The sequence below is a fragment of the Adiantum capillus-veneris genome, chromosome 18 (genome assembly GCF_014529385.1).
Source record: "Adiantum capillus-veneris isolate H3 chromosome 18, ASM1452938v2, whole genome shotgun sequence".
NCBI classification, from domain to species: domain Eukaryota; kingdom Viridiplantae; phylum Streptophyta; class Polypodiopsida; order Polypodiales; family Pteridaceae; genus Adiantum; species Adiantum capillus-veneris.
This window is the reverse complement of record NC_140948.1, coordinates 153016103-153088191: the sequence shown is the minus strand read 5'-3', so window position 1 is coordinate 153088191 and position 72089 is coordinate 153016103. Positions and strand designations below refer to the sequence as shown.

Here is a 72089-nt window from a genome sequence, read left to right as displayed (position 1 = left end):
ATGCACGTGCCTTTGGCACCCTACAAGCGTCAGCAAATAACCTCGAAGGTTAACCGCTTACTTTTTTAGGCGTCCGTTTTCACTCGTTTTTTGATGTTTTTTAAATTTTTTAATGATCGGGTTTTGGATTAGAGCGGGTGATAGCTCAAAATGAGCATATTGCTCAGGGGGTGATGGTGTGCTTTACAGCACCGCATTCGGTTACCCGAAGCTCCGTTGGTCCTCAAAAAGGTCGATTTTTACCTACGCGTGAGGCTAAAATGTGTAATTTTAAAGGGGGACTGATGCATGAGCTTGGGCTTGGGTCTAGGGGATATTCCCGATCCCGGTCCTACCTTTAAATTTTTTATTTTATTTTTTTTGGGATTAAGTCGCTGCGGCTGCGCTATGCACGCGAGCACACACACACCTAACCTACCTACTTACAACTAATACAGCTACTGTTACACACTAACACACTACTACAATAACTCATTAGCTAACAGATCTACTTACTGTACTTTACACAAAACTAACATTATGGATCTACTACCTTAATTTTAATACTTTATCACAGAGAAAACACAGTACCTTTCAACACCTTATTAACAAAACAATACACAGCAGCAAAACAAACTCCTTCTCTACACACACACACCTTCTTTATCTACCTTTCCTACATTTCAAAATGCACCACAAAGTAGCATAGAGTGCTACTCGAGCTTAATGCAGGGCATTTCCCCGGCAGCGGCACCAAAAATGTGTGCGTCTGTCGCACGTGTCAATGCAAGGGACTTGATGATTGTTAACCCTCACGGCTCACGGACACCCCATCACGTATGACGGACGTGTATTATGTATTTGGTAGAGTCAGGTACCGGGCTTGTTGGACCAATAGGAAAAGGGTAAGAGTGATCGCCGATGAGAGGCGCACTCTAACTGGGACATTCAAGGGATTAGTTGGCTAAGCATGGGCGCCCAAGTGTGAATGGTGTGAGCTCATATAAAAGCCAACTAAACCTAAAATTCACTCATTCTCTCATTTGTGCAATAGAAGAGTGCTCTTGCTCCATCTCCATCTCCATCTTCTTCTTCTTCACCTCCGTGTGTGTGTGTGTGTGTGTATGTGAGAGAGAGAGAGAGAGAGGGAGAGTGTGTGTGCGATCGAGCATTACGAAGGCACGACGGCGGCGAAGCGGTTGAGCGCGGCACGATTGTAGCTTCTTCTTCATCGCGGCGAGGAATCCACTACGAAGGCGAGCGTAGAGCGGTGAGTGACACACCCTTTGCTCTCTTGAGCTTGCTATTTTAGGCTTGTTGTGTGCTTGGAGCCATTTGTGGCTCGCACACGGTGTATCGGCAAGTCCTTTGCTTCGACAGTGCGGCAAGGAGCGCACATTTTTGGCGCCGCTGCCGGGGAAATGCCCTACACTAAGCTCGGTTAAGCACTTTACGCTTTCTTGTGGTGCAATTTCTATCATAGGAAAGGTAGGGAATGAGTGTGTGTAGTTGTGTGGAGAAGGATTTGTGAAGAAGGAAGGTGTGTGGTTGTGTGGAGAAGGTTTTTTGTTACACTGTACTGTCTTTTTTGTTTTCTGTTAAAGAAGGAGTTACATTTTTTTGCAATGTACTATTAAAATTAAGGTATTAGCTATGGAATGTTAGTTCTGTAAGCAGTATCTTCATTAGCTGTAAGTAGATAAGTTAGGTGTAGGTTAAGTGTGTGTGTGCGCGCGCACACGGCACAGCCGCGGCGACTTTTTTTTTTCTTAATTAAAAAAAAATTTCAAAATTTTATTTTCGGACTGGGGATCATTCCCCAAGCTCAAGCCCAAACCCAAACCTTAGTCCTCAATTTTAAAAAATAGTTTATACACCTTTTTATATTTAAAAACTATTTTTAGGATTTCGAGGGCTTCACGTAGCCGAATAGAGAGCTGTAAGGCACGGCACGTTCCTTTAGCTAAAACGCTCGTCTTGAGCTTTTACACACCATATTTTGTGGCTCGGTTACAAAAAATAACCAAAAATAACGAAAAACTTGGGTTATAAACAAAAAAAAAAAAAAAACTAAGTGAGCGGCCTTCACGGGTACTCACCAATGTGCTTAGAGTGTGGAAGTCATATGAACCTACGCTCTGGACGAGTGTTAGAGCACGAGCATATTGGTAGTGCCTCCATTTACGCGGGCACCCATTATTCCTCCACCCTAGGTTCTGGACCTTCGGCCGTGACTCAAGGTAGCGCGACCCAAGATCCTCATATCGCGTCTAGTGATTCTTCCTCTGACTACGAAGTCATGGAGGGGTATCCTACACCAAACCCTGATAGTTCAAGTCAAGACATGCATGCCATGGGCCCACGGCCTGGGTCCAGCGTGTTTAGCCGCTTAAAAGGGACCCTTAGTAGAGCTACTCGCTCCGAACATGCGGTTAATGAAATAAATGAAGGGAGTGGGGAAGTAAATTCGTCATTCATACCTAAAATGGACCCTATGCTTCTTGAGAGTGTGCATGTGAATGTTCCATCCACTGCACCTCCTGATCCTTTAGGACTATCTCCCTCTGAGGTTTTACTACCCGATGGTAGGAGTCTTGCCGAAGTGCAAGAGATCGAACGCTATATGCAAGCAACAAGGGAGAGGAAAATTGAGAACCTACGAGGGCTAGAACAAAGTCAAGCCCTGAAAGCAAAGGCTCCTATGACAACAATCATACCAGCCGAGCAACCGAGTGCTCCCAAGGTAGCAGTCACGGAGGGGCAAGCAATGGGGAGCAATAATGCTCCCACTTCAAGGGAAACCTCCGGCACGCCAGGCCTAGATGGGATATTCCTAAACGAAAATTGGGAGTATGACCTACAAGCAGAAGCTTTAACTGATCGATACACAGGACACACCTATCATGTGGGTTGGTTAGATGTTTTACAATCCACATCGGGTGCTACTATCATAGATGAGCAACAACAGAAAGTCTGTGATGTCCTCCATAGGATTGTCGAGTTAGAAAGATAGAACACAGGGATCAACATGCCTTCAACAGGCCTAATGAGATTCTTGGATATGGGAAAGGCCAACCAACCAACCCTGTCACAAATGGAGACCCCCTCAGTGAGCCCCATTGATCCTCCATATGTTGTTTCGCCAGGAGCCTCAGTACAATCTGAGCCCACAAGTGGCAGCTTTACCTTCCCAGATCTAGCTCATCTTTCTCTTAATGACACTACGGCTACCATGCATATCCCAATGGTGAGCATGACAAGAAGTACACCATGGAGTTCATTTGTTAACACCGCGCCGATGCCTAGTAGCACAGTGCCCCCAACTATACCTACATGTATGTATCAATCATGTGCACCTGTCGTACCTCAGCCTCATGTAGCTCCTACACCTCCGATTATTCCAAGAGCTTACAATCCACAATGGAATTATCCAAGCTCTTACACAAGTGGAGCCATGCCATTTAATAATAACATGCCATATCAAGCACCCCCTATGCCTAGGGCCACGCCTGTAAACTTTGGACCACCGTCTGGTACACCACCATACGAAATATGGGACCCAAGAGCCGCGCGTATGCCAAGGCCAAGGCCAACTCCCATCTCACATGTGGTTCCAGGAGCACATACACCCATTATACCTGCTCAAATAGGAGATTTGGCAGCATTTGCTCAAACTATCGGTCGCTCTATTGCGGAAAACATGCGTGGTGCACCTGATAGAGAGCCTAGGAGCAAGGCAGTTCAAGTAGCTAAGCTCACACAGAAATTCAATGGAGACGGAGATGCTAGAAAGCATATGGAAGTCTTTGAACATGTGTGCGATTCCTTGGAAGAGCACAATGAGCTACATAAGTGTAAGGCTTTGAGTTTGACCCTAAGCGGAAAGGCTAAAGATTGGTATAGAACCTTAAGAGTAGAAGAAAAAATGATCTACTCTACTCTTAGGAGATTGTTCTTAAAAGAATACATACGAGAGGGAGTACTTTGGGGTGTAGCCTCTCAGCTCCAGAAAGCCCAACGACAAGAAGGTGAATCCGTGAGAGACTTCATTAGTCGCCTAAAGAATTTGAATTCTTGATGCAATCCAAACGAGCGATTCAACAACAACCAATTGCTCGATAGATTCATTAGGGGACTACGACATGAAAGTATCTATAATGGCCTAGTCATTAGAGGTATCACTACTTGGGAAGCAGTCACCATGAATGCAATCCAACTGGAGGATAATTTAATGATTGCAGGAGAAAGAGTGTCTGCCGAGCCGAAGTCAAGTAGCTCCCAAGCATCAGGGCATGAGCCAATGAAGATAAAGCCAATCGTGAAAGAGCAAACGATATCTGAGATGACTTTGGCAGATCTCACAAAGGCCATCCAAGAAAGCCTTAGGGGTAATCGTGCTCCACAAAACACTCATATGTATCCAAGAAGGGAGCAACAATGGTGCTCAATTTGCTTGGGCCCACATACTACGAGTGAATGCCCTACTTTCAGAGTAAAGTTTAACGCGACTTGTAACGCGTGTGGTAGGTATGGCCATCAAGCGAAGGATTGCCTAATGCTTAAACGCATCATGGAAAATAAACCGCCTATAGCTTGGGCAGACTCACCTCGAGTTCCTGCATTGATGCCTACCCCACCCATGGAGCAACAGTTGCCATTACAGCACATGGTCCCTAGAACCCAAAATGTGCTCCAAACCACACCGTTGCCACCTCCAGTGCTAGGACCGCAACCCCCTTATCCAAGAGTTACACCTATGAACCAAATAGGTTGCGAGTCATCTAGTACTTATGTAGTTTGCGAAGAGGACATAGACTCTAGTATCACCTATGGAGTCGACATGCTTGAGGAGTGTCCCATGTACTATATGGAAGACCATTGGGGACAAATCAAGCCGGTATATCAAGCTACTGCGCTAGCAGCAAGAGGCCAAAACATTAATAGTTTTGCCAGGAGACCACCTCTTCAGTGCTACGAATGTGGTGGACCACATCGAGTAGCTGAGTGCCCCATTAGAATACAAAAGAATGCCGCACTAATGCAAACCAGTCAAGGGAGTGCATTGGCAATGCCAATACTCACTTGTAATCGTTGTGGCATAGATCATTTGATCGCACAGTGTTCTAACAATCCAAACGCACCGAAAATCACACCATTGAACATAATAGAGATTGTTGATGGGACACCACCAACTATAAACATAGCACCAGTGAATGCACTCACACGGTCGATGCTCCAAAAGCAAAATTACATCCTTGAAGAGAGAGATGCTACGTCCATTGGCCGAGCGAGAAAGAAGAAAACACGAAGAAAGAAATCCCTTAATGCTTCTAGCTCAAAACCTAGTTCAAAGACTAACATAGGGACATGAGAGGATCCCATGTATATGAATGACCCTGAGGATGACTCAGATTCGATAGAGACCAGGGAGACCAAAACTGTTACTACAAAGGAGAAAGCCAGTGAGGAGGATCACGAGAGGGAATTACGACGAACACCAAAAGAGTATTCAAAGTTAAACTACCCAGTTGCGAACCCCCAAGATAAGCCACGAGAGACAAAAAATGAGGATTGCAAGAGAAAGATTGGAACCTATCCAAACCCAACAGTGGAAATAGAACGAGTCCAACAACTGAGAGGTTTGGTGGAAGAAACTCAACGAACATTAGAACCTGAACCCAAACACATCCAAATGTCGGACACAGTGTTTCCCACACAAGTTCAACCTCACAAGAACTACAGGCCGGTAGCTATACCCAGTATCATTCGGGAAGAGAGTGAGGGTAGGACATCTGAAAGTGGACACACACCTTTCCTACTAGAGAGAATGTTTGGTGAGGGAATGCCCGACCCCCTTGAGGAAGTGGAGATTCCATCTTCACCATTCTCTTGTCAGGGTCCTACGTCCCACAAGATGCCATTAAATGTTGCCAAATTGATGGATTTCATGTCTTCAGAAGTTAGAACCACCATCATGTCCAAACTATATAAAGACCCCGAGCTAGTCTCAGCTCTTCGAGCCTTCCTCAATGGAGAATAACAGGCCGGATTACCACAGTTTGCACATATGAACAAACCTGACTCGGTAATGAATGAGGAGGAACATTTAGCACCACCATCTGACCTAGCGGGACATGAATCTGTAATTGAAGTACCCGTTAACAAGTTGGGGCAATACTTTGAAGGTGATGAATCTAATGCTACTCTATCAATCACCACTAAAGGATTAACTGTAAAGGGAGTCCTTGACGGTGGTGCGGGAGTCAGCATGGTGACAAAGAGTTGTTGGGAGTCTATGGGGCGACCTCACCTTGAAGCCACTAGCGTAGTGGTAAAAATGGCTAATGGATCTATTGTTACGCCTATTGGAATGCTTAAGGATCTCAGGATCAAGGTCTTGGGACACAAGGTAAGGCAGACTTTCATTGTTATGGATTTTTCCAAGCATCCTATGTCATTTGAGATGATCTTAGGGCGTCCATTCATGAGGGAAGCAAAAATGGTGCATGACTGGTCCAAAAACCACGTCTACTTACAGTTCCAAGACTCTGTCATTCGAGTTGATCTTTTAAGTGGTCGAACGCATCCTCTAGGAAATAAATTCATCATTGATAATCGATCAGACACAACAATTCACTCAGCTCCATTAGAGTATTGTTACACGTTGACGAAGGAAATTTGGAATGGCGGCCTCTACACCAAAACAAACTCCATTGCGCCACAAGGGAAATGAGATAAGTGCACCACCTAGTCTTGGAAGCGTGGGCTAGGACCGCTACACAAAGAGAGAGAGAGAGAGAGAGAGAGAGAGAGAGAGAGAGAGAGAGAGAGAGAGAGAGAGAGAGAGAGAGAGAGAGATAGAGAGAGAGAGAGAGAGAGAGAGAGAGATCACTATGAATGAAGCATTAACCTTAGTGTGTGTACAAGGAATAGATGATTTCAAACACTCCCAACACAAATAGCATGTAGATTACCAAACAACCACTCAAGGATTAGCCAAGATCACATCAAGCACTCTCACACATATATACAAGATTTCTCTTAATTAACATAAGTAAGAGAAGGAGAGATTACTAGCATGAAACAATTTGCACTCTAGATTGTGCAAGAATAGAGTGAATGAATGAGCTTATGGGCTCATGGTGAGTGATACAAAGACTCAATGGGGCTGAGGGAGGCTTGAAATTACAAAGGGGAAGGCCTCTTTATTTAGGAAAGAGAGTGATTAGGAGTGAGGTTAAGATCCAAGTGTAATTTGTACAAATGAAGCTTGATTAGGGACATTCAACCAATGAAGAAGCTCCTTCCAAGTGATTTGTTGACCAATTAGCTCCATCATCACTTGTGTTGTCTTCACTCCTTCCTCCATAGCTTGAGTCCAAGAGCTTCCTTATTTTAAAATGTAAAGAATCTACATGAAATCAATACATATCTAGTAATAATAGAAAGGAGTTGAATGAGAACTTATGAATTACAACAAGATTAAGCATGACTTGAGAGGTGATTAGAAGAGGAATTTTGATGGGTTTTTTGAGCTTGAGAGAGAGGAGGAAGGAGAGGAGGGTGAGAAGACTAATGGATGATTTTTAGAGAAGGTCTCAATGTGGAAAAGGAAGGGTGTGTGTGTGTAAAGGTAGAGGGGGTGGTCTCCACCACAGTTGAAAAAACTGGCGTCCGCCATTTTGGCCATATCTCCTAGACCGTAGATGTAAAAATTATAAAAAAAATATGGCCAAAATCTCCAGCTCATCAGCTACAACTTTGATGAAGACAACTTTTCTTGGATCGGAGTGGAAGTATTTTTTAAAAATTCAGCAAAATCATGTGTCTGGTTCCTTCCTTTACCAAGTCTTCCACTTGGGTCCCATTTGTTTGAATCATCATATGGCTCCAAAGCCATGATGATATGAGCCACTCATGACCCTTGAATCATGGGTGCATGGCTCCACAACCACATCATAACTTTTCTTTCCACATTTACATATTTTCCCTTCCCTTTACCACTAGGTTCTCCCTCTACCTTTCACCTCCGGTGAACTAGTCAAGAAAAAATTCCTATCAAATCATTTTTTATAAAAAAATTTCCAAGAGGTTGTTCTCACTCTTTCTTTTATTGTAAACCTCTAGAAGCAAGGAAAACCAACAAAATATAATAAACAGAAATTTGTGATAGGCTCGGATCAACGTGTAACGAAGACACGGATATTAGGGAGAACTCTCCTTATATGGATATCCTACCCGGAATGGCTGAGTCAGACAATGTCGATTGGGTACACCTAGCGGCAACTATAGATACATGGGGAGCTAGAGGAACAACCTGGGTAACACCAGATGGGGAAGAGATACCACACATTGCACCAGTAAACATGTTAGGTGTAGCGCATGTAGCATCCGATGATAAGAAAGAGGCACACCCACCTGAGAGTGAAACCGATGATTCCTCAAAGGCTTCAGGCCAATACACATCAGAAACGGAATCTCAGGGAGAAATGGATTCAGAACCTAAGGAAACATCGAGTGAGCCAAGTATAGAAACTGAATACTCAAGGTCTAGTACGACCATCTATGGTAATTTATATGAGAGTGAAGAAGATACAAGCGAAGACCTATCAAGCGAGTCGAGTTCAAACATTTACGAAAATCAAAACCTTAACAAGAAACAAAGGTCATATAAGAGACGACGATATCGAGCGAATGTGAGAGCTAGGATAAACAAGGAAAGATCTACTGCAAAATGGCTTAGCTATCTAGGGGCATGCGATGCTCATCGAAAGCTAGTAGACAATTGGGGTGAACATCTCCAGAGTGTCATGTGGTGCAGCCCGCGACCGATTGACCTCGCTCAATTGGAGGTTACAGAGCCGAAATTGAGTCGAACTATAAGAAGACGTCAAAACCGAGAGTTAGCACAACAACAAAAGGAGGCAGAACTAAAAGAAAGGTCTCCGTCAGGACAAGAGCCTGCTGACTTACATACGGCTCCTGAACATTTTAAATCTTATACCACGGGGGAGCGAAAGGTTGTGTATGCCAAAGCCCAACGAATACCTACCAATGGAAGCAGTGGAGTGGTAGTTAAAGAGATAGAATTAGCAGAACCAGGTGAGGAGTCTAAACCAGTCTTTATTGCTCAAGACCTTACCGAAACTGAAGAGGTTGTACTTAAGGAGGTCCTCAAGGAATACAAGGATATCTTTGCTTGGACATATCATGACATGAAGGGCGTTCCACCTTCTGTGGTGCAACATACAATTCCCATGATCAACACTGCTAAACCCGTCCAGCAACGACCCTATCCAATGAATCCTAAGTACGCCAAAATTGTACAAGAGGAGATTGAAAAACTTATCCAGTGTGGATTCATATACCCTATTGAGCACTCAGAATGGGTTTCTCCAATAGTCATTGTGCCAAAAAAGAATGGGAAACTAAGAGTGTGCGTGGACCTCAAGAAATTTAATGTAGCTACTAGGAGAGATCATTATCCCTTGCCATATTCAGAACACGTGCTTGAAAGAGTTGCGGGCAAGGAAGCTTATAGCTTTTTAGATGGGTACTCTGGTTACAATCAAATCACAATTGCATTAGAGGACCAAGCTAAAACTGCTTTTATCACAGAGTTTGGAGTGTTTGCATTTCGTGTTATGGCTTTTGGCTTAACGAATGCACCTGCTACATTCCAACAATTAATAAACACTGCATTTAAAGAATTTCTAAGGGAGTTTTGTGAAGCTTTCCTAGACGACCTTTGTGTTTATTCTTCTTGGGAGAAGCATTTGTTATATCTACGAAAAATATTTGAAAGGTGCAGATTTTATCGCATCTCATTGAACCCTTTCAAATGCCAATTTTGGGTTAAGCATGGAGTCATTCTAGGGCATATAGTGTCCAAGAACGGGATATCCACCGATGAGAGTAAGATTAAAGCCATTGCCGATTTGCCACCACCTACGAACTATAAAGGAGTTCAAAGATTTATGGGCCATGTTGGTTATTATCGAAGATTTATTTTAAACTTTACCGAGATAGCGCGTCCATTGTACAAGCTTCTTATCGAGTTTCACTGGACGGAAGAATGTCATCAATCTTATGAGTTATTGAAGAAGGCCCTAACAAGTGCTCCAATCCTGCGAACACCCGATTGGAATGTACCTTTTCATGTGCATATCGATGCATCAAATTTTGCTATTGGGTGTGTTCTAACTCAACCAGGAGAACATAAATTGGACTACCCTATTAGATTTGCAAGTCGCCAATTAAATGATGCCGAGATGAACTACACTACTACAGAGCGCAAAGGTCTAGCTATTATTTACGCAGTAAAGAAATTTCACTATTACCTTCTTGCTACCAAGTTTGTGTTTTATGTTGATCATCAAGCATTGCTATATTTGGTAAACAAGCCGTGTTCCACAGGTCGAATTACACGATGGTTGTTAATTCTTCTTGAGTTTGACTTCACCGTTGTTGTGAGGCCTGGGAGGAAACATGTCATGGCGGATCATTTATCTCGTATCCCTAATGGCGAAGCTCCTACGGGGGTGGATGATGAATTGCCTGATACTCCTTTGTTCATTGTTGAGACAATGCCTGAATGGAGTGAAAAGATTGTTAACTTCTTAGTTAATGGTTTTCCACCCAAGGAACTGCGAAAAGATATAGCTCGAAAATTAATCAAGGAATGCGAACCCTATTGCTTACTGACTAGAACTCTCTATAAGAGAGGAAAAGATGATGTTCTTAGACGCTGTGCCCGTGAGGATGAGTATTTATATATTCTACAAGAGGCACACATGGGTGTAGCTGGTGGTCTCTTTTCAGGAAACTTGACTGCCCGAAAGATCTTACAGTCAGGCTATTGGTGGCCCACTCTGTTTAAGGATGCATCACTTTTTGCAAAGGGATGTGATGAATGCCAACGCTTCAACAAGCCACAAAGAAGGGATAGGATGCCTCTACATCCCATCAAGGTAACCCAACCATTTGAAAAGTGGGGCTTAGACTTTGTAGGACCGATTAGTCCGGCTGCACGTAACACGCAATCATGATATATCATTGTGGCTACCGACTATGTAACCAAATGGGCTGAAGCAAAAGCAACACGAAAGGCGGATGCAAAAACAACAGCTAAGTTCCTCTTTGAGAACATTATCACACGTTTTGGATGCCCCTTTGAACTTGTGAGTGACAATGGAACTCATTTTATAAATGAAGTAATAAAAGAACTCACATCAAACTTCATGATATCTCACCACAAGTCTACACCCTATTATCCCCAAGCAAATGGCCAAGCTGAGATTACCAACAAAACTCTCATCTCTATTTTGACAAAGACAGTTGAGGCTCATCGCACTGATTGGGACCTAAAGCTTACATCAGCTTTATGGGCTTATCGTACTGCGTATAAAGTTGCTATTAATTGCACACCGTTTAAAATGGTGTATGGCCAAGAAGCAGTTATGCCATGGGAGTTTGTCATTCCTAGTCTTTGAGTAGCTTCTCAAGAAGGTTGGGATGGTAACCCCTTAGTGGAGCGATTATATATCCTGGAAAGGCTAGATGAAGAGAGGCAATTAGCTGTGCGAAATGCTCTAGTGGAGAAGGATAGGAGAAAGAAGTGGTTTGATAGCCATTTAAAGGATAAAGACATCAAGGTTGGTGATAAAGTTCTTATGTTGGTAAGGGACCATATCGAGTGTGTGAAATTACCCCGCAAGGTACCATTCGCGTAGAGACTCTAGATGGAGTTGAAACCATTGGATTCCTTAATGGGAGTAAATTCAAAAGATATTATGATCCTCTAAGCCAGGAAGAGTTGCAAGCCATCCATCAAAAGAAGGCTGCCAAGGAACAAGCAGAGCTTAAAAAAATCCAAGCAAGAGTTGAGGCTCAAGAACGACGGCAACGTCTTAGACGCCAACGAGAGGCTAAACTGGAATCACGCAAGCATTTTTTGAGGACACAGATGATGACTCATTAGAATCTGAGCCACCCCTACGAACCCAATTGAGCTAAATATCCCCTATGGGAAAGTGCTATACAATGCCTTATTAGATACGGGAGCTAAACACAATTTGTTATCCTATGGAGTTTGGTGTCAATTAGGGAAACCGACCCTATCCCCGAGTACGATGCAAGTCAAGGGCATTAATAAAAAGAAAACTGCTATTCTTGGAGTCCTTCAGACCCCTGTTGTCTATGACAATGGAAGCATAGTGCAGAGGTTTCTAGTCATGCCCGCGGGAGCTATGAAGGCCACGTAAACTTGGGATGCACGTGGATGTTGCAACCAAATGCACTATTGATTGGGATACTGTTAGTGTCACGACGCGACCACCGACTCTTACCCCTATCATTCAAGCAAAGTCACCTACGTTGCAAACTCTAGCAAAGTTGAAAGATAGCCAACATTCACAAGCCAAGGTGGTTAACTCGTCTTTGCCGGCTACCCATGAATCTAGCACTTCAACACTTGTAGTTGCAGCAAGCAGTAATATTGCACGTACTCAACCTGCACGACCTAAGAGTACATATCAATGGGTCCCCAAGGCCTTACTTCCAACTACCTCAACCCTCCCATCCATTCCAAGAAAAAATTTCCTGGGAAAACCAAGAGCGCGCCCTAAGAGAGTCAAGACCAAATCACGATGGATTCCAAAATAACTATTAGAAGCCCAAGGCTACTATGATGGAAATGAGCAAATTTGGGTACCTAAACGTAAAATGTGTCCTTCCCTATCGACAACAAACCCATATGAGTCAAACAGTGTAACGCTAAAGCCAATGGCAGACCGTGGAAAGGGAAAGATCACAGAATGCTACACACCTAGTCCAGAGCTAGTTTGGGCTCCAAGGCAAAACCAATTTATTGCACCTAGCTCAGGAAGGGGGGAGTTCCATGAAGCTTCTAGCTCCTCATGTAATACATCCATAGAGGTAAAAGCTTCTACACAGCCTCCATCTATAGTAGTGGACCTCCATGAAGCTACAAAAGAATCCACACCTCCTAGTGTTCAAGAATCACCTGATGAACCACTTCAAGTTCGATCCTGGGAGAGTACCTTACCACCATTGCAACTTGACGAGGCACCTAGGGTAATAGAAAACTACTGGCAAAAATCCTCACCTATTACCAACTGGAACAATTGGTTTCAAAGGGTGACAAGCTCATTTCAAACGGTATGATCTGCCCAAGGAAGGGGGGAGTGTTTGTGGACATCCATCATTCACTTGCTTCCCTCTCAACCTTTCTCCCTGACCTCTTAATCTTCGATCTTAGGGAATGTATATATAAAGCCTTATACTCACAAAAACAAGATAAAAAAGTAAAAGAGCAAGAGCCATAACACAAATCATAAAAACAAATTATGCACAAGAACACGACCCTGGTAATATTTGCACTCTAACCATCATCTATTTGCGTGTACAGATATGGCTAGTACGCTAGAGTCATCCACTCCTGCCTTGGGTGAGAGGTACCCTCGTTACTTTTCACAAATATTTCACATGGTCTTTCCAGTGCTTGCATGTGAATGGGATTTGATAGGGACGCTAGCATGTGAGAGGAATTTTGAGGAGTTAGAATGGCTGATACGTCTCTTGACCACGTCTGATCCATACTTAGAAGAGAGTGTTTCTCCCATTGCACAAGCCTACCCTTTTGACCAAGATGACTCTAGGCGTCTAGTGACCTTCTTAGTAAACATGGGCACCTATGATGAAGAAGAAAATTTACACGACTACACGGATGGCACATATGGTCTCATGGATGATGACTTTGTTTATCTCGACGACGAGGATAGGGGTTTAGCCTTAGGGTTTTCCCCCAACCTCTACAATATCCTATTCCCCTGACTCTCTAGGGGGAGTGCAAATAATTAGGTTAGGGTTCCTTATGTTTTTTGTTGTGTTCAATAAGTGTTGGTACCTTTTTCCACTAATGTGCCTCCTGGAGGTATTCCTTTTGTTTCCTAGTGTTACAGGAGCGTGTTGCTATTGGTAGGATTTGGACCTTCATGGAATCTTTATCTCGACTCACTCTTCAAATCAAGCGCGACCATCGACACAAACAGTGTTTTTCTTGTCCATTAGCATTGCCCCTTATCTTTTTGCATCCATGTTTGTCTGCTTTGATTGTGATTGGTAGCATAATATTCAGCGCATTTGCTTAGTATCAAACATTTAATTCAATGTAATCTTTTGTCATAATCAGTTGTCTAGGTTTAAAACTCAAGCAGTCCGACTAAGCTAGTTTGACCAAGTTAGGTGTTAGAGATCTTCTCTTAATACCATGGGGAATGCCTTCCTAATAATCAACGGTTACTTAGGTTCTTAATCCGATTTAGGCAGCATTGTGTGAAATGTAGTAGGGATTTCTAGTAGGCTTGACCCTATTGACCTTTAGCTTAAGTATTATAAAAGGAGTTTACTAGTGTGATGAGCCTGGGGAGGGGTACCGGTGTTATATGACCCCCCAAAGTTACAAAATTAAAATGTTGAAAATGAACAAACAAAAAATCAAAGTGCCACACTGTAAAATCTTAAGCTGGAAGAGAAATCTCAGCTTGATTTGGTACTTCACTCACATGTATTGCCTATGGTACTAGAGCCCTAGAGGTTCCCAGTGTAGGCGCTTTTCCTTGAAAAGCAAAAAACCCAAGGCATACAAAATAAGCACACACATCAAATTGAATCACCGTGAAAAGACTTTTGGGGGTCAAAGAAAAAGTAATCAATCAGGCGATGATTTCATGAGAAATTCCTTTTATGGTAGCTTAACTACAAGGTCTTCTAGATATAGCCTCTAGTCAGCCCTCGAACATGAATACTTGGCTCTCGCGATTAAACAACTTAATTGACCACATAAAATTAAGAAGCTTACCCATGGTATTAATATTCGATCTCTAGTGCCTTTCGACCGTCAAATTAGCGACCCCAGACTTGTTTAATTTTTTACCTTTACATCTGTTTATGCATTTGATTACATTGCAATTTAATGTTCATTGCTGACAAATTGTTTGAAATTCTTTTACCAATCAATGTGTCTACCTAAAACTGCATATGCTTTTTAATCACTTATGAAAATGCAATTACCGTGCCAATGTTGTTTGATTTTGCAGTGACTGAAGAAGGCTAAGGACATTCATCTCAAATGCTCTTCCACCTCGACGAACGAGCTTCAACTCAATAGCTTCCGAGGACGGAATCTACATCAGGAAGGGGGGCATATTAACCCTCATGGCTCACGGACACCCCATCACGTACGACGGGCGCGTATTATGTATTTGGTAGAGTCAAGTACCGGGCTTTTCGGACCAATAGGAAAAGGGTAAGAGTGATCGCCGATGAGAGGCGCACTCTAACTGGGACATTCAAGGGATTAGTTGGCTAAGCATGGGCGCCCAAGTGTGAATGGGGTGAGCTCATATAAAAGCCAACTAAACCTAAAATTCACTCATTCTCTCATTTGTGCAATAGAAGAGTGCTCTTGCTCCATCTCCATCTCCATCTTCTTCTTCTTCACCTCCGTGTGTGTGTGTGTGTGTATGTGAGAGAGAGAGAGAGAGAGAGAGAGAGGGAGTGTGTGTGTGCGATCGAGCATTACGAAGGCACGACGGCGGCGAAGCGGTTGAGCGCGGCACGATTGCAGCTTCTTCTTCATCGCGGCGAGGAATCCACTACGAAGGCGAGCGTAGAGCGGTGAGTGACACACCCTTTGCTCTCTTGAGCTTGCTAGTTTAGGCTTGTTGTGTGCTTGGAGCCATTTGTGGCTCGCACACGGTGTATCGGCAAGTCCTTTGCTTCGACAGTGCGGCAAGGAGCGCACAATGATACACTGTGTGAAAGCCACAAATGGCTCCAAGCACACAAGTAGACTAATCTAACAAGCTCAAGAGAGCAAGGGTGTGTCACTCACCGCCCTACGCTTGCCTTCGTGGAGGATTCCTCGCCGCGAAGAAGAAGGAGCTATCGCCGTGCCACGCTCAAGCACCTCGCCGTCGCAATGCTCGATCACTCTCTCTCTCTCTCTCTCTCTCTCTCTCACGCATACACACACACACACACACAAGGAGATGAAGAAGAAGAAGATGGAGATAGAGCAAGAGCACTCTTCAATTGCACAAATGAGAGAATGAATGATTTTTAGGTTTAGGTGACTTTTATATGAGCTTGTCCTATTCACACTTGGGCGCCCATACTTAGCCAACTAACCCTTGAATGTTCTTGTTAGAGTGCACCTCTCATCGGCGATCACTCTTACCCTTTTCCTATTGGACCAACAAGCCCGGTCCTTGACTCTACCAAATAATTAATACAGCGTCTGTCGTAGGTGACGGAATGTGCGTGAGGGTTAACATTTCCTAGTGTTTGGTTACTTGTGCTTGACTAGCCATATGTGGCGTGTCACAAACGATGACAAATGCCTCGATGGGCATGGCATACACGTCATAGGTGGTGCACATGTTTGTAGCCCTTGAGGAAGGTCTTGTTGTCTTTAAGACAGCAGTGTCTAATCCTCTCACAATGGTGGACGTAAGTGCAATCAAGATGATAGAAGCACCATGTGTGTTAGATATCACATACATTTTGTTTGTAAGGTCAAAAATGATGTGCGAATTGGGATACATTGTTTGTAAGCCAAGAATCCCACCCCCAACAGCTTAACACCTACTGAAGGGGATCAGGGAGCACCACAGACGGAGAGTGAGAGAGAGAGAGAGAAGGAGACACACACGATGTGGGTGGGGAGACTCAAAGAGTGAGCAGCCCCCTATACACTTATGCTATGTATAAGGTATACAAGTCAGTGGACACCACAGACGGAGAGTGAGAGAGAGAGAGAGAAGGAGACACACACGATGTGGGTGGGGAGACTCAAAGAGTGAGCAGCCCCCTATACACTTATGCTATGTATAAGGTATACAAGTCAGTGGGCGCCCAGACTCTGGGCGGCCGGGCAAGGCACAGGCGCCTATACCCCAACAACCTCCCACTTAAAGGCGACTGTGCCTTTAAGCAAGAGAACCTAGTCTAAAGACTACAAAAGGCGAGAGAAAACCGCTCTCAACCGATGCCCACTGGCTGGCTGTGATCGTGTGCATCCGGCTGTCCTGCTCCCCTGTAAGTCCATACACCACCAGACGTACCACACACGTACTACAAGTATGTATGCAATACCTACATATCTCCCTCGTGCACTATGCCATCATCAGTCAACAAACGACTGACAACCAACTGCAAATGCTCCCACTGCAGCTGCGATATCCGGTCTCAAGATCAGCATCTCATACATGAGACCACCGAATGCCGATGCAATGCTAGCGGGCCCTGCTAGCTCTACGGAGCATGCATCAACATATATATCCCTGGCAATAGGCATCTCTGACTGACAAGGCGCGTCAGCCATATGCATCTCCTGACTATCCTCAAAAGATGCATCAACCTGTCGTGCAACCTCATAGCAAACCAGCTGCTCTAGGTGTCTGCTGGAAGACATATCCTGCACAACTATATCCCCATGCTCACTGTCGAGCATAGAAAGGAATGACTGCATAATCGCTGACATCTCAGCCTCCTCTGCAATCATCCACTGCAAACATGACCACTCAATCTGTTGTGACTCACTAGAGATCTCATGCTCTAACTCCGTATGCATAGACTCTTGCACAATGTCCTCCTGTCGTGACTCACTAGAGCAAGACCGCTCTACCTGTCTATCCTGCATAGAAGTATCTCACACAACTGACTCTCTGCTTTGCTCAGTCACTAGCAAAGCATGCATGTCTGACTCTGTCACCTCTCTGTGTGACTGCTCAAGTCGTGCCCCAACTGTGTGCACAACGAGCTCACTACTCTGCACTCCATGCAAAGTATCCTCCAACCCACAAGCAAAAGAGACTCGCTTGCTCTCTCGCTGTCTACCTGGCTGCATGATCACAGAGACGACACCGTCTCTCGCGTGATCCACATGCAATGGGTAACCTGTACCACTCCTGGCACCTCTCGCAATCACTAGCGAACCCAAATGCATCACAAAAGATCGCTCAAGCAGCGATACCCGACATCCACTATCCCGTAACTGTCTGACTGAGATCAAATCCCGTCTCAGATCTGGCTCATAACGCACATGACGCAGGGTAAATCTCATACCGCTGGGCAAGGACAAACATACGTCTCCTGCACCCTCAATGTCATACACAACACCATCAGCCAAGTGCACACAACCAAGTCTCCCACTAGAAAACGTGCTAAACCACTCACGATGTGACGTGACATGGAAAGTAGCATTTGAATCTAGTAACCACTGTGAAGACAATGTGCAATCCAATATGCAATCCGTAGACATAAGATCGTCTGAAGACAAGCTAGATGTAAATGTGACATCGCCGTCACAATCATACTCAGTAACCACCGTACTGATCTCACTAGCATCTGTCATGCCCAAATCTGCATCACGCATCTGTCGCCTCCATTGTCTCAAACGCCTGAAACATCGACGCCTAATGTGCCCTCTATGTCCACAATGCCAACATGTCAAGTCTCTATGCCGTCGAGACTTGCGTGTGGGACCAATCTCTCCCATGGACATAGAAGTGGGACTAGACTCCCCTGTAGACATGGATGTCATGTACATAGCATGTAAACTCTGCCATAAAGCATGAGTTGTAGTCTCCCTCGAGACCTGCCAGTCAACAGACTCAACCAGATGCAAACAAATCGTAGACATTGCTAACTCATCAAGATCCTGCCAATCATCATCACGCATAGACTTGGGCTTCGCCGATAAACCACGCAAGGGTTTATCTTGCCCCAAATCCGCCAATGCAACAAGCATATGCTCCTTCCAAGCAACAAAATCTGCACCATCAAACTGTGTCAGACCATAACGCTGGAAGTCAAATGAAAAATCAGCCATAATGCTCTCAAAAGAGCAACCAACAATGAGTAGCAAATGTCAACCAAATCAGCCCTAAACTGGCTCGAATCGCATCAACAAAAGTCTGCAAATATGGCTGTAAAATCTGATGCAAAGTTGCACCAATAACCGTGCAAAGCCTTGCACAAAATCACAAGTCAATATGACTCAATCGCGCATAAATATCTGACAAAATTTTGGCAGAGTCTCCTTTGTAACTGGAGCAAAATCTCAACAGTAAACCTCAAAGAGACAATAATATATGCCACAATGGCCAATCCGGGAATAAACTCGACCGGAATCACCGCACAAAGTCATACATATGAGCATACCCGCTCTTGCCGGAGTACCACTCAACGGCACCTCAAATGACACACATGTGAGTGATGATTGCTACCAAAATACCTTTTAATCGATGACCAAATTTCTGCCAGATAACTATAGAAACATTTCGCAAAACCTTGCAAGATCTGTCGCTATGCGCAATACGAAATATGGCACACAAGGGCATACACAAGTGACTCCAAACTCCAACCAAATGATGACTGAAAATCACCTGTCAAAGTGGGAGTAAGCTCAACCACTAAACTATCAAAGAGCAACCTACGGATACGTAGAAGCTATGGCGAGAACCTGGATAAAATCCAACAGAGTTTCTTCTATAAATTGAGCCAAATCTCAAATAATCTCAGCCATAAACAAATACACAAATCCATATATGGCATACATAAACCGCCAAGACCATGGCAACATAGCTCACTCTCGCATGAGTGGCTCTCTGGACAAATGCATATCCAAAAACCTATGTACACCTATGAATTTGCTAGTTGCTGCAGAAAATACTCCGTGTGTGTGAGATATACCAAAAACAGTGTTTTTGGGACCCGAAAGTGCACAAATAAACCTGCTGCTGTACCTACTGTAATTCAAAGCAGAATTTCAGCAAATAGACATCACCATTGCGTCCGGAGCGTGCCAAAACCCTGACCTAGACTCCTGGATCATGTAGATCTGACTCTATATGACGGAGCTACGCAAAAAACTGCGTTTTAGAGCCCGAAAATGGCAAAAACGAGCTGCACACAGTCTTGAACCTGCTCCTGCTCCACTCTGCGTGATGCAATGTCCTCTCAATGCAAGCTCCAACGTAAGAGCTCTGCCACAACAGCATCCAAGCACTCGAATGTCAAGCTCTCCTCCGCCGAGCACTTCTCTAACGAGCTCCACTGAGCTCAAAAGCTCCTCTCACCAAGGAAGCCGCAACCGCCTCCTCGACCAAGCTTAACCACACCAAGCTCCTAAGATCCAAAGACAATGCTCCTCAAGCTAAAATCGCTCTCCGTGAAACTCCGCGATCGAACTCCACCGTCGAGAGCGAGCGAGCTATCGTCTTGAAGCTCTCAAAGCCGTCGTGCTCTCCGCGATCACCATAGCTCTGATACCAATTGAAGGGGATCGGGGAGCACCACAGACAGAGAGTGAGAGAGAGAGAGAAGGAGACACACACGATGTGGGTGGGGAGACTCAAAGAGTGAGCAACCCCCTATACACTTATGCTATGTATAAGGTATACAAGTCAGTGGGCGCCCAGACTCTGGGCGGCCGGGCAAGGCACAGGCACCTATACCCCAACACCTACCACATGTTTTTCATGCACTGCATAACGCCCTTCATCATTGATGTGGATCCCCAACTCTCTCATGTGTGCACATGCTCCTCTACTAAGGTGTTGTGCTATCTGCCCATCGGCCAATCAAAATCAATTACAGTGCTAGTGTTGCTGATTGAATTTATGCACTAATTCACGCGCAATCAATTGGCCATAGACCACCTTTCCATTAGTTGTTGGCCCACCATCCTCTCCTTGTGCCCTAGTACTACATGCAATGAACACCATACAACCCGCATGTGCTCAGAGCCATTGATTAGTACATGCATCAAGTCCAGATTGAGCATTGGACAATCTCTTTGATGTCAAATTTCATGGAATTTGGGGTAGAGCTAGTGATGGGATTCTTTTAGAGCTGGCAATAAACCCCACTTGAACAACCAACATTAGCAATTTAGCAACAAGGTGATCTATGAATCATCAAGGCAATTAGGGCTCCTCTCACTAATCTGCACCTCTTGTCAATTGTCCATGTGCTAGCACATATCAACAAGGTTTATACAGATGCCAACCCTGCAAATGATCTCAAAGAGTCTAGCCTCAGAGTGGTCTGCACACTGCATTGAGATGATGGTGGGTGTGGGTGAAGCCACTGGAATGCTTCATGTTTGTACATACATAGGCCACTTGGGCCACGTTGGGCTTCAAGTGGGAGATTGTTGGGGTTTAGGCCAATTAATCGGACGTCCGTTACTAACCCATCATTACTAACTCACTTATTCTTTACTTGAATATAGAATAAGGAGCGAGAGAGGATAACTCACTCTTTGCTTCATCCACTCGGTACTCTCCATCCTCTCAACAACACTACACTCAAGCATCTGCACACGACTTGATGCTCAACAACTCCCCAAAGACGTTTAGAAGGTTATCGCATTTTCAAGGTCAAAGCCACCTTTACCTCGACTAAGTTGAATGCTTCTAAAGTTTGAGCCTCTCATAGAAGACCTCAATTCATGCAAAAGTCATGTATGGATGGCCCATAATCAGGAATTATGGGATATCCAGAGCCATCTAACTCTAAGTCATCAAAATCAAAGCTAGGTATCATCACAAATTTGGTCTCCATGGCTATTATCTTGGCATCCACTATCCCAGAGATTGCAGTCACATCAACATAACTCAGTGAAAAGATTTGTCAAATCACCCAAGTAATGTCAACATACAAAAAGGCAAATAAAGACAATTTTTCAAAAAAACTTGGTTTTTCTTTTTTGAAGTACTCAAGCAATGGTCCAAGCAATTCGCAAAATTTTAAGAGCACTTTATATCTACTCAACTAGCAGATTGTGTGTATACCCTCTATCTTAAGAAAAGGTAAATCAAATTCATCTTGCAAAAAGATCTCAACTTTTTTATTCAAGCCACACTGTTTCTAAAATGAGTAGCCACTTCATTCAATGTTGCATCAACATACATTGTAAAGGAAAATAGCTTATGGTGTTACTAGCACAGAGATTAGTGCGATGAACTACACAATGCATGGAAGTCAAAAAAGGATATGCATCTCTGAATCTTGTAGCTACCCCTACTTTTTTTCCAACCATAACGGATGCTCCATTTGAACCAAAGCTTACAAACTTTTTTTCATCCAAGTCAAAATCTACCAATAATTTTCTCAACGAAGCAAACATGCCAAGAGACGCTCGGTCATCTACTCCAAAAGATCAAGAAATGAAATTTTAGGCTCGCTATCTTTTATATAAGAACATACACAATCAAATGTTCCTCTATTGAAATGTCGGTTGATTCGTCTAATATGATTCCAAAGAATGGACATTGACGAACATGTGTAATATACTCTACTTCAAGCCTCTTCCCAATGTAATGCACCAAATAATCACAAGCCTTACCATTTTGGAAATAATTAAAACATGTAAGCAATTTGCAGCTTGAAAGTTGGGTGTCCCATTGGTAAGCTGGGTGTCCTCACTAGTACAATGTACACATAAGATTCTAGTATTTGTGATTCTTTAATCTCCAGAATCCCTCTCATAATGAGCCATGAGTCATGAGACACATACATATCATTGACTACATACATACATATCTATAGTATATATAAACCTGCTACTCTATTTACCTTGAAATAATCTTAACCTTCTATTTTTCAGAGGTGCTTTATATGTATTTACACTTTTCCTCTTAGGTTTTCAAATTATCAACATTATATATAAAAAAGGTAGCCCTTGCATCCACGTGGCTATAAATGCTTGCAGCCACAATTGCAAGGGCTCAATGTTCCCAGAAGTGGCAGTCATCTTGCCTCTAATTGCCAGCACGCGTCTCCCCCCTCGAGTTGAGATCTCCTCTCTCTCAAGATGCGGACAAAGTGCTCTCTCTCTCTCTCTCTCTCTCTCTCTCTCTCTCTCTCTCTCTCCCCCCCCCCGAGCTCTGCAGGCCATCACGCTTCTCTCTCCTAGAAAATTAGTTGTTTCCTCCTTAATCATGCTCGCCACCACCTCCAACCCACACAAGATCATATGGCTAGATCTGCATGCAAGCCTTTTAGTGTGCTTGTCGTATGCATTCAAAGCATCGCCATAGCCTAGCCAAATTGCGAGCTTCTGGACATCCCTCCCTCCCTCCCTCTCTCTCTCTCTCTCTAACTTTTGAGGGCGGTCATCAAAGAAAAAATATTTTTCTCTTGAAATAAGAACGATTTGTCTCTTAACTTAGGCCTTTTGTGTTCCACCAATTGCTGCATCATGCAAAGAGTAGACGCGGACAATATATCCACATTATCAAGTGGGACTCACACTTGAGTAAGACTAGCAACGACTCAACTGAGGGCATAAAAAGTGTTGGGATACTTATAAGGGTTGAGAGAGTGCTTGCTAAGGGGAGCCACCATTGGACAATGACGGACAAAGTGTACAACATTGTCAACACATGAGGTAAAGAGTGGCCATTTGCCAAGCACTACTGAGCATGTTGATAGGCATGTGAATGCGTAAATCCAAAGAGATGTAGAGGAGACGGGGAACAGAGGGCATCGAAATGGCTACATGAGGATCGATACTTATGGAGCAAGGAAGTACAACACTTGGCATAGGAGGAGATTAAGCTAGAAGCATGAGGCAGGGTAGATAGCTGCCACTTAGCAAAGAGGCAAATGGGTTCGGAGCCCACATGGTGTTATTGAGCATTGAGGTGGTGGGGCTGATTCATAGCCCTCAATTTGAAGTGTGATTACTTTTATTTTGAATTCCTTAAAGAAACTCCCCTTTTCTTCTCGAAGTCCTTAAAGATTCTTCTTACCCAAATTGAAAGGGCATATAATTCTTTTTCCAAATTTCCTACAATTCTTTGGCTGCACCAACGCTTGTATCTTAAAGGCAAGGGTAAGCTCTGGTTGTTTTCAGTAGTTGCAGAGAGAGGGCATCTCTCCAAATGAAACCACATACACTTACATCCTGAAGGCATGCGGCATTATACATGATGATGATATGGGCAAAATAATTCTTGATGATATTTTTGGTCAGGGATCGTTGAAAGAAAACGTCGTGCTTGGCACTGCCTCGGTCGACATGTATGCCAAATGTGGCGCACTTCATAAAGCACAAACAATGCTCGAGGAGCTTCTTGTCTGGGATGTTGTTGTCGCTTGGAATGCACTAATTGCTGGCACTCCCTTGTTCAATATGTATACCCAAATGTGGTGCACTTCATAAAGCACAAAAGCGCTTGAGGAGCTTCCTGTCCGGGATGTCATCGTCTCTTAGAATACACTGATTGTAGTATATGCCCAACTTGGGCAGGACCAAGAAGCTTTGGACTGTTTTCAGCAGCAGCAGCAGATGTAGAGAGAGGGCACCTGTCCAAATGCAATCACGTACACTTGCACCTTGAAGGCATGTGGTATTACACAAGATGCTGACATGGGCAAAATAATTCACAATGATATTGTCAATAAGGGGTTGTGGAAAGAACTTTGTGCTTGGCACTAGCTTGGTCGAAATGTATGACAAATGTGGTGCACTTCATAAAGCACAAAAAGTGCTTGAGGAGCTTTGTCTAAGATGTCGTCTCTTGGAATGCAGGGGTTGTGGGATATGCCCAACTTTGGACAGCACCAAGAAGCTCTTGGCTGTTTTTGGTGGATGCGAAGCGAGGGTGTCCCTTTAGATGCAATCATATACACTTGCATCTTGAAGGCAATGGTAAGCTCTGGGCTTTTTTCAAAAGATGCAGAGAGAGGGCATCTCTCCAAATGCCATCACGTATACTTACACCTTGAAGGCATGTGGCATCACACAAGATGCTGATATGGGCAAAATAATGCACTATGATGAGAGGTTGTTGAAAGAAAACGTCGTGCTTGGCACTACCTTGGTCGACATGTATGCCAAATGTGGTGCACTTCATAAAGCACAAAAAGTGCTTGAGGAGCTTCTTGTCTGGGATGTTGTCTCTTGGAATGCAGTGATTGCCCAATTTGGGTTGCTTTTAGAAGATGCAGAGAGAGGGCATCTCTCCAAATCCAATCACGTACATTTGCACCTTGAAGGCATGTGGCATTATGCAAGATGGTGATATGGGCAAAAGAATTCACAATGATATTGTTAGTCAGGGGTTGTTGAAAGAAAATCCACATAGCACCGCCAAAGGCTCGAAGGTGGTGACACACTAGTACGATTAAAATTCGAAGAGGTAAATTTCAAAATTTGTAGGTGAGATTAACACTAAACCTAGGTTTTTTTTCAGCAATGCCCTAGTGTAAAGTTCAAACCAAAACTAGAATGCGATCCTTGTGGAAGGCTGACGGATATTCTAGAAAAACGCGGGTGCGTGTAAGAGAGGGCGTGTTCCGAGTCGCTTCCTTTCTTCGGGTATCTAGCGTAACCTCATCGAGCAGAAACTCCTCTCTCTCTCTCTCTCTCTCTCTCTCTCACACACACACACGGCACACACACATACACACACCCACACCCACACCCACACCCACACCCACACCCACCCACACACACACACACACACAAACGCGCGCGCGTTAGAATGTGGAAGGGTGGTGGCGACCTTGAGAGCGCCCCAGTTTTGTATCCAGGCATCCCCAGCGATGAAAATGTCTACCGATGGGCCTTCATCCGCAAGGTTTACTGCCTTCTACTCACCCAGATTCTTCTGACAGTAGTTGTCTCCGCAGTCGTTGTGTTCTACCATCCTGTCGCTGCTGCTCTTACTTCCAGCCCTGCCATCCTCATCGTTCTATGCATTCTTCCGTTTGTCTGTAAGTGCCCCTTTGACTACTGTTGCTTGTTTCTTAAATTTTCAGTTTTGATTCACAGATATTTGTGTGTCAATTGGTACAAGAAGGAAGAGAAAAGTTCAGATGGTAAGACAGGTGCTGCTTGTGCAAGTTATGACTAATGGACAGAACAAAGCCATTAGTTATCTTTTCAACCCCGAGGATGTCTCAACTCATGTCAAATTATCGCTTATTTGTAATCCATAGGGGTTTGGAAAGGCCAAGATGGAAACTATGATTTATACTCTAGAGGTTCTCATATTTGAATGTGCATATGCGGGATAGGTTACATGCTGGGTAGAATCGCACACATATTGGAGTAAATATTTGCAATATGTACGTGAGTAGATAGCTACATTCACACACATACATGCGTCTATGAACGTGAGTGTATCAGTGTGTTGTCTTTGGAGCTCCCAATGCTGGCCTTCCTCTCCTCCTGGTATTTATAACTCTAGCTTAACATGACAGCCGAGGAGATATTGTACATGCCTTAGTGAAAAACCCTTCAATGAATCGCTCCCAAAGGTAATATTATACCTAGCATTGCAAAGTGCAACATTGTGACCATATGATATCTTGATTAAGGAGAAAGGGATTAATAATTGCACTTAGGAAAAGCAAGAGATTAGTATTAGGCTTAGAGAGCGCCGAGCGGACAAGCATTCTACAGTAGGAGAAAACACAATTTGGAGAGAGAAAGCAATTGCCTGTTCAAGAGACCACTTTTGACTTAAGAGGACTACAAGTCCAGGTTTGGAATTTCCAGGTGAGTTGTGAGAGAACCAAAAACCCGTATATGCTTGTGAGTTCTTAAGAAATCAAAGCAACTGTTTTTATAAGTAGGAAAGTACAAAATTGTATGGCTACTTGGAGGAAAACATTATGGTGCATGGTCACATGCATTGCCTTTGACCATTGCCTCACAGTCAAGGGTTTATGACACACCCTCATAATCGAGAGATGTAAATACAAGTCTAGGTTTGGAATTTCTAGGTGAGCTCTGAGAGAATTAAAAACCCATATTTGCTTCTCAGTTCTTAAGAAATCAAAGCAACTATCCTTATATACGGGTAATAAGTAGGAAAGAAAACTACAACACAAAGTTGTATGGAGGAAAACAATCTCCCTCGTCAATCTGATTGGGAACGCCATTTCCCGCAAATTGAGTTTGCTTGTAACAGTACAAAGCACTCGGCTATTGGTTATAGCCTGTTTATACTTATGTATGGTTATGAGCCAAAAGTAAAACCACCTATCGCTACTGGCTATAGCCCGCTTATGCTTATGTACGGTTATGCTTCCAAACCACCCGTCGCTATCGGATTCAAGGGGATCACGATGCGATGCACGATATGTAGGAAATGCTCCAGATCGCAAAAGAAAGCATAAAGGCGGTACAAGATCATGCCACTTTTTATGCTAATCAGCATCGACAACCCCACGAATTCCAAGAGGGCATGTGGGTGTACCTTAGGGTACCGAAGGGTTCGGAAATGATCCAAACTGGTTCATGCTCAAAGTTATGTTCTCGTTATTGTGGTCCGTTTTAGATCGTAAAGAAGATAAGTGGGGTTTCTTACAAGTTGGACCTGCCTCACAACATTGTTGTGCATCCCATGTTCCACGTAAGCCGCCTAAAGGAACGGCTTGCAGGATGACTCAGTAATTCCTCCTAAGCAAGTCCTGTGAAACCCTCCCGTAGGGCGGTAGACTTTAGCTTTCACAGATTCTTTACTTGATAAACTTTACTTGACTTTACGACACATAGGAAAACTTCACGAATAAATTTGCGATTGGATTAACACATTACACAAATCACAGCTTGGTAGCTAGAGTGCTCCCAAGCAGACAGCGACACCATGTAGGCCCCAAAGATTGACGCCCTTTCGGTATTTCTTTATTCTTATAAAACTAGCGCTAGGTTTTTATGTATACAAACTTAGCAAAATTGCCCTACTTACTTTCCAACAAAAGTCACTTAAAAATAATAAGTGAAAAATGTCAAAAATAGGGAAAATAGGCCTATGCACTATAAAAATGCTACTGATGGGATCTGATGGTCATGCTGTGTGCAACCAGAGGATATGCATTAATCTAAGTGTCTGGACATGCACGGTCTGCGAACAGACTCACAAAAGTGCTAGATCACTTCCTATTCTAGACTGACTTAACTGAACTGAACCTTGGTCATGCTGTAGCTTGTCCACGAACACATAGGGTTGGATGTGTCACGTGACAGCATAATACCTTTAGCATTTGTAGAACAGTGTCCACTTATATTGCATTGAGTCCGTATGTACATTTGATGTGCTAGCTCCATCATTACCCCTCCTTTGAGCACGTTGAGTTGGGGCATACGTAGGCTGTAACCCAAAGGCCTCAAGGTAAAGCTGCAATATATTCAGCGACTCTAGCTGTTCACACTCTTCCATCCACTTTACATCCATAGGTGGATAGTGTCACAAATTGATGACGTGGCAGAGCAATCCTGACACACATCCACAAAGTGATGACGTGGTTGACTGTACGGACACCCGCAATTCACGTTGATTGGCTAATGTGGTAGCTGTACGGAATCCCGCAATTCACGTTGGCCTGCTGACGTGGCAGAATGTACGAAACTCCGCGTTTTATGCTACTGTTGTAGTGCCCTGGCTGCACAAATTTCCGTAGATTACGCAACTGCTTTTTATTGGCAGATTTTTAACAAGATGCTTTTGGGGCCTAAGTGCTTTTGAGTTTAATGTTTTTGGGGCTCTGCTTTTAGCATCCCTTGTAACCGTTAAATGTGACCCAAGGGGCTCACTTCCGAGAGCATCTGGACGTAGAGTCTGAGAGCGAGCACCCGCGGGAGTTGTACTTTGCTCAAAGATTAATATAAAGAGAAATACCGAAAGGGGCGCCATCTTTGGGGCCAATACCACGGAACTCCGCCAGGCCGTGTCGACTCTCTCTCTCTCTCTCCCCTATCAAATTTCAGTGATTATGAAGTTTCTGTTCGTGTGTTGCTATTGATTTCTCGCTTGGAGTGTCCAAGCCGTTTACAGTGGTATCAGAGCTCAGAAAGATTCTTCTTCTAGGGAGGATCCGATCCTTTTTGCAGCACGCAGTTTTCTGTAAAAGAATCTTCGTGTCCCGACCCTGGACTTATTAGCCACTCCCACCCTTCACACATCACGCATTGGGCGTGCTCCCGTCTTCATCGCTTTGTCTTATAGGGCATAAAGCCATAAAGAATCCCATATTATACATGGGTTCTCGTGGAGAATCTGACAGAGGTTACACCTCTCAGTAAGAAGGCAAAGAAAAGTTGAAAATCCCTCGTGGAAATTGAAGAAAAGAATAAAGATTTGATCATTGTTTTTTTCGATAGACAAGTTTGCCAGAACGGAGTACAAACGTCAACTGCAGATTGGCATATGTGTGAACAGATTGATTAAGTACTCTAGGGACCCGAGATTGGCGAAACACGCGAAGAATTACCCGATTGATAAGATTTACTCGAGATGTCGTGTGGCCATTGCTTCTCCTCTCAGGTAGGATAGACGAGTGTAGAAAAGCGGAAACGTGTACTCGTAGAAAGAGATGGACAAGAACTCTTGAAAAGAAGATGAACCAAAGGACCACCAGAAGATAAACTTGAGAGTTATTGAGCAGCAGCCAAGTGCGGAAGAAAAGGAAAGATGAAAGCAGAACTGGTATCACATTGCGTGGGGCCCCGATGAACGAAAGTACAAAACTTTGCCGCACATGGGGCAAAGTGAAAGAATAGGAAGCCCTCATTTTCTTTGATGGGGGAGCCAAGGCAAACTTCTTTTTACTTGAATTGGCGACTAGACTTGGAATTACACCCGACAGGTTGAGGCCACATGCGAAGGCAGTTCTAGCGGCATCCGGACGGGATGTTACCATTACACCGGTCATTGGCAAAATTCGTTTGCAATGTCAGGGGTGTTTAGGGCATGAGGACTTTTATATCATGCCTTTGGAAGGGTGTCATGTCCTTCGAGGAATCCCTTGGTACCACAAGAACAATACCGTGGTTGACTATCGGGCTAAGAAAGCGACTTTGACAAATGAAGGGCAAAGAGATTGTACTTGATGAAATCTAGTTTTCTTTACTCGATTTTCTTGAAAGAACTGAATGATGATTGAAGGTCGAGTATGTTTGACCTCGAAAAGGAACGACAAGATTTTTTGCAAAAGAGGTTGACTGTTTCTCTGAAGGCGTACCAAGCAAGTTGCATCTTGAAGATCACATGATTGATTCTTGGTAGTACACCACCTAACCGGCCACCTTACAGAGTTAGCTGCGGCCAAAATAAAGAAGCAATGAACGAGAACTTTTTTCCACATTACGAGGATCGATGATATACTCGACAGACTTCAGAATTTTACTTGCCAAATTGATATGAAGAGTGATAATCATCAGATTTGTATTGCTCCTGGAGACGTCTATAAGACAACTTTCGACCTTTTGGATTTTCAAAGAGTACCACTAATGTGTGGGTTTTCCAGTCACTAAAGGAAGCACGAATTGCTTATAAATGTGAAAAAAAGCGAGTTTTTCTTGCCCGAGATACATTTCTTAGGACACATCGACTCAATAGAAAGGGTGCAGATGGATCTGGCCAAAAGTGACACTATCTGCGATTGGCCTAACTTGAACAATGTTCATGAAGTTAGAAGCTTTTTGGGCTTGTGTTCTTACTACTGGCAGTTCATTCGGAAGTTTGCAAAGATAGCTTCTCCTTTGTACTTATTGACTCAGAAAGGAGTCCCTTTCTTGTGGGGACTGACAGAGGTGACTGCCTTTCAGACACTTACTGAAAAAATTGACTACTGGACCAGCGTTGGCTTTGCTATACTTGCAAAATCCATTTCAAGTTTATTGTGATGCTTGTGGTCGTAGTCTGGGAGCGGTCCTGATACAAGAAGGCCATGTGGTTGCTTATGAAAGCAGAATGTTCTCAATGCCAGAATTGGTAGCACAAATTTATGAGAAAGAGCTATTGGTAGTAATCCATGCTCTTACTCAGTGGCGACATTAACTACTATAGCCGATTTCACGGTCTTTACTGATCATCAAAGTCTACGCTACTTCTTGTCACAGAAGCAGCTTTCGAAAAATCAGATGCGGTCGGCTAGCATCTTGTCACAGTTTCACTTCTAGAATGTCCATGTTTGGGGGACATAAAAATTTATCAGCAGATGCATTGTCTCGAAAGCCCCTCGTCTTGGCTATTTTCGCGATCCATCATAGAAGCTTCGAGGATATGGTTGACCAGTACGCCACCGATCCGGACTTTATCGATGATTTTACTCGTATACAGAATGGGGAGATAGTGCGGAGGATATTCCATATGGGATGGCTACTTGATGAAGAAAACAATGTTGTGTGCTACATAGCCTTAGAGGGAAAAGGTTTTGACAGAGTGCCATTGTCTACCATTTACGGGTCATCGTGGCATCGACACCACCTTGAAGGCGGCCGAGCGTTATTTTCTTTTCTTTGACCGAGACTCAAGAAGGACGCGGACGACTTTGTTCGCAGTTGTTTAGTATGCCAGAAGATCAAGTTTGACAGTTTAAGGCACAAGGATTACTACAGCCTGTACCCATTCCCACCCGCCCTTGGAAAAGCATTGCGATGGATTTCATCTTTGATCTCCCCAAGACTCAAAATGGGCATGATGGCATTTGGATGGTCATCGATAGATTCAGTAAACAAGTCCACTTGATTCCGGTAAAGAAGACAATTAAGCCGATCATTTGGCGAAACTGTCTCACACAAATTTTCCGAATATATGGCATGCCTGAGTCCATTGCTTTGGACATAGATCTTCGGTTTACTAGGTTTTTTTGGAGGGCAATCAGGGAAAACATTGGCACGTGGTTGCGGTGCTTGTCCTCGTTCCATCTGCAGACAGATGGGCAATGTGAGACAGCCAATTAAATGGTTTTGGATCGGTTGGAGTCTTATATTTCGGATCAGAAGACTTAATGGGAAAAGTATTTGCCCTTGGTGGAGTTTGCCTACAACAACACACGCGGAAGGCGCCATTTGAAGTATTTGAAGGTACTAAGAAGGTTCCTAAATTTCTAAGCACCAAAGACAAGATATGTTTGAAGCAGATTTTTTTGGAAAAAGTATAGAAGGCATGGAATGTCATGATTGTGACTATGTTAACAGCAATACATCTACTCCTAGTTGTAGATACGCGAAGTGCCATGCCAAGGAGGATCCCGGCGCTTGGATGGTCACACCCCTTCACCCAAAGGACGTGTTCTCCTCCAAAAGCCACATTCCTTCGACGATTGGTTACACCCCTTCGCTCTACGGGTGCGACTTTCGCCCAATGGTTGCAGCTCTTCACCGAAAGGATGTGTCTTTACGTCTAAAGTCGTGTCTCTTCACCAAGAGACGTGTCTTTTCATTTATGTCTCTTCGTCTCCTATATAAGGAGCCCTTGTATCACACATTCAATCAATCAAACACAGAGTCTTCTAAGTCTTGTTTCTAAGTTCAGTTCAGTTTCTTAAGTCTTAATCATGAGATTAAGTACTTAATTAAGGATTAGCACCTAGAATCCTCACAGCGATATCAGAGCAAAATTTTTTCCCGGGACCCGAAGGTTGTGAGCCTCTCACCCTCGCCGCTACTCTCCCCCCCCCTTCCCGGAGTTGCATGGTAGCAGAAGAAAGATGGACAATACCCACGTCAGCATGAGGTAATCTTCTCTTCTACACGTACATAAAGACAAGCAGAAGATGGCAGACAAAGTGGGTGTGGCGGCATATCGGTTGCACCTCTGGAGTAAGTTGCTCCAGCACAAGGTGACTCTACGTGTGGACAATTTGCGCTTTTTGCCATGAAGAGTCTCTCCCTTTCCCTTGCGCAAGTGACGCGAGCCTGTGCTTCCACGCCACCCCTTCACCCGACTACTTTCACGCTGGCAGCGCACGCAGCTTTCGACTTCTATAGCGTAGCGTTTCATTTTCTTTTTGCCAGCGCTGGATTAAATTGGGGCCACCCTCTTAATCTTAAGGGGTTTTTGGCCGGTCGTCCAACATAATTTTAAAGTGGACACCCTTTGGGTACCCAACATAAAAAACAACTAATAACAAAGAGCCATCAACGGCAGCCAGCGCAATGAAAAAACTTCGCCAGCGTGAAGAAAATCTGCCGCCTCCTCTTCTGCTAATCCTCCGCGTTGCCAATTTTGGCCATTGCTGGGTGCGCACGCGGGCTTGTTCACAGTCATGGCGGACGACGCCCTCGACGTTCCAGTCAATTTTTCTTTCATATATAGACGAAGTTCCCGAAGAAGCCGTACTGGCGAATCCTCTCCCTATAACGGAGCTTCCGCAAGTGCTCCCGTCCCAGAATCTGTTCCCGACCCAGCACTTGCACCTGTTAGTTCCTTTTGAGGCGTAACCATGCCGAATTCTCAGGACGGATGTGGTCAATCTGACGATGCCCTTACTCTTATCAAGGAGCAGATGGCCACACTTTCCATAAGTCTCGCATCACTTCACACTCGCTTGGATGAGATGCACACGGAAAACATTTCTCGAAGTCGACCTGTTACTTCTCGAACTACACATGCTGATTCGACACCTTCATCTGAAGCTTCAGTGGACGAACCGAACAAACCAGATCCAACCGATGAGGTAGACAATCGCGAACTTTAATTACTTTACAAAATTTTTAATGCTGTACGGAAGAAGAAGCTTGATGTTAAATTGCCGGAACCATACATTGGTCGCCGCAACAAGCGCATGCTGGACCATTGGCTGTTCAAAATGGAGGTTTAGTTAACAAACACAGACTTGGTCGAGAGTAAAAAAGTTGTACTTGCTAGTTCTCTGCTCAAGGACACAACATTTCTTTGGTGGCAACTTTGGTGGCAACGACGGGTTGTTGATGGTAAACACACACCTTCTTGGGATAAATTCCGGCGTGCTATTCGCGAGGCGGTCGAACCTACCAATGCGGATTTTCATGCCCGGTCCTCTCTTCGCCGCCTGAGCCAGACAGGTTCCTTGGCCGCATACATCACAGAGTTCCAAAGGCTAACTCTGGAGATAGAGATTCTTAGTCCCTCTGATAAACTTCACAGCTTTGTCGACAGATTCGAACCCAACCTGAAGGACGATTTGCACAAATACAACCCTACCACCTTGGATGCTGCAATTGCCTATGTGGAGCGTCTTGGCGATAATCGGCGCTCTACACGGAATTTTCTCCCTTGTAACAGATCTTCAAATAGCGCTCGCTTTTCACAGCGCGATTGCAGAGACAACTATAGCCAAAGTTAGCAACATCAGTCTCAGTTCAGACAGCAAGCAACGCAACCTTATTCAACTTCAAGGTTCTAATCTCAAGATCGACAATCTGAAAGCAGATCTTCTTCACATGTTCCTCCACTTGATCGAGGTAAAGAACGTGATTTTTCTCAAGAGCGGCATTCCAATACTCAGTAAGGCTCTTCGTCAAATAGTTTTCGACTTCAAAGAAGGAAGGATTATGTACAATTTGCTGTGGTGACCATAGATGGACCAAATCCGTCTAATTTGAAAAGAAATTCCAACGCGGAAACATCATCAAATTTTGAACAACCAGATTCTGCTAAGGATAAAGGAAAATCTGAGGTCAATACGATTCGTGTCTCAGAGGATACGAGTATTCTTATGAAGCATGCTCAGTGCAATTCTTCAGTTTTGGAGCCTCTCTCAAAGCAAGTTTTGAGCCTTCTTGGACTACTCGATGGTCGCTCCATCAATATTTTGGTGGACAGTGGATGCTCGAATAATTTCGTCAGCACTCAGATAGTTCGACAGCTTGGCTTACCGAACTCAGAAGACATCTCACTTATATGATGTGGAATTAGCAGATGGATCAATTTTGACTTGTGATCAGACAGTTCGACTGTCGCAGTTTGAGATTCAAACTTATGCAGATCAACTGGATTTTGAAGTCATGCCTTTATCTTATTACGACATGATTCTTGGTCAGCATTGGTTATTCCAATATGATCCAGCAATTAGCTTTCGAGGACATACTATCAATTTGTTCAAAGATGGACGTGAATTGACTTTTCACGGGCTTTCTCATGCGGAAAGAGTGATTGAAGCCTCACGTGTACTAGTCAAGCGACATGATACAGTGGATTATGAAGAGAATATAATTTCCGATGCAGATGCAGATATTATTATTGATGAATTTTTGAATTCATTAACTTCTCCTGAATCAATTGATGAAAACAAAGATAAAGATATAGTTGCAGATTCCGAGTCTGAAGACGACTATGCTTTCTTTGATTCTTTACTGGATGATGATATGCCAATTACAAGTCATGAAGTTACAGTTCCAGAAGATGATTCTGAAGAATTTTGGGATTCATTATTGGAAGATGATTACAGTCTCAAGCCAAAATTCTCTCCAGTGATTCATAAAGTTGAAGTTACCCCATCTGAAGAATGTCTTGAGAAGATTTCCTCTTTGCCAAATATTTCACAGTTATTGGAAGATTTTGAACCAGAAGTCTTACATCGCATGAAGAATTTTGAAGATCACCCTCTTGTTGCAGTCAACTTGATTATGCCAGATTCCTCTAAAAAGTCTTTGAATAATGCAATGACATGGGATTTAGCAGTCAAAGCAAAAAGGTTTCGCAAGAAGCAAAGGTTTATGTCACAAAACGGGAGTGTACATGAGCACTTAGAAATCTGAAAAATAAAATGCTTTGCAAATGTGAGAGAAGGGAGAAGATCGACACAGTATTGGGGACCAGAAGATGTGTTGGTCCCCCCCCCCCCGTCAAGAGTATTCTTTATTCAGGGAGAATTCATATACAAGCACGAGAACCCGAGGAAACCCCTCCGTTTTGTAATCTTAGACCCAAAGGTAGTTCTTTTCCGTAAAAGGGCTTGGGCGCGAAGCCGTACTTTCCCGTAAGGGACTTAGGCGTGAAGCCGTACTTCCCGAGAGCGACCTAGACGCAAAGGTCGTACTTCCCGTGAGGGAGGATTCCTGCAAAACACCACACAAAGCAATACTCGCGATGTGTAAACGACAAATTATACCTGTTGCTCCTCGCTCGAGAAAGCGACTTCTGCACTCCGTCGGCACACGAACTCTCGCGAAATCCGTTGCCGGCACTTGCTAACAGATTCTCCAGCGCTTGCACTTCTGGATTGTTGAGATCCCTTCTGCAAAACTGAATGCTACCTGCCTCTTTTATAGGCCTTGGCACCCGACGGGAATAGCGACCCCAAAAAGCAAGAACTGGCGCCCTAGAGAGAGGAGAGAGAGAGAACGCTGCTGCCATACAGCCCTGCGTAGCTTATTAGCGCTGAGTTTTTTTTTTTAATAAACGTAGGCTTTTTTAGAAGAGCCTTGCTTTATTTTATTATAAGAGGGCTGGTCACTTAAAAGTGACCGGCCACTTTATAAAATAAAGTGTGAACCTGTTCAAACTTTAAAAACTCACTCAGTTAGTGAAAACAATGCTACACGAACACATTCCAGGCGTCCCCAGGTGCAGAACACGGCACAGATGCAATGCAGACACAGACTCCTCGCGGGAAAACATCTGCCCATCCGCGAATGTTCCTGCTTTTCGTAAAAAGCTTCATTGAACCCATCTTTATTCTTGTGCTTGCATTCTTACGCATATTTTCTTACTCAGTTTGGATTTCCTCCTTAGTCTACGGAATGCCCCCTTACTGATGCACCCATCACCCATCATGTGACGCATCAGGGGCACTCGTAACCCGGCCCTTTCCACCGAACTTACGGAAACTCCTTCGCGATGTTTACCGTCACCCATCAAGTGACACATCAGAGTTGTCCGTTCTTGATGGCACTTCTTGTAGCTACAATCTTTTAACAGTTCTTAGTGTACACAATAAAATATCCTAGAAAAAGAAATTAATCATTAAAAAAATAAGAGAATAGTCGAGTTAGCAACATCCCTTTGGCTTCTAAACAGTTGACCTCAACTGTAGTGCTTGGACATATACCTCCAGTATCTCGGGATAAGCTGCTAATTCCTCCTGCGTCATCCACTGAGCATCTAGATTCGAATAGTTCTTAAACTTAACCAAATACTTGCGTGTTATTTTTCCGGACTTGAGAGGCCGCTCCTGATGACTTACTATCTGCTCCGGTTGGAGTGTTTCTTTTGTTTCCTCAACCTCAGGAGGCTCCTCAGCACTAGGCTGGCTCGGAGGCGGTCCCACATACGGCCGGAGTAAACTGACATGGAAAGCATTATGGATCCCCTCCAATTAGGCGGTAGCTCTAATCGGAAGGTGACATCATTCACTTGCTCAGTGATCTTAAACGGCCCATAATAACGGGTAGAAAGTTTTACCACCTTCCCCTTATGAGACGCTTGTTTCTTAAGTCTTGCCTTCTCAAACTTGAGTAAGACTAACTGTCCAACTGTTAAGTCTAGATTCCTCCTGTGCTTGTCTGTAGCTTTCTTATGCTTTTCCTAAGAGTGTAGAATAGCTCTCCTAACTTGCCCGTAGGCTGTGTCCAAATCCCGGACAAATTCATCTGTTGCAAAGATCTTATCCTTAGTTAAAAGGATCGGTGGAAGCAAAGGCTTACCATAGAGAATCTCAAAAGGTGCTTTTTCCGTCGATGAGTGTATGGTATTGTTATACGCATACTCGACAAGAGGCAAATATTTCTCCCAGTCAGATTGCCGGTCTGACACATAAGCTTTTAACATATCCAATATTGTGGAATTGGCTATCTCACTTTGCCCGTCCGTTTGAGGATGGTAGGCAGATGAAAAATTCAACTTCGTACCAAGATTATCCATCAAGGCACGCCAAAAATTTCCTGTCATGCGAGGATCTCGATCACTCACAATAGACTTAGGCATTCCATGATGCTTAAAGATCTGTGCCAGAAAGACCCTAGCCATATGATCTGCTTTGATCGTTTTCTTGACTGGTATAAAGTGTGCTTGCTTGCTAAACCTGTCCACAATGGTCCAGATCGCGTCATTTCCAGTCTGAGTTCTAGGGAGGTCCATGATGAAGTCCATGGCAATACTTTCCCAAGGTTCATTAGGCACAGGTAATGGTTGTAGTAACCCAGGCGTCTTATGCCGATCATACTTCACTTTTTGGCAAACCAAGCATTCCCTGACATACTTATCAATGTCTGCTTTAAGGCTAGGCCAAAAGAAATATCTTTCCATTGCTAAGGTCGTAGGGAGAATACCCCGATGACCCGCATAAGGCGAAGCGTGTGCTTCATCCATGATCTTCTTTCTTAATGGTTCCGCCACACATATGGCTTGATGGTGGTAGAGATAACCGTCCCGAATGGAATATGGAAACTCATTCTCTCCACGATGTAGCTTTCCCCAAACGGTGGAGAAGTCGGGATCATTTGGATACAAATCCGGTAGTGCTTCTAATTCTTGGTGATACACCGAAGTGATAGCGTTCATCCTTGGCCGCCTAGACAATGCGTCCGCGACCACATTCTTACTCCTAGCTGTGTGAAGGATCTGGAAGTGAAACATAGACAAAAAGTTTGCCCATCTCATCTGCTTCTCAGATAGTTTCCTTTGCGTAAGAAAATACCGCAAACTCTGGTGATCAGTCTTGATCACAAAATCCGCTCCTAGAAGATAGTGCTTCCAGTTGGATAAGGCGTGAATCACAGCCGTGAGTTCCTTTTCGTAGATTGATGCATGCAACTCTGCATCCTTAAGCCGTCTGCTTTCGTAGGCCACTGCATGGCCTTCTTGGTTTAGCACTGCTCCGATGCAATCGCATGAAGCATCGCAGTGAACCTCAAATGGTTTCCTTAAGTCAGGCACTACCAGAATAGGTCCATGGCTTAGCAAGTACTTGAGCCGATCAAAAGCTCCTTGTTGTCTCGATCCCCATCTGAAAGGAATCTTCTTCTTTGTCAAATCATGAAGTGGTCCTGCTACATAAGCAAATCCTCGGACAAACCGTCGATAATACGAACATAATCCCATGAAGCTACGTACATAATGTACCGTAGTGGGAATAGGCCAATCTTCTACCACTCGGATCTTGGCAGGATCCATACTCACTTGATTGTGAGAGACTATATGGCCGAGATAGTGTATCTCTGAGAGAAAGAACTCGCTCTTCTTTGCATTCACATGCAACTCATGCTTTCGCAATTCTTGAAACACTAGGTCCAAGTGCTTCCGGTGTTCCTCTTCTGACTTAGAGAAGATGAGTATGTCGTCAAAGAATACTCCCGTAAAAGATCGATACGGGCTGAAAATGCGGTCCATCATGCGATTGAACGTCGCAGGAGCATTGGTCAAGCCAAAAGGCATTACCAAAAATTCATATAGTCCAAAGGTTGTGCGGAAAGCAGTCTTATGGACATCCTCAGGGGCGATCCGTATCTGATGATATCCACTCTTTAAGTCTATGCGACTAAAGACACTTGCACCTTGCAACTTATCAAGTATATCATCAATCCGAGGGATCGGAAAGCGATTCTTGATCGTGATCTTGTTTAAAGACCTATAGTCTATGCACATTCGAAACGTGCCATCCTTCTTCTGCACCAGTAGAACTGGAGAGCAGTAGGGTGAAGTACTTGGCCGTACTAACCCTTTCTCTAGAAGCTCGTCGACTTGCTTCAAAATTTCCTCTTGCTGAGTAAGACTCACCCGATAAGGGGGTTGATTGGGAGGCGAGCTACCCGGTATGAGATCTATGCGGTGATCTTCCGGGCGTACCGGAGGCAGTTCATCAGGGAGTGTTTCCGTGAAACAATCTTTGTACTTTTCAATAAATTGAAAACGCTTAATTTCCAGACTAGAGAGTGGATCCCCACTAGTTTTATCCTTCTCACTTGCAAAAATCAAGTAAGCAGAAACACACTTCTTCATTTCTTTCTTAATGGAGATATGACTTACAATTGGGAACTGCCAATCTCCTACATCAACATGAATCTTTATTTTCTTACCCCCATGATCAAAAGTGAGGGTCTTTTCCACATAATCGGGGACATGTGTCATGTGGAAGTGCCATGGCATACCCAAGATGATATCACATCCCTCAATGGGTGCCATCAAAAATGATTCGCGGTCCTTGTACTCGCCAATCCGAAGATTGAGCTGTCCTTGCACGAGAGTTGCATTGGTTGTCAACCCCTCGAATGCCGATCCGGATGTAACCGGTGTGCCAAGCTGAGCCGGTGTGAGGCACAAACGTTCCGCAGTATCTAGGGAGATGAAGTTATCCGTGGATCCTGGATCATAAAGAATCAGTACTCACTGGTTGTTCAGAGACCCCCAGTCCTTTAGAAGCTGACGCTTCCCTTTCTCCGTTGCTGTGTTTCCTTGAACATCTGGAATTGAGTTCGAGCTTGGTGGAGCGGGTTCCTTCCTTGCTTTATCTTGCCTCGTAGAGACTTGTTCTTGCCGTTGCTGCTTTAGAGGGCAGTCCGGCTTCATATGTCCTTTCTCTCCACAGTAGAAGCATCTTCCTTCCTCTCTGAAGGTTTGGAGTTGAGTAGGAGAGAGATACTTAGTTCGCTTGCCATTGCCCTCTGGCTTCTTAGAATGACCATGGTCCCTAGATGGAGGACGTTTTCTTCCTTGGCCCCCTTGGTCATCGTAGACCCCTCTTTGTCTTGCATGGTAAATGCTATGCTCCATTTTTCTGGGCGTCCCAGTTGAGTGCAAATCCTCAGCAATGATTGCTGACTCCATCATCCTCTGAAGAGTGTCATGCGGATACACTTTCATACTCTTTCGAAGCTGCGGTTGGAGACCCGCTTCGAACTTTCGTTTCTTTTCCTCGTCGGCAATCTTCATGAAGGGAGTGACCTTCAAAAGAACCGACCAATACTTGTCCACATAGGTCGTGACTCTCTCATGTTCCTTCTAGGCGAGCCAGTCCCATTCCTTCCGTATGTCCTGCTCGAAGTCAGGCGGAAGAAACTGTTCATAAAATTCAGATTTGAATCTTTCCCAAGTTTTGGCCTGAGAACCTTCCAGAATCCTGGCTAACCACCAATTACTTGCCGTTTCCTTGAGGTGCATCCCCACATGGTGCAATTTGGATCTTTCTGTGAAGTGCCCATTGGTAAAGGCGACTTCAAACTGTCTGATGAAGGACAGTGCTTTGGAGATATCTCTCCGTCCGTTGTAGGTTTCGAACTTGATGTCCTGTTCACCCGATTTGAAGACTCTCATGCGATGTTGAGACTTGCGACCATGCTTCTTGAATCGAGGCTTATCTTTAGGTTGATGTAGGGTAGTAGTAGTAGCGGCTTCCTTCTTCTGACGAGACGATCGAGAAGTAGAAGTATAATCAGGAGAGTAAGATGGAGATGAGATAGAGATGTCCTTGCTCTCGTCTAGCAAAGAGAGCGCTTTTTCCTGGCCTTTCCTTGGAGTAGGCCGTTCATTCCGATCCGAGGATCCTTTGTGCACCTCGGCACGTTCTTCTTCTCTTTCCTCCTGTGGTCTCACGCCAACAGTGTGGTCTGGATGCCCGGCTGCATCGGTTCCATTCGTTCTCTTCATTCCGCCCAAGAGCTTTTGGACATCTGGCAATAGTAAGATTTGTTGCAAATCCGCAAGCTGAGCTCGCACTTGTTGAAGCTCCTCTTCAACGCTTCTCCCTTGGCTCGACATTGTTCTTCCCGTTCTTCCCGGAATCGTCCTTCTTTGCAGAGAAAGAGAGGAGTCCGAGCTCTGATACCACTGTCACAAAACAGGAGCGTACACGAGCACTTAGAAATCTGAAAAATAAAATACTTTGCAAATGTGAGAGAAGGGAGAAGATCGACACAGTATTGGGGACCAGAAGATGGGCTGGTCCCCCCCCCCGTCAAGAGTATTCTTTATTCAGGGAGAATTCATATACAAGCACAAGAACCCGAGGAAACCCCTCCGTTCTGTAATCTTAGACCCGAAGGTCGTTCTTTCCCGTAAAAGGGCTTGGACGCGAAGCCGTACTTTCCCGTAAGGGACTTAGGCGTGAAGCCATACTTCCTGAGAGGCCTAGACGCAAAGGTCGTACTTCCCGTGAGGGAGGATTCCTGCAAAACAACCACACAAAGCAATACTCGCGATGTGCAAACGACAAATTATACCTGTTGCTCCTCGCTCGAGAAAGCGACTTCTGCACTCCGTCGGCACACGAACTCTCGCGAAATCTGTCGCCGGCACTTGCTACCAGATTCTCCAGCGCTTGCACTTCTGGATTGTTGCGATCCCTTCTACAAAACTGAACGCTACCTGCCTCTTTTATAGGCCTTGGCACCCAGCGGGAATAGCGACCCCAAAAAGCAAGAATTGGCGCCCTAGAGAGAGGAGAGAGAGAGAACGCTGCTGCCGTACAGCCCTGCGTAGCTTATTAGCGCTGAGTTTTTTTTTTTTAAAACGTAGGCTTTTTTAGAAGAGCCTTGCTTTATTTTATTATAAGAGGGCTGGTCACTTAAAAGTGACCGGCCACTTTATAAAATAAAGTGTGAACCTGTTCAAACTTTAAAAACTCACTCAGTTAGTGAAAACAATGCTACACGAACACATTCCAGGCGTCCCCGGGTGCAAAACACGGCACAGATGCAATGCAGACACAGACTCCTCGCGGGAAAACATCTGCCCACCCGCGAATGTTCCTGCTTTTCGTAAAAAGCTTCATTGAACCCATCTTTATTCTTGTGCTTGCATTCTTACGCGTATTTTCTTACTCAGTTTGGATTTCCTCCTTAGCCTACGGAATGCCCCCTTACTGATGCACCCGTCACCCATCATGTGACGCAGCAGGGGCACTCGTAACCTGGCCCTTTCCACCGAACTTACGGAAACTCCTTCGCGATGTTTACCGTCACCCATCAAGTGACACATCAGAGTTGTCCGTTCTTGATGGCACTTCTTGTAGCTACAATCTTTTAACAGTTCTTAGTGTACACAATAAAATATCCTAGAAAAAGAAATTAATCATTAAAAAAAAAAGAGAATAGTCCAATTAGCAACAGTTTAAGACAAAGGTTTCTGATAGCTCAAAGATTGAAGATTTTCGAAGATTCCATGCTTTTCCAAAGTTCTATCAACATCAGAAGTCATTTCTTTGACACGGGCTCTCATTTTAAATGGGAGGGAATGTCATGATTGTGACTATGTTAACAGCAATACATCTACTCCTAGTCGTAGATACGCGAAGTGCCATGCCAAGGAGGACCCCTGCGCTTGGATGGTCACACCCCTTTACCCAAAGGACGTGTCTCTTCGCCAAATGCCACACTCCTTCAACGATTGGTCACACCCCTTCGCTCTACGGGTGCGACTCTTCGTCCAATGGTTGCAGCTCTTCGCCGGAAGGATGTGTCTTTAGTCTAAAGTCGTGTCTCTTCACCAAGAGACGTGTCTTTTCATTTATGTCTCTTCGTCTCCTATATAAGGAGCCCTTGTATCACACATTCAATCAATCAAACACAGAGTCTTCTAAGTCTTGTTTCTAAGTTCAGTTCAGTTTCTTAAGTCTTAATCATGAGATTAAGTACTTAATTAAGGATTAGCACCTAGAATCCTCACATGGAAGGCCATCTAGCCATTCAGAGGAGGAGACCTCGTCCTCTTTTGACAATGACCGGATTAACAAGAAAACCAAGGAGTCCAAGGAAGGGAGTCAAGCCGTCAGGTTTAGACGTTTTCAGACTATTAGGACACCCATAGAGCCCTTGAGTTTGTACAACAGTTTGACGTCGCCTTCTCTTGAGAGGTTTTCACAACTTTTCGGGGGCCGAACGGCGGCATCTTACTTGAAAGTGTAAGGTGCAGCGGAAGTGAATGTTGAATTTTGCTCAAGATGAGTGCTCCGAACTGTGCTCAAGGGTTCCTTTTACTTACGGAAGGGAGAGCCTTCCGTTCCTTTAGTGAGAGAGTGCAATGATCACAAACAAAGTGGTAGACACTGTGAATGAAGGTACATGAGACTGAGAGATAGAGAGAGAAGAATACGACACCAGGAAGTTGTCAACCCTCCTCTGAAGGCCCTTCTCTCGATGGCGAGAGAAGTCTATTCTATTGATTGCACAATCTGGTACAAGATGCTGATGCAAATCTAGGTGATGCTACGTCAAGGTCGACGATGCTAAGGCTGAAAACTGAACGTTGTAAAGATGACGGGACGACGACGGTGACTGGGTGAACTGGCTTTCCTTCTGCTATTCCTTATTGGCTGATTTGCTGTCGGGAAAATGCTGCCCCTTGTTGGTCTAAAAACGCCGACTGCTGCAGGTGTTAAACGCTGATGTACCGGTTCAAAAACGCCACCATGCAGGGCTGAAAACGCAGGTAAGATTGAGATCTTGAGAAAGAATGTTGGTTTTGGCCACCTCGTTCTTTATGATTACGCTATGAAGAGCCGGCATAATTGGAAGATCGGTCGCTAGAAAGGAAATTTCGGTATGGGCACCGATTATTGCCAAGACGATCGACATAAGCAATTGCAGCATCCAGTGTGGCAGGGTTAAATTTGTGGACATCATCTCGCAGGGAAGGCTCAAGCCCGTCAACAAAGCTATGTAGTTTGTCGGAGGGGCTGAGCCCCTCCATCTCAAGAGTCAGTTTTTGAAACTCCGAGATATACGTGGCCAAGGAGCCAGTTTGGCTCAAGCGGCGGAGAGAACATCGGGCGTGAAAATCCGCATTTGCAGGCTCAAAAGCCTTGCAAAGGACGCACTGTAATTTTTCCCATGTAGTGGTTAGCTTGCCATCTTTAACCCGTCGGCGACACCAAAGGAATGTAGTATCTTTTAGCAGGGAACTCGCCAAAGTAATCTTTTTACTTTCAATGAGATCTATGTTTACATCCATCTTGGAAAGCCAATGGTCTAGCACGCGCTTATCACGGTGATCGTTGTATGGCTCGGGTACTTTGCATCAATTTTCTTTTTTTAAAAATATATTTTCATTTTGGATTGTCTACCTTTGGTTCCGGAGGCTCGACTTGCTCAGGAATTGACTCTGCTATTACAGAGGAAACCGAATGTGTAGCTGATTGGGTCCTTGAAGAAGAGAATGCCTGTAGGATGTCCAAACGAGATGTCATTGATACAAGACCGGTGGAAAGGGCCTCCTGGAGGACTGACATCTGCTCTCTGAGTTCGGTGATCGGATCTGCGGGTGGAACAGGAGTGCTGCCTTCCCCTGACATTTTGATAGTTCAGAGCAGTGTAAGAACTCAGAGAGCAGATGTCAGTCCTCCAGGATCTTCCAAGAACCCTGCTCCAACATCTGAATCCTCTATATCTTCGACCTCGTTGACAGGAGGTGTGTCGTCTGGGATCAAAGGAGTATAATCGGGAATCTGTAGCTCGCCGTGAACCCAACTAGAGGTTGCTGTGAGATGACATCGTTCTCCGTATCGACCCGGCACTCCGTCAGAGAATAGGCCAAATGAGGGTACTGCCCCAGAATGTGCTCGAAATGTGGCAAATGAAGAGATTTGCACATAACAAATATGTGCCACACCACCCAGACCTAGAATCGAGAGGCGCAGCGATGTGTGATATACACCAGATAGTCCTAAAGCAAAACTGTTGCTGGTGGTGCGAGCAGGTGCTGGAACATGTATCGTCCTTGGAATAGGTGCGGGTTCGGGAGTTGGGGAATCCGGAATTATGATCACTTCTGGTTCGTGTGCTGGTTCTGGTCCTGGCTCCGGAGTACCGTAAATGAGGAAGACTTCGGGTGCTGAGAGAGGGTATGCTGGCAATTTTGTGTCGGGAACCTCGTCTAGGTACGAGATGTAGGGGAAGGCTGTCCATCGGTTCTCGTTGGCCATAGCAAGGGAGTGCACCGCGCGTGGGAATTGAGTAGGAAGAGGCCAGGACCATCAACGCTGGCTGTGTGTGAGAGAGGGGCGAACAAAAATTCCCAGCGTTGCATCGTTACGTATTGTTTCTGGATTATTTAAGGGGTGCTTTCATATGGCCCTTTAGCATGCAGGCGTTGAGCTGAAAGGGGTCCAAGGGCGGGGAGGTTGGGACACCATGGAAGTGAGAGGAGGTAAAGAGGGAGGAAGACAAGTCGTCACTATCTAGTGCATGTTATCGACAGGGGTTGCAAAATTAAGATTCAAGTGATTGTATACCAATTTTGCATGAATATTATGCTGTTGCAGTTTAAGTAGGAAAGAACATTGACCTCGTCTTGTGGCCCTATTCAACAAATTTAATCCAATGGTCCAATATTGCCCTTGTCTCAGTAAAGCTGTCTTACCGTCACTGCATCTCATGGGAGGTCTGGTAGTAGCCCAAGAATGTATAATACCAATCAGCCTTTTCAGAGTTGGTCAGCTTTTTACTTTTTGCCCTGGCTGGGTTGTACCTAATTGGAAAGAGTAGGCTTATTTTCCGAACATTTAGGTAAAGAGTGATTGCCCTAACACATGGCATATGAGACTTATTTGTAACATTTACTAAAAGTACCTGCTGGAAACGAACTAGAATGCTCTCAAAGTGTCCTCAAGTCTTGTCCTCGAGAAGAGCTGCATGAGCAGTCGTCTAAACGTGTGTATGTGATGGCTTTCTTTGCTTATAAGCCAAACCAGTTGTTTCTGTCGTGAGCTTTTGAGCTATATTCGTATCTATGCTTTCGTGTATAAGACTGACTGTTTTTGGATGTTTCTCCAGTTCTGTGCCCATTATTTTATTATCATCAACAACATCCTCTCAATCTCTTGCTGCTGGGCCTCTTCACTGTTTGCATCAGTCTGACGGTGGGAATTGTCTGCGCGTACACAGAAGGTAAGGAAAATGCTAGAGAATTGATTTAGTACATGGGTTTCAAGGCACAAGGGTAGGGTGCCAACATAAGAGCATGGCATGTAACTGAACTGATGAGTGATTTATGTGCAGGAAGAATTGTATTAGAGGCATTGATACTTACGGCAGGTACTGTACTTGGCTTAACCCTATACACATTCTGGGCAGCAAAAAGAGGCTATGATTTCAACTTCTTGGGTCCTATGCTTTCGGTAGCTTTGATGGTTCTCATTCTCTTTTGTTTCATTCAGGTCTGGCCCTAACGTTGAAGCCCATTTCTTGAAAGCTCATATTGTAACATGGGTGTATTCTCTATTAACTTCCAGTGTGTTCAATGTGCAGCTCTTGTTCCCTCTTGGGCCTTTGTCTCTCACGATTTATGGGGCGCTTGCAGCTATCTTATTTAGTTTCTATATCATATATGATACGGACAACTTGATCAAGCGTTACGACTACGATCAATATATTTGGGCATCGGTAGCATTATACTTGGATATTTTGAATCTATTTTTGGCCATTCTGGATCTTCTCAGGGGTATTCAAGGACGGTAAAAGGATACCGACTTCAGAGCACGATGAGCGTAGAGCAGGACTTGCAGATCGAGGGAAGGCTTGCCTCGAGCAGGCCGAGTTGCAGAAAGTTACAATTCCTGCTGTGGGCAACATCCCTGTTATATTGCTAATGTGAAGTATATAGAGTGACACTGTATTGTCGTGTGCAGTTGTGTGCATGTAAATTTCTTTGGTAATCCTACTGACGGACAGGGCCAAAGTATTTTGGAAAGAGTGCTGGGAAGATATTTGGGGGGTGTTTATAGGCATGAATTTTGGACAAAACTGGCGTGGAGCATTGTGGACATCTGCAGTTGATTTAGTTTGATGATTCGCTCATCAGATGTACATAATAATTGAATGGTTCGCGTACTATCTGCAAGTGTTGCTCTCTATGAAGGTATGCCACGTTATCGTGATATTTGGTGGACAAATGGAATGAGAGGGCTAGGTTGATTTCTCAAAAAAAAAACAGACAGATTTTATATTGAGCTGAAGTAGCAAAAAGCGAGTTGTCAAATCTTCCACTTAAATGGAGCGATTGTTAATGAGATCGTCGATGTCATGTTTTGCCAATTTGGAAGGACGTGAGTAGGCGATTTTAGTGGCTATGGAGTTGTGCATGCTTCTGGGTCTCTTCGTTATGCTGTAGTCTAGTTCATACTTGTTTTAGGAACCTGCACTTTTCTGTAGAATTTTTAGGAAGCGTCCCTCTTTGTGGTAATAAGGAAGAAGAATTGGGATACCATTTCTCACCTTGTCCGTTTTGGCTGTGGGCTTTTGTTTGTGGGTTAGTGGATGTTTGCACGTAGGGACATATGACTATGCATGTTGCATTTGACTATGCAAACGCTTTTGTTTCTACATAATTGTAGACACAGGATGCCTTTCAATGTTAGTCTGCACATTGTGGTGTCTATTTTAGAAAGACACATTTAGATGCTGTCGTAGAGTTTAAACATCTAGTAGGTTGTACTCCTACAATATGCAATTATTGGAAAAATTACAAATTTTATGCTTGAATGTTCAGAATCATAGAGCACATTCAATGTGAAATAAGTGTGACATGAAATTACAACTGACCGGGCGCTTGTTCCCCTCACTTTTGAGGTTTTTTTAACTTCCACACTTGTGTAAGAGCCCATCATTCTAAGGACTTCTTTCACTAAGCATTATAACTTCCTCTTTGTTCTCCAGTGTGTGCACACATTCGTCCAACCTAGTTCCAATCATTGGTATCAAAGTAAAGCTTTAGCAATGCCAACACCCTAGCTTCACTTTCTCAGATTGAGGTGCACAGAGTGAAAGGTTTTGAGCCAATAGACCTCATTTCCATTGCAAGCAGCATTGCATAAAAAAGTTGTCCTGTTCAATTCTTGGTTTATGCTGATCACTTCCTCTTTGTTCTCTAGTGTGGCAGTGTGTGTGTGCAACTTAAACCATTGGAATTAGAGAAGGCTTTGGCTCCTAGGTGGTGAGAACACCACCCTTGCTTCACTTTCTTAGGTGGAGGTGATGCTGGTAGTATTTAGAGTGACAAGCTTTGAGCCGATGTCGACCTCCATTTCCATTGCCAGCAGCATTGCATAAAAAATGTCTTGTTAAATTTTTGGGGTGTGGATTCTTCTCTTTAAATATGTATTTTTTGCATCAAGTGAAGTCATTGGCTTTGGCTATGGTTTTCGCATGTCTGTTGGCAAAAATTAGGCGGAAAATTGTGTTTTGGTTGTAAAGGGCATGTGGGATAGTTTCTAGGGTTTGATATTCCTCGTTTTTTGTGGATATAGGGTTTGTGGCAATTCTGTTGCTAAAGTTGGTTTGCCTACCGTTGAGCAAGCTTGTTGGGAGGGTAGTCCCTCGGTTGCCCTCTCTATTGAATGTTCCATTGCTCAACACATGCTCACAACAAAAACAACAAAACAAGCTTATTATTTTTTATTTGAATGAAGGTCGTCATGAAGGCAAAAGTTGCTTAGCCATGCAAATAGGTAGAATGCAAGGTCATGTATGAGAAGTAAAATGCAAACTTTTCTTTGAAAGATCAAAGGCCTCAAGGAGATGTTGATTGCTAATGCTAAGGACATTCCTATAGTTCTCTTGTGCAAACTATGCTTGATGTATTGAAAAACTTCTATCAAACTTTTGCTTCCACTTCAAGACGTGATTAAGGAAAGACCCAACGTTGTCAGGTTTGATGTTCTCTTTTATATGAAGTTACAAGGCGTTCTCTCTAGGAAATGCAGGGTTATGCAACATAATATTTATCAAGATTTTTTGGTTTCTTGGAGTGGTAATGTTGCCAATTACAATATTCCTTCTTTGGGCAATAGGGTTGCACAATAACTTTTGCAAGTAGAAATATGTTCACGAAAACATGTGATGAAGATAAAAAAAGATGAAATGTAGTCACTATAAAAAAATTAGCACTTCATGAAAGCAATCCCAGAAGCTAAAGGAAAAAGAGGCTCAAAAGAAAGAGGCAAATGTACCCATTGTATATGCTTTCTCTAATGTAGGTTCTATTGATGTTTTGCAAAATATAAAATGGTATTTTTATGCACCTAATCAATATTACTCTTTTGTTCTAGTGCATAAAAGGGAGTGAGGGTTAGTGACTACAAATTTTTATATATGGCACTTCTAAATTAGTGCTCCACAAAACACACTACATTTCATTGTGATATTGTTTCCCTTCTCTTGATGTCATTGCTAATGAAAATATTGTATTGAAATGTCTACCAACAATGCATCTTATGTAATCAAGGAAGTTCAAAAAATTGTGCTTACTAATGTTGCAAGCGATCATGCTACCATAATCAGTATAGCAATGATGGCGTCGAATGTGGTGGTGGCAACAAAGATGCCATTTCCCCCATTGCTCTCACTTGCTGATGCCACTTCTATTGGCACATACTTGCCATCTACTCCTTGTTGTGTACAACCCCCTTACACTCCTTTGCAGCCGATTTGATATTGCATTTTTTTGCTCCATTTGTGGTGACCCCCCCCCCCCCCCCCCCCCCCCCCCCCCCCCCCCCCCCCCCCCCCCCCCCCGCGCTGCCGCCCCTTTTAATGTGGATGAAAAAGTTCCACCAACAAATCCTTATGACCTTTGTCACTACTATAAAAATATGTAGAAAGAAATTAGGATCAAAAGATGTCAAACCATAAGCTTAATGTTTGGTTTCTACCTTGCAAAAACACCACAGTGCTTTGAGTGTGAAAGCACGTGGAATTGAATTGGAAAATTATGACTAAATATGGGTGCTGAATTGCATTTGTTTATGATCAATTCCTCAATAAGGTGATCAAGAAGCTTACAACAGTTCACATAATTGTGCATAAGGGATCAATAGTATCTTATCCAGATATAAATGGTCATGCAAAAACTTCTAATAAGATATTGCTCAAGATTTTCATAAAGATTGATAGAGAACCAAAAGGATTCTCATAAAGATATTGCTCAAGATTCTCATCAAGATTGTATCAGAGAACCGAAAGGATTGGGATCAAAAGTTGGATTCAACATTATGGAGTGTTTTCAACGTTATAGACCTTTGGGATATAGCTTATAATTATTCAACAAGACTCCCCATTTAAGCTAGTATATGGACTAGAGCCGATTGGACAAGTGGAATTTTATACTCCTAGGCTCAAAGTTTTATGGAAAATAAGCTTTTTCCTATGCAGTGAGTACATATCGGGCTACAAAATTCATTGCGGTTGGAGCATGAGACAATTGGATCAACCTATAGTTTAGAATTTGTACTCAATAGATGCTACCGATTTTTTAAAAAGAAAGTACGACGCGAATCCCGGGAGATGCTGTTTCAAAGACAAAGGATGAGAAGGAAGGGCGTGGGATCATCTACAGTAGCATGCTTTCACGAGAAACAACGTGAAGTCAACGGCACTCTATCGTTGACTTCACGTGACGATAGTGCAGGCAAACAAGTTGGGTTTGGGGGGGGGGGGGGGGGGGGGGGGTAATATTTTTTTTAGTAATGCGCTACACCAGCTCTTGCAATGTGGGTCGCCGCCTGCATGGTTAGCTCAGACGACTTTGAGATGCTTGCGTGAAGTGGAGAAAGTTCGAATCCAACCTAAATTTTGAGTTAGAAGGTCTACAATGGAGTTGGGGGGTGGAAGCATCTTGCTAACAAATGAATAAAAGGTGAGATGAGCCAGTAGGCGGGAACTGTGAACTAAAAAAGGAGATATTTAAGAAAGGAGATCTTTTTTTTTCGTACAAATCAAAGTTGGGTCCACCCAAACTTCATCCCCTTTGAATCTACACATCCTCCAACATGTGCCGTTTGAATTGGAATATGCAAACATAAATTTTATATACCCCGATCATGTCCACAACGTAAACATGGTATCACCAAATCATCGCACCACTACAAGCATGCTATCAATAATCTCCCAATCTTTGGCTTCATATAAGTATAAACCCTTCTGGGGTTGTAGGGAAAGCTTAAAAACTTGTCATCATCAGTGCATAAGCATCCAATAACCAGCAAAGTTTTTGCATCATGAAACATATAGGTAAATATCCAAAACTTGAAACCATCATGATACCCTCTTGGATCAATTGTAAGAATTGTAATATCCACCTAAATCATAGGGCATGTACATCAATTGCCCAAAACTATGCATATTACTATCTCCTTCTGGATCATAAGGTAGCATTAACAACTTTTCCATTGGAGCTAAAGGCAAAAGGAAAATTGATACCATCCTTGCTAGCATCAACACCCTTAGTATGCATCAGTGGATCAAAATTTCCACAACATCTACTAGCTACTTGGAACAATGCATGTATATAATCTCTAGGAGGCATAAAACCATCTAAAGCTTCATCTAACATCCATATAAGCTCTACATACTTTGCATCACCTCATTGCTAGAGGTCACAACTCTCATCATGTTGTGGGTTACCCTTGACAGATGGAACCCAAAACCCCTCTAAAGCATCATCAAGAAGAACCAATAATGCATCATCAACTTCATTCACTATTGAAACATCCTTCAATTTCTCTATAATCTATTGTAAAGAAATATCTGCACTCATAGCATGCATAAGGTCTGTATATACATGGAATCTCGCCTCTTCCTTCTTACCAGCATCTTGTTCACTTGTTAATAAGCACCTTTGCACCTCTTGTTAATATCCACAAAGTTAACATTGATTTCCCTCAACTAACCTAGGAACTAACCATACCAACCCTCCTAACCACCAAACCTCTTCCTCCTTTCCTACCCTATGGATACCCAAGTCCTTAATACCTCTCCCGATGGCGCTTTTACCTTTCCCGACTTTGTTTCGATGGCTAGCCTCATCAACCCACCCTTGTCAACTTTAACCATGCCGTTGCAAGCCTCTACCCTTGCCTCTACACCCTCGAAGAAAAATTTGCTTAGCCCGGAAGAAATCTTGGGTCTTACCGCAAACCTACCAATTGAGGATTAGACCAACTCTCCATCCCTTCTACCCTCAACCTAGTCAAGGGCATCCCCACCTTTTTTACCTCAACACGGCATGGCAAACTCCTCATTCTCTAAACCTAGCGGCATTTTCTCCAATTCCCTCCAAAGTGGTATCCTCGCCAATCCCTCCCTTACTTTTCCCTTTTCTTTTGGCTCTCTCTCCGCGAGCGCCTCAAATTTGACCCCTTCATCATCTACTATGTCTCTTCCCATTTTTCCCGCCATAGACAAACCTTTGGAGTTCCATAAAATTATATCCCTCTCTTTGGAAGAATTTGAGGCTCTCAACCTTAAGCTCAATAAAGCCAAATCTCACCTTTCCCACCTACAAAACCTTCATGCCAACCAAAAAGCTCCGCATAGTCTTTGCATGAAACCTCCACGTCTTACCTTGGAGGACTCTCATGCACAAGCACTCTTAAGCACTAAGCTAGAAACCCTCAATATCCATTTTCAACTCGATTGCACCGAAGTGTACATTCAAGCTCAAACCTTACTTGTAAATAACCTCCAAAAGAGCTTTGATGACTACCACGACATTGTGGAAGAGAGGCTTTTGGAACTCACTAAAAAGCTTGCACCCATTTCCTATCCTAGAGTGCAACCATCGGCTTGGGCAAGCAAATTACTCTTATGGAAGCAAGCTTCCCTTAATGAGTTTGATGCTCTCTTACAAAATGAGATCCTTCAAATCCATTTAGACTTTTCCTTGGACTTAGCGGCTCACAATGCTAGAAAGAGGTCCCAAATCTCTCTCCTAGAGGAGGTGAAATCTCTACCTAAGGAAGAAAAGGTGGGAGAATTTTTCTACCACGAATTCACTACCCAAATTAAAAATCTTCTCTCACCATCACAACCCCCCCCCCCCAAAGAAGCATGTTAACAAGACTCCTCAACTTTTTGCCCACAAAAAACTTCCTGCATCTATAATGGGCACTAAACAAAGCTTCAAAAATTCCCCTCCCTTGTCCAAAATCTCCCATGAAGGAGTTTCTCATCAACCTTTTAAAAAAACCCAAAAAATCTCCCCCTTTACCCTACCCTCGCCCAAACTCTCCCTCTTGTATCTCTCCCTCTTTTACCTCTCACCCCTCCTCTCCAAAACACCCTCTTTTACGACTCACCCCTTCCCCTCTCAAAAAAACCCCTCCCCCTCCCCCCCTCCCTCCTCTATTAACCCTTCTCGTCTACCCTCTCTTCTCCAAACCCCCAATTATCCTCTTTTATATCCTTCTCCTAGCTCCTTCCGTGCACCTGAAACTAAACCACTTCACCCCAAACATAGCTTACCCATGAGCTCAAAAAACTTGAAATGGAGAAGGTTGAATTAGGGAAGGAGCACCCTACATCTTGGGTCCACTTGCTCTTCTCTCAACCTCCTCTCTATTCTAACATTTGAACCCCTCCTCCTTGTACTTTCCCTCTCCTCACCCACCCCTCCCCTTTTGGTAAAAAGCATTGTAAGTATTGGCTTCCTCTCACAAACCCTTACCTCTTCAAAATTTTGGTCTTAAAAAATCTCTCTACCTTTTCTCTTGAACACAAAGTCACCAACCTCTCCTCTCACAATCTCTCAAATCGCTCCTTCTCCTCTACCGAAAAAAATCTTCTTGGTCTTGGTCTTAACTATATTCCTCCCTCTCCTCCACCTCCACCAAACCTAATCCTAGAAGCTTACTCTAACCTTAATAGATAACTTCAGCTAAAAATTTTCTTTAAAAATACTTCTCCCTCATCTCCTCTCTCTTTATCTATCCCAAATCCCTCTTGGAATCCCCCCTCCTTCTTTTTCTATTAACCTTGCCTTCAAACAAATTTTTACTTTTCTTCAACCCCTTCTCTCTCTTACCCCTCCCTTCCACTGTAAACCTTTTTTGTATTGAAGCCATATCCTCCTTAAAAAATGACCTCAGCATCACTATCAAACATGTCGATAAAAATCTTGGACCGGTAATCCTCTCAAGGGCTTGATATGATAATGAAGCACTTCGTCAACTATCAGATCCACTCACCTACTCCATTATTTCTTCTCCCCCCTTACCTTTTGTTTCTTCCCTCCTCGCCTCCATTGTATCAAATTACCCCCTTCTCCCCTATAATGAACATATCTTTATCCTCTCCTCCTCCCTTGGCAAACCCAAACTAAAACCATGCCCTTTCTTTCTCCTACCTAAAATCCACAAACCCATCCTTGTAGGTCACCCTATCTTCTCCTACAAAGGATATATCTTGGAAAATGCTTCTAAAATGGCCCCATGTGCAACTCTACCCCATCCTCTTATCTAAACCCAACACCTCCAAGACTCCCACTCCCTTATCTTTGACGTAGCCACCACCACTTTTCCTCCCCACATACTTTTGTTTACTTTCGATGTGGAATCCTTGTGTCCAAGCATTCCCATACAAGAGGGTCTTTTTGCTCTCAAAAACACCATCCAGGACATCTTCCCCACTCCCAAAGTCCACTTTATGCTATCCCTAGCCTCCCTTATCCTCAACCATCACTATCTTTCTTTTAAAGGAAAGTGTTGGCACCAAATCAAAGGAATGGCAATGGGCTCCAGCTTTGTTGTGGTCTATGCATGCCTCTTTCTTTGCTCCCTAGAAGAAGGCATGAACCTCCTCACCTCTGCCTCTCTTCTCTACCTAAAAATATTTGTGGATGATGCTTTTGGTATTTGGAATGGCCCTTCTTCAAGCTTGGGCAAGCTGCTGCAAAACTATGGACACCCTCTTCGACAGCATATAAAGATCTCTTCCCTCATCTCCTTACAAGAGGCAGTTATCTTGGATATCCACTTCTTCAAAGGAACCTTCTTTTCCACCCATGGGATTCTTGATTCCAAATGTCATAAAAAAAGTATAGAGAGAGAGAGAGAGAGAGAGAGAGAGAGAGAGAGAGAGAGAGAGAGAGAGAGAGAGAGAGAGAGAGAGAGAGAGAGAGAGAGTGATCAAGCATTGCGGCAACACGACGGCGGCGAGGTGGTTGAGCGCGACGCAACGGCAGTTCCCTCTTCTTCGCAATGAGGAATCCTCCACGGCAGCAAGCGTAGAGCGGTGAGTGACACACCATTGTCATCTTTGAGCTTACTAGTTTAAGCTAGTTGCGTGCTTGGAGCCATCTGTGGCTCTCACATAGTGTTAGGCCATCCCTTGCTTCGATACGTGCGGCAGAAGCCCACACGAGCTAATAGATTTAGGCTCAATAGACACTCTTTCTCCTTGAATCATTAAATTATCCTTTAATTGGATCGCATTGGTGGTGACCGCTTCCCAAGTGGTGATACATTAATGACTAGGTCATTGTAGATATCCTCATGTCGTAATCCCCTAATGAATCTATCAAGCAATTGATTATTATTGAAGCGCTCATTTGGATTACAATGAGAATTCAAATGCTTTAAGCGACTAATAAAGTCTCTCAAGACTCTCCTTCCTCTCTTTGGGCTTTCTGGAGCTGAGAGGCTACACCCCAAAGCACTCCCTCTCGTATGTATTCTTTCAAGAACAGTCTCCAAAGAGTAGGGTAAATCGTTTTTTCTTCCACCCTTAGGGTTCTGCCCCCATTCCTAATGAAGATTCCACCCTCGGAAGCTAGTGAGAAAAAGCCCATTTTGTCCATTTTGTAAAGCATTTGGATTTGAATCTCCAAGGCAAAGTCACTGTTTTATGCAAGCGAAATTATATGGCAATAAATCATGAGAGGAATGTAAAGTACATGTGGAAATGAGTAAATGCAAGATTTATGAAATGCTAGACTGCCATTAAGGACAAATAAATTGTAGTTTGATGAATTAATTAATCAAGAGTTTTGGGCTTATGGGTGAGTTTATCAATTAGTTAGCTATGATTGAGATTAAAACAATTACTCTAATACTAGCTAAGCTAAGAATATTATCTAAATGCAAGATTCCCTAATTGTGCTTTTCAGATTTGATTAGCCAACTAGCTCTCAGAACTCCAAAAAAAAGCTTGAAATTTTAACTGTAAGCTCGATGGAAGTCTTTTGAATGTCTTTTTTTTTTCTTTTTTCTTTTACTTTGGTTCACAATCATTTGACGTGTGTGCTTATTTTGTGTGTCTGGGGATTTTTGCTTCTCAAGGAAAAGCATTCACACTGGGAACCTCTAGGCTCTAGTACCATAGACGATACATGTGAGTGAAGTACCAAATCAAGCCAGGATTTCTCTTCCAGCGTAAGATATTTCATTTGTGGAACTCATGTTTTTTGCTTCCATTTCCTTGGTATTCTCACTAGTGTCTTTTGTTGTTTAAGTGAGCAAGCTTCTCTATGCTTAAAACATTCCTAAGGTCTCAAAAACTCAGATAATTTTATTAACTTGGCTTAGTGGTCAAGTAAATGAGTTAAGCTAAAGTCACGGTCTCCTAATCTCAAGACTCATCTATAAGATTAAACTCTAGTTCAATCAACTTAAGCAAAGACAATTTTTTACATCTATAATGGTAGATAACAAACATAACTATTGCACTTAAACAAACCATGAAAAACCACAATTAGCAATTATACATATCCACCAACATGAATCATTGAAAGTAGTACACCTGGAGGTATGAAGTTACTCATTTCATAGAAGCAGATGTCCTCAGCCAAGTGGATGGAAATCCATATAAGTCCTACATAACAATGTCAAACAACAAGTTACTATACCTCTAGGAGGCATGTCAGTGTGAAAAAATTTAAACTCCTAGAAAACAAACTCAAAACACAATCCAGACCCCTAACCTACCTATCTATCATCCCTTTTAGAATCAAGGAGAGGAAATTATATAAACCGGGTGGCATCCCTAAGGCTAGGCCTCTATCCTCATCATCTAGATAAACGAAATCATTTTTCGTGAAGCCATGGTCTCCCTCGGTCCCTATTATTTCTTCTTCATCATCCTCTTGCGTAAGCGTGTTAATCAAGAACCTTGCTATGCATGGATACTCATCTTGTGCAAAAGAATAAGCATGTGGCAGTGGAGAAACATTCGCTACTGGGTAGGGATCACTAGTTAACCATAGACGTATCAACCATTCTAACTACTCAAAATTTCTCTCACGCGCAAGTCTCTCTACCAAATCCCATTCTCAAGAAAGGACAGGGTAGCAAATGTGAAACACTTGAGAAAAATAAAAAGGGTACCTTTGATAAAAATAGAAGCGCATGCCTCTGGTGAACTAGCCATCTCTGAGAATACAAATAGATTTGGCTAGGTCTTTAAACATAAGAGTTGTTTTCGTGTGTTGCTTGATGTGACATGGTGAATTTGGACTTATGTGTGGGATCTGATAGAGTGCTCTCTCGTTGCTAGTCGCTCTTGATCTTTTACTATTTGTGTTTTTTTTTTTTTTTGGTTCATTTGCTAGAACTAGTATAAGGCTATGTATATATATTCCCTAAGATTGGTGATTGAGAGGTCAGGGAGGAAGGTTGAGAGGAAAGCAAGTGAATGATGGATGTCAGCAAACACTCCCCCCTTCCTTGGGTAGATCATGAATTTTGGAATGATGTCATTACCTTTTGAAACCAATTTCTCCAAGTTGTTATGGGTGAAGGCTTTAACCAATAGTTTTTGACCTCCCTATGCGTTTCATCTAGTTGCAAGGGTGGTAAGGTACTCTCCCATGATTTTATTTGCAACATTGTTGTAGGTGGTAAATTTACAACGGGAGGTGCAAACTCTTTCTTGTTTGTATGGATATGTACAATGGTAGGTGGAGGTTGTGTCGAAGCTTCTATTTATGTATAGGAACTACATCAAGAGCAAGAAGCTTCATTTGAATTCCCTGTTCCTGAGCTAGGTGGAACAAATCGTTATTTTTTCGGTACCCAAACTAGCTGTGGAGCGGGTATGTAGCATTCCGTGATTTTTTCCTTTCCATGATCTTCAATCTGTTTTGGAGCTATGGGATTGGGCTCACATGGGCCAGGTGACTAAGTAAGAGAAATTTACGTTTTGGCACCCAGACTTGATCATTTCCTTCACAGTAGCCTTGGGCCTCCAATAGTTTTTTTAGGAATCCAACGCAACATTTCTTGGGGCAAGTGGGACGTCTCTTATCAAGCTCCTGTCTTTGAGCACTAGCTATGGTCGCTAAAGAAGCTTTAGGGACCCACTTGTATGTTTTCTTTGTTATATTAGGATGGGTCTTGTGTGTCTCAAGCTTTATTTCAACTACATCAGTTGAAGCTCTAGAGAGTTGGGCTATGGGGACATATGGTTCAACCTCCTGGACATGCAATGTTTTGGGTTTTATTTCCTTAAGAGGCAATATCTCAGGGACTATGGTTTGAGTGGCAGGGCTAAGCATTGGTTTCTGCATTGTGACACCCCCAGTCCCCCAATCAATAGTGCATTTGGTGGCTATCATCCACGTACTTCCTAGGTTTATATTGCCCTCCATAGTTCCACCAGGCATGACCAAAAAGTCTTGAGCTACAACCCCATTGTCATAACTGACCGAAGTGTGTCAGATTTCAAAAACCGTAGTTTTTTTCTTGTTGACACCCTTGACTTGGATAATACTCTCAGATAGAGGTGGCTTTCCCAATTGACACCATACTCCATATGACAACAGACTATACTTAGCACCCGTGTCCAATAAGGCGTTATATAGCACTTTTCCATAGGCGCTATTTAGCTCAATAGGGTATCGTAGAGGTGTGTCAGAGTTCAACCAATCATCCTTTGTTTCAACATGGAATGCATGTGTAACTCCAAGGTTGGCCTCTCGTTGGCGTCTTATGCGTTGTTGTCGCTCTTTAGCCTCAGCTTGAGATTGTATCTTCTTCAATTCTATTTGTGCCTTGGCTGCCTTTTTTTGATGGATGGCATGTAGCTCCTCTTGGCTTAAAGGATCATAATATCTTTTAAATTTGCTACCATTGAGGAATCCGATGGTTTCAACTCCATCAAGAGTCTCCACACAAATGGTTCCTTGTGGGGTGATTTCACAAGTGTGTTTTGCATAGCCAATTGCCTTTCTTCATCTAACCTTTCAAGGATATATAAGCGCTCCAATAAAGGGTAACCATCCCAACCTTCTTGTGAAGCTACACGCAGACTAGGAATTACAAACTCCCATGGTGTAACTGCTTCTTGGCCATATACCATTTTGAATGGTGTACAATTAATAGTCACTTTGTAAGAAGTATGATAGGCCCATAGGGCTGAAGTCAGCTTCAAATCCCAATCTGTGCAATGAGCTTCCACCATTTTGGTCAAGATAGAGATTAAGGTCTTGTTGGTGCTCTCAGCTTAGCCATTTGCTTGTGGATAATAAGGTGTGGACTTATGATGAGCTATCATGAAGTTGGGAGTGAGTTCTTTTATCACTCCATTGAAATGAGTGCCATTGTCACTCACAATCTCAAAGGGACAACCAAATCTTGTAATAATGTTCTCATAGAGAAACTTGGAAGTTGACCTTGCATCAGCCTTATGTGTCGGCCTGGCTTCCACCCACTTTGTCACATAGTCAATGGCAACGATAATATACCGAGATTGAGTGCTACAAGCTGCCGGACTAATTGGGCCTACAAAGTCCAACCCCCATTTTTCAAATCCTTTTGCAAAAAGTGATGCATCTTTGAATAAGGTAGGCCACCAATAGCCTAATTGCAACACCTTTCTAGCTCTTAGTTCCCCTGAGAAATGTCCTCCGGCTATACCCATGTGGGCTTCTTGTAGTATGTATAAATACTGATCCTCACGGGCACAACGTCTAAGAATATCATCCTTCCCTAGCCTATAGAGAGTTCCTACAATGAGAGAATAAGGTTCACATTCTTTTAACAGTTTTTGAGCTATGTCCTTACGAAGCTCTTTGGGTGGAAAAACATTAACTAAAAAGTTCACAATCTTCTCACTCCATTCAGGTATGGTTTTAACTAGGAATAGAGAAGTATCGGGTAATTCATCATCAACTCCAGTAGGGGCTTCACCATTGGGTATGCGAGACAAATAATCCACCATGACATGTCTTTTACCAGGTCTCACCACAATGGTAAAATCAAACTCAAGGAGAATTAACAATCATCGTGTAATTCTTCCCGTGGAACAAGGTTTATTTACTAGATACAGCAAGGCTTGATGATCAACATAGAAAACAAACTTGTTGGCCAGAAGGTAGTAGCGAAATTTTTTCATTGCATAAATCATACCTAAACCTTCTTGCTCTGTAGCGGTGTAGTTTCTCTCGGCATCATTCAATTGACGACTTGCAAAGCTAATGGGGCAGTCCAATTTATGTTCTCTTGGTTGAGCTAGAACACACCCAATAGAAAAGTTTAATGCATTAATATGCACATGGAAAATTACATTCCAATTGGGCACTCGTAAAATAGGAGTGCTAGTCGAGGTCTTTTTCAACGACTCATAAGCATGGTCACACTCTTCGGTCCAGTAGAACTCAATAAGAAGCTTGTACAAAGGACGACCTATCTCGGAAAAGTTTAAAATAAACCGTCGGTAATAACCAACATGACCCATGAACCTTTGAACTCCTTTATAATTTGTAGGTGGTGGCAATTCAGAAATGGCTTTAAATTTACTCTTATCTATGGAAATCCCATTTCTGGACACTACATGCCCTAAAATGACTCCATGTTTAATCCAAAATTGGTATTTGAAAGGGTTTAAGGAGATGCGATACAATCTGCACTTCTCAAATACTTTTCGTAAGCATGATATATGTTCTTTCCAAGAGGAATAAACACAAAGGTCATCTAAGAAAGCTTCGTAAAACTCTCTCAAATATTCTCTAAAAGCAGTGTTTATTAATCTTTGAAAGGTAGCAGGGGCATTGGTTAAGCCAAAAGCCATAACACAAAATGCGAACAATCCAAATTTGGTTATAAAGGTTGTTTTAGCTTGCTCCTCTAGCGCAATTGTGATTTGATTGTAGCCAGAATACTCATCTAAAAAGCTATAAGCTTCCTTCCGTGCAACTCTTTCAAGCACATGTTCTGAATATGGCAAGGGGTAATGGTCCTTCCTAGTGGCGGCATTGACCTTCTTGAGATCCACACACACTCTGAGTTTCCCGTTCTTTTTTGGCACAATCACTATTGGAGACAAACATTCTAAGTGCTCAATAGGATATATGAATCCGCATTTCACAAGCTTTTCAATCTCTTCTTGAATGATCTTTGCATATTTAGGATTCATTGGATAGGGTTGTTGTTGAACTAGTTTAGCCATGCTATTTATGGGGATTGTGTGTTGCACAACGAAAGGTGGAACACCTTTCATATCATGCTATGTCCTAGTAAATATATCCCTGGATTCCTTGAGAAGTTCTTTAAGTACACACTCTTCAGTCTTTGTCAGATCTTGGGCAATGAAAACAGGTTTAGACTCTTCTCCTGGGTCTGCTAGCTCTATTTCTTTAACTATCGTTGGACCATCATAGACTCCATTTCTTCCATCGATAGGATTTGAAATGCTCAGGTGCAGGGTGTAAGTCTATGGGGCCGTGTTGTTCTGTGGACTGTGATTTCACTTCCGATTCCCTTTGTTGTTGAGCTAACTCTTGATTTTGTCGTCTCCTTCCGGTACGGCTCAACTTTGGCTTCTCTGTAGCCTCTAGTTGTGCAATGTCAATGGGTTGTGGACTACACCACATAACACTTTGAAGGTATTCACCCCAGTTATCTACCAACTTCCCATGAGCATTACATGTCCCTATATAATTAATCCCTTATGTGGTAGATTTCTTTTCATTTATTCTATCACGCACATTTGCTCGATATTGTTCCCTCTTATATCTCTTAATCTTCTTGTCTAATTTTTTATTACGGCCGATCTCTAGTGAAGAGTCACTAGATGAATCGCTACTTGTGTCTTCTGCTGCCTTGGATAGATTGTCATCTAGGGTACCATTGGGCCCTGAATGGTTTTTCCCCACATTTGCACTAAGATTTAACTCAGATTCTTCATCCTCAGAGTCAATTTCAATTGATGATTCTGACACCAAATCGTGTGGGCTATAGTCTTGTGAGACACTATTGGTTCCCATTCCAGTAAGAACTTCATCTTGTAGGTCATTAGAAGCTATATGCATTGCTTCTAGCATATTTTGTTCAAATTAGGGTTGCAAAGAAACGCACACAGCTTGGAGAAGACTAAGGAAGCTCAAGGCACACAATAGAGAGTGTATTACTAAGTGTCCAATTGAAAGATAGATAGCCCTAGAGTGATGGGTGTATATACAATGCATGGGGGAAAAAACCTCCTAAAAAGGGAAAACATGGTCCAACAGTCCTAGTGTGTTCACACACATGACTACCACATGTATATGGTAACAAATCCCCCCTGGAGTGATGCGGTGAACTAGAGCTGGCACATGAGTAAAGGGAAGTGCCATGCCTTGAGGACATGATCAGCCCACAAAGGGGAGTAAGCCCAAAGCTTTGCAAAAAGATTTGAGCTTCTCACAAGACAATATCTTTGTGAAAATATCAGCAAGGTTGTCCTGTGCTGCACATAAGCCAAGCTAATCTCTCCTGCTGAGAGCCTCTCCCTGACATAGTGGTAATGCACCTCAATGTGCTTTGTGTGAGCATGAAAAACTGGGTTCCTCGTAGCTGCCAATGCGCTCTGATTGTCAGTGTAGATAGTGTTGGTAGTGTCCTGTCCAACACCCAAATCAACCATAAGGCGTCTGAGACATACACACTCAATCGTAGCTGTGAAGACTGCCCTGTACTCATCCCCACAACTCGAAGTGGCCACAATAGGTTGCTTCTTGCTCAACCTTGATATACATCAACTACCAAGCATGAAACAAAAGCCACTTGTGGATACTCGTGTATCAAAACAACCAGCCCAATCTGAGTCCAAAAAAGCATGTAATTCTGACTGACACAAGGCAATACCACCATCACACTGCTTAAACTGTATACCCAAGTAATGATACAACAGTCCCAAATCTTTCATCTTGAAAGTAGCATTCAAATCAGCCTTGAATTTAGCAATATGTCTCTCATTTGGTCCAGTGATTAGCAAATCATCTACATAAAGAACCACAATGATAACTACATCACCCTCAGGTCCAGTGATGATTAGCAAATTATCTACATAAAGAACCACAACGATAAGTACATCACCCTCACGCTTTGCATACAATGTGCTTTTTGTTGGACTATTCCAAAAGCCTTGTTTGACCAAACAAGTGTCAGCTTTCTCATACCAAGCATGAGGAGATTGCTTCAAACCATACAAAGCCTTCTTATATTTGCACACTTTGTCCTCTTGTCCTTTGTTGACAAAACCGCAAGGCTGTGTTACATAAACTTCCTCAAATATGTCACCATTCAAGAAAGTAGTAACAATGTCTGATTGATGTACATCCCAACCAAAATGAGCTGCCAATGCACATAGAAAACGCACTGTAGTCATACGACAAGTGGGAGCAAAAGTCTCTTCATAATCTATGCCTTTTTGCTATGCATAACCCTTTGCAACAATTCGAGCCTTATGGCGATCGATCTCACCATCCGACTTGCGCTTCAACTTGTAAACCCACTTCGTACCAATGGAACTTTACTAGGAGGCAAATCACATAAAGTCCATGTGTCATTTTCTATAAGTGCATCATATTCTGATTGCATGGCAGCCATCCAATTTTCTGAATTATGTGCTTCATAAAAAGACAGAGGTTCCTCAACATTATGTAAGCTGGACACAACCAAAGCATAACAGTCTGATGCATAAGATGCATGGCGAGAGCCTAGTGCATCCAATTTACTGTCACGCAACGCATGCACCAGCCATTTTGGCATACCTCTAGCCTGCTCATTTTCAGCCATTTCCTCAGGTACATCATGTACATATGCATAAGTTAATAGGCTGATCAGTAACATTTTCAGAAACCCCCAGAGGCTGTACATTTGCCTCATTGGAATTGACATTCATGTTTCCACCACTGAAAAGAGGCAACAAAGTGTCATAATGTCCTGTGAGCTTACATTACTGTCTCTAGTACATGACAGCAAGGGCTGAACAGAATCTTCCACAAACACTACATCCAATGAAACCAGAATACGCTTTATTTGCGGATGATACAACCTGTAACCTTTGCTTTCATCACTATAACCAACAAAAATACATTTGATAGCCTTATCATCCAATTTTTTGTGTTGTGTTTGTGGCACCATAGCATATGCCAAACAACCAAAAACAAGCATGTGCTCAATAGAAGGCATTCTATCATGCCATGCTTCATATGGATTAATAGACTGCAAAGCTTTTGTAGGACACCTGTTTAGTACATAACTGGCACACATGATGGCCTCAAGCCAAAAAGAATGTGGCAAAGCTTGACGTTTGACCATACATCGTGCCATTTCTGTAAATGACCTGTTTTTCCTCTCAGCAACACCATTTTGCTGAGGTGTATAAGGCACTGCACATTGGTGTTTTATCCCACGACTAGCCAAAAGTGCATTAAATTCATGAGCCATATACTCCCCCCCTCGATCAGAACGGAGGGTGCCTATAGTACATTTTGAGAAATTTTCAACCATAACCAGAAATTGTTTGAGGCACATAAAAACTTTGGACTTTGCTTTAAGCGGAACTACCCATGCATGCCTGGAGTAATCATCAATGAAAGTCATGAAGTAAAGGTAATTTCCCAAGGACGGAGTTTGCATGGACCCACAAACATCACTATGCACAAGCTGCAACCTGCATGTGGCCCAAACTGAACCATCCTTTGGAAACTTCGAACACTACATCTTACCCAAAATACAGCCTTCACAAACATGTTTGACAGGTGCTTCAAGATACACCAAAGAAGCAACCAATTAGATTTCTGCAAACTGGAAAAATTTAGATGACCAAAATGTTGGGGTATAAAGCCCAATGTGGTCGCCCAGGTAAGTGGGCGGGCCGCCAGGTATGTACACATATTCTTTTGTAAAAACCTAATAAGAACTCACTATGCTCTACACATTACAGTAGAGCGAGTTCACCATATCGTCGTGCTCTTCTTCTCGCACTCTCTCTCGCGTCGCACTTCCGCTCGTACTCCTTCAACTGATATCAGGGCTCAGATCAAGGCTCGGGGCAGCACTGCAGGAGTCTAGAGTCACTAGCTCAGATTGGAGTGAAATTCGACAGGCGAAGACACGGCCCCAAATCTTGTGGGCGAGCCCGAAGGACTCGGTGTTCTCAGAATTTCATTCTGAGGTCATCTCGATCACCGTTCGGCTTCGACAAAGGTCTGCGCAGGCCATTTTCGACTACGTGGTCTCGGCGGGTGCAGATCCGACTCTGCAAATTTGGGGTTTTCGGCCTACAACTGCAGGTGCTAAGGATATCGACACTCCCAGAGTGTTGATTTGTGGTTGTCTACACATCGAAGGACGGCTCACAGTTCTTGGAGGCGTGTCACATACGACACGGGCGCATCTACACACAGACCGTAGGCGACATCCACTAGTTCATCAGGTAGCTTGTGTTTGCTGCTTGATATTCCAGATTTCATCCTGACATTGCAGGTACTTCCACATGGGATGTATTGTCAGAGATGATGTATGTCTGTTGAGGGTTTGCTGGCTGTGAGTCACGCAGCAAACAACCGCCGCAGCGGTTACAGCATACAGTGGGAAATTTGTGGATGTATGACTTTGTGGGAAGTCTATGTACTGTCAGATTTACTGCAGCCTTTGTTGAGGGTCGAGTGAGGTTTTATTGAGCTGGGGGATTCTCGAATGTTGAGATCCTTTCGGTGATACAGGTCTTGGAGCGATCCCTCGAGCACCCTTAGATAGGCAGCTAGGATGTATTGACTGTGAGTTAGACAGTTGGGATTGCATCTTTGCTTTACTGCCGTTGAGGCATTGTCGCAGTCTATGCTTATAGGACAGTGACAGGACAGTCAGAGACAGTACAGGTGCAGGACAGGTTTACCCACAGCTTACAGTGTCAGAGAGACTTTGAGCTGTTTTTTGGTCTGTTTTTGAGTACACCAGAGGCATTTTACAAAGGAGACTCTGCCGAAATTTATGCAGAATCTGAAGCTTTTTTGGTTTATTTGACAGGTTGATATTGGTTCAGAGGTCAGTTTACAGGGGAAACTCTGCCGAATTTTTCCCAGGAAAGTAAACCACTGTGAAGCGTAGCTAAGGCTGGATCACAGGACACTGCTCTTTACAATATCAAGAAGCTGGATGGAACCAATTTCCCATTGTGGAAGAAGCAGATTTGGCACGTGTTGGTACAAAAGAAGCAGATAAAACCTATAAAGCTCAAAGGGATAAAACCAGAAGATATGGACGAAGATGAATGGAGCGAAATGGATGAATTGGCACTTTCTACCATTATGCTGACTTTGGCAGAAAGCGTTTACTTCAATGTAGCAGACGAGATATCGGCTTATCAAGCATGGTTAAAGCTAAGTGATCTTTATGAGAAACAGAGTGCAGCTTCACAGGTATACTGGCTTAAGAAGCTTGTTGACTTGAAGATGAAAGAAGGGACACCTATGCCCAATCATCTGAATGAATTCAACACAATCTATAGTCAGTTGTGAGCTCAAGGTGTCAAGTTTGATGAACCTGTTAGAGCTATGTTTCTGTTGATCACATTGCCGAAAAGTTGGGACACTTTTCGCACAGCTTTGAGTAATTCTGCACCTCCAGATGGTTTGAACATAGCAGGTGTAGAAGGAAGTCTGCTTAGTGAAGAAACCAATAGAAACACAATGGACAAAGGCAAAGGAACAGCCTTAGTTGTCAGGGGAAGGACCAAAGAAAAGTACAAAGGTGGAAAGAGGAATCAGTCTCGTAGCAAGTCCCGCAGTGCTAAAGGCAAGAGTGACATAGAATGCTACCATTGTGGCAAGAAGGGTCACATGAAAAGAGACTGCAGAGAATGGAAAGCAGAAAAAGGCAAAGAGAAAGCTGAAGACCATGGTGAGAAGAACAAGTCCTTAGAGAAGATTCAAGAAATAATGAAGAGTCAGGGGGTGCAGAGAATGGAGTATTCAGGTGCACATTCACTATAAGAGCATGGGGTCTACGTTGGTCATGAATGGCGTATTTACTTCCCCACCCCCCTCATTTACATCATTAGCTCCATGTTCGGAGGGAGTGGCTCTACTAAAGTTTTCCTTCAAGCGGCTAAGTACGCTCGTCTCCGACCGTGGGCCCATGGCATGCATGTCTTGGCTTGAGCTATTAGGATTAGGCATTGGGTAACCCTCCATGACGTCGTAGTCAGAGGAAGAGTCATTAGACGCAATATGCGGGTCCTAAGTGGTACTACGTTGGGTTCCTGATGAGGGCCTAGAGTCTCAGGTAGAGGAATAATGAGTGCCCACATAAACGGAGACACTCTCGATGTGCTCGTCCTCTAGCACACGACCAGAGTGTAGGTACATGTGACCTCGACACTCTAGAGGTGTTGGTGAGTGCCCGTGAAGGCCGCTCACCTAGTTTTTTAGGTGTTTACAATCCATTTTTTTATATTTTTTGTCCCTTTTTTTAAGCGAGCCACAGAATATGGTGTGCGATAGCTCAAAACAAGCTATCGTGCTTTACAGCCCCTATTCGGTTACGTACAGCCCTGAGAATCCTAAAAATAGTCTTTTCCTAGTGGGGAGAGGACTAGAATTACTAAGTCCAAAGGGTGAGTGTGAAGGGGATGGTGGAGGACTTGAGGAACTTGTCCCACATGCCCTCATTCCTTCTTGTGGGGGTAGGGTATATACATAAGAGTAAGTCTAGTATATATCATAAAACGGAGGACTAAGGCCTGGGCCTGGGCTTGGGCTTGGGCTTGGGAAAATGATCCCGATCCCGATCCTAACGCCTCACGCTTAAATATTTTTGGTTTTTTTTTCAGGTGATCGCCGCGCGCGCGGTTTAAGTGGCGTTTTTGGGCCACACACACACTACACCTTTACCTTCTCTACTAACTAACCTAACCTTATCTTCTCTACAGCTAAATACTCTGATAACTAAGCTTAACTACTCTGCTAACTACTAACTGAGAGTGAAGCTACCTACTCTGCTAACTGCTTACTCATTGACTAGCTAACACACTAACTACTAACTGTGCAAATTAAAAAAACTGTGTAAAAGTAGACATTGGCAAAAAACAAGCTATTCACTAACTATGTAAAGAGTGTGTGCAAGCAGACATTGGCAGAAAACACTCACTCACTACTAACACACTAACTACTAACTGTGCAAATTAAAAAAACTGTGTAAAAGAAGACTGGCAAAAAATAGAGATTATGTACGAAATTAAAACTTGCAGAAAATAACTTCTTCTTCTTCCTCTTCCTTCCTAACACAAACACTCACAGAAGAAGCACATAGTGCCTCTTGAGCTTAGGTGCAGGGCAATTCCCCGGCAACGGCGCCAAAAATGTGGGCTTCAGCCGCATGTATCGAAGCAAGGAACTTGCCTAGCATTGTGTGCGAGCCACATATGGCTCTAAGCACGCAACTAGCTTAAAGATGACAATGGTATGTCACTCACCGCTCTATGCTTGCTATCGTGGAGGATTCCTTGCCACAAAGAAGAGGAAGCCGCCGCTGCGTTGTGCTCAACCGCCTCACCGCCATCGTGCCGCCACAATGCTCAATCACTCTCTCTCTCTCTCTCTCTCTTTCTCTCTCTCTCTCTCTCAAATCGAGAGTGCACATTATGCTCACTGCAAGTTCGAGAGTCTGAGTACCACACACTACTAGAGTGCTCAGCTTTTGATCACATCCGAACTTGCTTCTCTCACATTTTCAGCCATAACTTAGACCTACACACTTTCCTCTCCCAGCCAAAGTGTGGGCTCTCCATTGCGACTCTCATCACTACAATTTTGGAGCATCGAGAGTCACTCATCAGCCATACACATACTACATCACATGTAACTTTGGTCCCATAGGTCATATTTGACCTCCGAGGAAGATAATAAAATCTATCTATCTCTCTCTCTCTCTCTCTCTCTCTCTCTCTCTCTCTCTCTCTCTCTCTCTCAAGCACACACACACACTAGTACACAAAGGAGACGGAGAAGGAGATGGATCAAGAGCACTCTTCTTGCATTGCACAAATGAGAGAATGAGGTATTTTAGATTTACATTGACTTTTATATGGGTTTGCCCGTTCACATTTGGGCGCCCACACTTAGCCAATCTTACCCAAACATTATAGCATCTCTCATCGGCAATCACTCTTAACCATTCCTACTTGACCGATAAGCCCAACCAATAACATAATACACTACTAGCGGGTCCGACAAGCCCGGCCCATGGCTACATAAAAGGTGGTCGCTTGGTGGTAACAGCTCGCAAGCATCGGGGCATCAGCCAATGACCCTAAAGCCTATTGCTAAGGAGCCAAAGATATCTGAGATGACTTTAGCAGGTCTCACCAATGCCATTCAAGAGAGTCTTAGAGACAATTGTGCTCCGCAAAACAATCATATGTATCCAAGAAGGGAGCAACAGTGGTGTTCAATATGCTATGGTCCGCATAGTACAAGTGAATGCCCTACTTTTAGAGTGAAACTCAATGGGAATTGCAATGCCTATGGGAGGTATGGTCATCAAGCTAAGGATTGCATAGTATTTAAGCGCGTGATGGCCAATAGACCAACCTTAGCATGGACAGACACACCTCGAGTGCATGCATTGATGCCGGCCCCACCTCTTGAACAAACGTCACAACACACGATCCCTAGGGCCCAAAATGTTGTTCAAACAACACCCTTACCACCTCTAGTGCTACGATCACAACCACCACATTGGAGAATCACTTCTGTGAATCAAGTGTGTTGTGAGTCATCTATTGCTTGTTTGGAAGGCTGTGAGGAAGATATAGACCCTAATATTGCCTATGGGATTGATGCGCTTGAAGAAAGTCCGCAATACTACATGGAGGACTATTGGGGATAAGTCAAACTTGTTTATCAAGTAGCTAGTCTTACTGTAAGAGGCCAAAATATCAATTACACTGCTAAGAGACCACCTCTTCAATGATATGAGTGTGGAGGTCCACATCGTGTGGATGAGTGTCTTATTAGGCTACAAAAGAACTCCACACTAATGCAAATCAATCAAGAGAGCAAGTCTAAAATGCCGATACTCATGTGTAATCTATGTGGCATAGATCATTTGATTGCCCAATGTCCAAATAATCCAAATGCACCGAAGATCACACCATTAAACTTGATTGAGGTTACTAAGGAGCCTTCACAAAGTACACCTATGGTACTAGTAAATATACTCACACGATCGATTCTCCAAAAACAAAATTATATTCTTGACACGTATCAACTGCCCATTCTCAGAAGAAGAAGAAAACACGAAGGAAGAGATCACAAAAAGCAGCGAAGTCAGACCCCAGTTCAAAGACCAACATAGGGGCTGGTGATGACCCCGTATATATGAACGACATTGAAGAGGATTATGATTTAGGTGAAACCATGGAGACCAAAACGACCACTAGGAAAGAAACCAACAAGGAAGAACGTCATGAGCCACAATGGCAAGGATCCAAGAAGAAGATAGGAACTTATCCAAGCCATACAGAGGAGATCGAGCGGGTCAAGGAATTAAGGAGTTTGGAGATACCCAAAGTGATTTAGAGCCAGCACCTAGGTAGATACATATTACAGACACAATGTTCCCTACGCAACAACAACCTCCAAAAGTACATAGACCCCTAGCCATACCTAGTGTAATCCAAGAAAGTGACTTAAAGTCATGGGAAAGTGGGAGTACTCACTTCTTGTTGGAAAGAATGTTTACAGAGGGATTACCTGACCCTATCAAAGAAATGGAGATCCCATCTTCCGCACGTCAATGGACTAAAGCCCAAAAGGTGCTATTAAATATTGCCAAATTGATGGATTTCATGGATTCAGAGGTTAGAATCACCATCATGTCCAAACTATATGGAGACCCTGAGCTATTCTTAGCTCTTCGAGGTTTCCTCAATGGAGAACTGAAGGTCGGGCTACCATAATTTTCACAGATGGATGGAGTTAGGGAGATGCTAATAGAGGAGGAACACTTAGATCCACAACCCAACCTAGATGTGAACCCTATTGTCGAAATATCTATTAACAAGTTGGGACAATACTTTGAGGGACATGAATCCAATGCAACCATACCAATCACTACCAAGGGATTAACTGTGAGGGGAATCTTTGATGGTGGTGCTGGGGTTAGCATTGTGACTAAAAATTGATGGGAAACTATAGGAAGACCTCACCTTGGAACCACAACCATAGTAGTAAAGATGGCCAATGGGTCTATTGTTAAACCTATTGGGATGCTAGAAGATCTCAAGATCAAGGTCTTTGGACATTAAATAAGTATGGATTTCTCAAAGCACACAATGGCATTTAAGATGATCTTAGGACGTCCTTTCATAAGGGAAGCAAAAATGGTGCATG

The 72089-nt window shown here is 43.4% G+C and overlaps 1 protein-coding gene across 1 annotated transcript; it reads left to right on the top strand.

Annotated features, from left to right (window-relative positions):
- Positions 1-25368: 25368 nt before the first annotated feature.
- Positions 25369-47613, top strand: LOC147436661 (protein LIFEGUARD 2-like). Its single transcript, XM_086489484.1, has 4 exons — positions 25369-25794; positions 46496-46609; positions 46721-46878; positions 46970-47613. Exons 1-4 carry the CDS (start codon positions 25563-25565, stop codon positions 47177-47179), a joined length of 714 nt encoding a protein of 237 aa, XP_086345610.1. The 5' UTR covers positions 25369-25562; the 3' UTR covers positions 47180-47613.
- Positions 47614-72089: the final 24476 nt, after the last annotated feature.

What these genes read in the sequence shown, in the direction of transcription:
- LOC147436661 (XM_086489484.1), top strand. Translation starts at nt 25,563, where the DNA reads ATGTGGAAGGGTGGTGGCGACCTTGAGAGCGCCCCAGTTTTGTATCCA. An exon ending in TGTCTGCGCGTACACAGAAG is followed by an intron (nt 46,610 to 46,720) that starts GTAAGGAAAATG and finishes ATTTATGTGCAG; the next exon opens with GAAGAATTGTATTAGAGGCA. An exon ending in TTCTCTTTTGTTTCATTCAG is followed by an intron (nt 46,879 to 46,969) that starts GTCTGGCCCTAA and finishes TTCAATGTGCAG; the next exon opens with CTCTTGTTCCCTCTTGGGCC.